Consider the following 66944-nt stretch of genomic DNA (forward strand, 5'->3'; position numbering starts at 1 on the left):
CAGCTAATTTTTGTTTTGTTTTGTTTTTAAAGACAGTGTTTTGCCACATTGCCCAGGCTGGTCTGGAACTCCAGGGTTCAAGTGATCCACTCTCTTCAGCCTTCCAAAGTGTTGGGATTATAGACGTAAGCCACTGCACTTGGCCTCAAGTTTTTTTTTTTTTTTTTTTTTTTTTTGTCTCCATTTCCTTTCTGTTTAGCTTCTAACTGGTGTCTTCTCAGGCTTTTAAAAACATAAGTAAGTGTGATTGATATACACAGCGTTCCAAAGCAGATAAGTAGGAGAAAAATCATGATTTTTAATTCAAGTAAGATGGAGCCAAATTATATTATCTCCCTGGTTAGAGAGTTAGATGACGTCTCTTACCATAATATCAATCATCACTATCAGCACTTTTTATTGAATCCTAATGTTCCAGACTATACTATTTGTCTTAATCCATTTGGGTTATTATAACAAAATACTGTAAACTAAGTGGCTTATTAAAAATAGAAACATATTTCTGCCAGTTCTGGAGGCTGGGAAGTCCAAGATCAAGATGCTGGCAGATTCAGTGTCTGGTGAGGACCTCCTTCCTGGTTCACAGATGGCAGCTTCCAGCTGTGTCCTCACACGGCAAAAGGGACAAGGAGTCTCTTTAAGGCCTCTTTTATAAGGGAACTAATCCCATTTATGAGACTCTGCTGCCATGACCAAGTTACCTCCCAGAGTCTTCACCTCCAGATGTGGTAACATGGAGGGTTATGATTTCAACATATGAGTTGGAGTTGGGGGGGACATAAATATTCAGTCCATAGCACTATCCTACTCTTTTCTATTCTCATCTATTCTATGTGCCTTTCATACTTTCATTCTTCATCACAGTACTTGAGATGGATCATTTTATCCCTTTACAGATGGGGAATCTGAAGCTTAGAGAAGTGAAGTGACTTGCCCAAGGTCACACAACTAATAGTAGCAAATTATCATGAAGAAGGCACTGGAATAGGAATTCAGAGACCCTGGCTCAGTCCTGGTTCTGCCAGTAATGAGCAGTGTCATTTGAGCTAATTTAACTAAAACCTAAGATTCATCCCAGCTCTAAAATTCTAAGAATTTTGTGTATTTGCCCCTGGTGCCAACCATCTTGTAAGACTAACCTAGACATGTGGATGCCTGAGGCAGACTAATAACTGGATGTCCCTTCAAATTCATATTCTCTAAGTAGTTGTTCAGCTCTGCCACTGAACCCTGGACACTGACCAGGAGAAGGGGAAGGGAAGGGAGAGCCAGGCCGGGCCAGTGTTCAGCCTCTTTCTTTGTTCCACTCATACCCAAACTTGCATAACAGAAGCCACTTTCGAGTTTACAGAACCCGTCTTCAATGAAAGACACTTTATTAATAATAATTGGGAGGCTGAGGTGAGAGGATCATTTGAGGCCAGGAGTTCGAGACCAGCCTAGCCAACATGGCAAAACCCTATCTCTACTAAAAGTACAAAAGTTAGGCACTGTGGTGGTGCACATCTGTGATCCCAGATACTTGGAAGACTGAGGCACGAGAATTGCTTGAACCTGGGAAGTGGAGGTTGCAGTGAGCAGAGATTGTGCCATTACACTCCAGCCTGCATGGCAGAGTCTCACTCTTAGAGACTTATAAAAAATAGAAACATACTCTGCATGGCTGTCTCACTCTTAGAGACTTATAAAAAATAGAAACATAGAACTTATAAAAAAACAAACAAAAAAGATAATAAGATTAATTAATAAGATTGCTGATAATAAGTTAATAAGTTAAAAGAATTTTGTAATGCCAGAGATATTATCAGTGACTGCATTACTGACTGAACATTCTCATTTGAGAGCCCTGAGTGGAAAGAGGAAAGATAAAATTGAATGTTTCTCCCTACAACCATTTGATCTTCAACAAAGCTGATGAAAATGAGCAATGGGGAAAGGACTTTGTGTTCTGTTTCTAGTGGTGCTGGGAAAACTGGCTAGCCATATGCAGAAGACTGAAACTGGACCCCTTCCTTATACCATATACAAAAATCAACTCAAAATGGATTAGAGACTTAAATGTAAAACCCAAAACTATCAAAATCCTGAAAGACAACCCAGGAAATACCATTCTGGACATAGGAACGGGCAAAGACTTCATGAGAAAAACACCAAAAGCAATTGCAATGAAAGCAAAAACTTACAAATGGGATCTAATTAAACTTAAGCACGTCTGCACGGCAAAATAAACTCAGCAAAGTAAACAGACAACCTACAGAATGGGAGGAAATATTTGCAAATATTTTCTCATGTCATGTCATGCATTTGACAAAGGTTGAATATCCAACATCTATAAGGAACTTAAACAAATCTACAAGCCAAAAACAAACAACCCCATTAAAAAGTGGGCAAAGGACATGAAGAGATATTTTTCGAAAGAAGACATACATGCAGCCAGCCAACAAGCATATGAAAGAAAGCTCAACATCACTATCATTAGAGAAACGCAAAACAAAACCACAATGAGACAACATCTCACACAAATCAGAATGGCTGTTATTAAAATTTTGAAAAATAACAGATGCTGGCAAGGTTGTGGAGAAAAAGGAATGCTTATACACTGTTGGTGGGAGTATAAATTGTTCATCCATTGTGGAAAGCAGTGTGGCGATTCCTCAAAAAATTGCTAAAAACAGAACTACCATTTGACACAGCAATCCCATTACTGGGTATATACCCAGAAGAATATAAATCATTCTACCATAAAGACACATGCACATGGATGTTCATCACAGCACTTTTCACAATAGCAAAGACATGGAATCAACCTAAATGCCCATCAATGACAGACTGGATAAAGAAAATGTGGTACATATACACCATGGGATACTATGCAGCCCTGTTGTAGGAGTTATTAGAAATTATTTTAGGCACATAGAGAGGAAAAGGCATCCTTGGAAAGTTTTAATTTTTAAATTTCTTGTCATTTCTTGTTTAGCTGGAAAGCCCCAGCTCTTGGAGTCAGTTGGCAACTTTTTTTTTTTTTTTTTTTTTGAGATGGAGTCTCACTCTGTCGCCCAGGCTGGAGTGCAGTGGCCGGATCTCAGCTCACTGCAAGCTCCGCCTCCCAGGTTTATGCCATTCTCTTGCCTCAGCCTCCCGAGTAGCTGGGACTACAGGCACCCGCCACCACGCCCAGCTAGTTTTTTGTATTTTTTTAGTAGAGACGGGGTTTTACCGTGTCAGCCAGGATGGTCTCGATCTCCTGACCTCGTGATCTGCCCGTCTTGGCCTCCCAAATTGCTGGGATTACAGGCTTGAGGCACCACGCCCGGCCAGTTGGCAACATTTGATATGCAAATGCAGGTCATTAGTAACTGGGTCCACCCAAACATGGTGATTCCCGTGGCCTTCTTGCCCTTGCCCCCACGTGTGCCTGGCAACATGGCTGCTCCCACATATCCCCATGTTGTAGAACATCAGGGCACCCTGTATTTGCATATTAAAAGGCTAGGGTGGGAGGGCCAGCTTTTCTGCTGGCTACATGAATGACATGCCTGGTCAAACCAATCCCCTGTGCCCTTTGCAAATCAGACACCACCTCCTCCAGCCTCTACATATATACCTGGTTGGTTTCTGCCCCCCAGGGGTTCCCTCTCTTGGCTTTGGAGCCCCCCTCCCTCTGTCTCTGTACAAGGGCGCTTCTTCCTTCTTTCTTTCCCCTTCTATCTTGCCTATTAAACTCTCCAATCCTTAAAACCACTCCACGTGTGTCCATGTCATTTTATCTAAACTGGCATGAGGACCAAGAACCCTGGTGTTCCTCTATTCATCGGAGCCATATCACAGCCATAAAAAAGAACAAGATTGTGTCTTTTGTGAGAACATGGATGGAGCTGGAGGTCATTATCCTCAGCAAACTAACTCAGGAACAGAAAACCAAATACCACATGTTCTCACTTATATGTGGGAGCTAAATGATGAGAAATCGTGGACACAAAAAGGAGAAAAACAGATACTGGGGCTCACTTGAGGGTAGAGGTTGGGAAGAGGGAGACGATCAGAAAAAATAACTATTGGGTACTAAGCCTAGTGAGAGGTGAAGCTGGCTGGACTTCTGGGTTGGGTGGGGACTTGGAGAACTTTTCTGTCTAACTAAAGGATTGTAAACGCACCAATCAGCACTCTGTGTCTAGCTAAAGGTTTGTAAACACATCAGTCAGAACTCTGTAAAAATGTACCAATCAGCACTCTGTGTCTAGGTAAAGGTTTGTAAACGCACCAGTCAGCACTCTGTAAAAACAGACCATTCAGCACTCTGTAAATGGACCAATCAGCGCTCTGTAAAAGGGACCAATCAGCAGGATGTGGGTGGGGCCAAATAAGGGAATAAAAGCTGGCCACCAGAGCCAGCAGCCGCAACCTGCTCAGGTCCCCTTGCATGCTGTGGAAGCTTTGTTCTTTCGCTCTTCACAATAAATCTTGCTGCTGCTAACTCTTTGGGTCTGCACCACCTTTATGAGCTGTAACACTCACTGCAGAGGTCTGCAACTTCACTCCTGAAGTCAGCAAGACCATGAACCCACCAGAAGGAGGAAACTCCAGATACATCTGAACATCTGAAGGAACAAACTCCAGACACACCATCTTTAAGAACTTAATACTCACCACGAGGGTCCACAGCTTCCTTCTTGAAGTCAGCGAGACCAAGAACCCACAGGAAGGAACCAATTCCAGACACATTTTGGCGACCATGAAGGGACTATCACCTATTGCCAAGTGGTGAGTACCATCGGACCCCTTTAGCTTTTCTGTCCTATTTTCCTTAGAATTCGGGAGCTAAATACTGGGCACCTGTCAGCCAGCTAAAAGTGACTAGTGCGGCCTCTGGACTAAAGACATAGGTGTCAGGCTTTCTGAGAAAGGGCTCTCTAACAACCCCTACTCTTTGGAGTTGGGAGCATTGGTTTGCCTGGAACCAGCTTCCACTTTTCCTGTAGTTCTGGGCTGAGCTGAGGGTCAACAGAGAGGAAAGCCATTCAGCTCTGGGGTCCTGACAACAAGTTGGTTGACCCTGCGGCCATAAGCAGAACTCTCAAAGTCATGTTGCCCAAGTGAGACTTGCCCATCTATCCTATCTATCCTGACCTTTGCCTCCTGGGTCCTAATGCTTGTCGGACAAACTTCCTCTTGCCTTTCTTCTCCGAGGCTAGTCCCACTTCTAAAAACCACTCCCTGTCTCTGGTGCTTTTCTAGTTTCTCCTATAAGAATGATTTCTAGTATAAACTCCAGGACTCTCTTACCTTCTTTAGGCACCCGGGCTCACCAATCAGAAAGACATACTTTTTGCCCAGAGCACCATCAGCAGGGGGGGACTATCTTTTCTGTAATTTTAGGATCCCTCCTCAGACAAGCAGGCCTAACAAAAGCTATTCCTGAAGCTATGACCTGGGGAGCCTCAGAAATTGTATCCTTCCTATTCATATAAGTGAGGACAAAAGGCATCACTCTTCTAACCCTGGAGATCCCTTCCCTCCTTCAGGTTATGGCCCTCCACTTCATTTGGGGGGCATAACATCTTTATTGGACAGTGGTAAAGTCCCAATACCAGTAGGACAATGTTTAGGACTCTAACAGGTTTTCAAGAAGGCATTGGTAAGGGCCACTAAATCCGATTTTTCTTGGTCCTCTTTGTGGTCTAGGAGGATAGGCAAGGGGGCACGTTTTCAAAGATGTGTCAGTAAGGGCTACTAAATCCAACTTTCCTCGGTCCTCTTTGTGGTCTACGAGGAAAACTAGTGTTTCTGCTGCTGCGTCGGGTCAGCACAACTATTCCTATCAGCAGGATCCAGGGACCGTTGTGGGTTGTTGGGCAAGAGGTGTTTCTGCTGCTGCATCAGTGAGTGCAAATATTCCGATCATCAGGGTCCAGGGACTGTTGTGGGTTCTTGGGCGGGGGAGAAACAAACAAATCAAAACTGTGGGTGGTTTTATCTTTCAGATGGAAACACTCAGGCATCAACAGGCTCACCCTTGAAATGCATCCTAAGCCGTTGGGACCCATTTGACCTGCAAACCCTGAAAAAGAGGTGGCTCATTTTTTTCTGCACTATGGCCTGGCCCCAATATTTTCTCTCTGATGGGGAAAAATGGCCACCTGAGGGAAGTATAAATTACAATACTGTCCTGCAGCTTGACCTTTTCTGTAAGAGGGAAGGCAAATGGAGTGAAATACCTTATGTCCAAGCTTTCTTTTCATTGAAGGAGAATACACAACTATGCAAAGCTTGCAATTTACATCCCACAGGAGGACCTCTCAGCTTATCCATATCCTAGCCTCCCTATAGCTCCCCTTCCTATTAATGATAAGCCTCCTCTAATCTCCCCTACCCAGAAGGAAATAAGCAAAGAAATCTCAAAAGGACCACAGAAACCCCCAGGCTATGGGTTATGTCCCCTTCAAGCTGTAGGGGGAGGGGAATTTGGCCCAACCCGGGTACATATCCCTTTCTCCCTCTCTGATTTAAAGCAGATCAAGGCAGACCTGGGGAAGTTTTCAGATGATCCTGATAGGTACACAGTTGTCCTACAGGGTCGAGAGCAAACCTTCGATCTCACTTGGAGAAATGTCCTGCTATTGTTAGATCAAACCCTGGCCTTTAATGGAAAGAATGCGGCTTTAGCTGCAGCCTGAGAGTTTGGAGATGCTTGGTATCTTAGTCAAGTAAATGATGGAATGACAGCTGAAGAAAGGGACAAATTCCCTACCGGTCAGCAAGCCATTCCCAGTATGGATCCCCACTGGGACCTCGACTCAGATCATGGGGACTGGAGTCACAAACATCTGTTGATCTGTGTTCTAGAAAGACTAAGGAGAATTAGGAAAAAGCCCATGAATTATTCAGTGATGTCCACCATTACTCAGGCAAAGGAAGAAAATCCTTCTGCTTTCCTCGAGTGGCTACAGGAGGCCTTAAGAAAATATACTCCCCTATCACCCAACTCACTTGAGGATCAACTGATCCTAAAAGATAAGTTTATTACCCAATCAGCCTCAGATATCAGGAGAAAGCGCCAAACTCAAGCCCTGGGCCCTGAACAAGATCTGGAGGCATTATTAAACCTGGCAACCTCAGTGTTCTATAATAGGGACCAAGAGGAACAGGCCCAAAAGGAAAAGTGAGATCAGAGAAAGGCCACAGCCTTAGTCATGGCCCTCAGACAGACAAACCTTGGTGGTTCAGAGAGGACAGAAAATGGAGCAGGCCAATCACCCTGGTGGGGCTTGTTATCAGTGTGGCTTACAAGGACACTTTAAAAAAGATTGTCCAGTGAGAAACAAGCCACCCCCTTGTCCATGTCCACTATGCCAAGGCAATTACTGGAAGGTGCACTGCCCCTACGGAAGGACCTACAGAATACCTATGGAAGGACCCTTGGTATGGAAAACCCCCCTCCAAGAAATTAAGCCCCAGTATTCCCCAACTGAAACAGAATGGGGACTTTCAAGGGGGCATACTTTTCTCCCCTTGGGGTGGTTAATGACAGAAGAAGGAAAGGTACTTATACCTGAAGCCAGCCAGTGGAAAATACTTAAAACTCTCCACCAAACTTTTCATATGGGTAAGGAAAACACTCATCAAATGGCCAAATCCCTATTTACAGGGCCAAATCTCCTCTGGACCATCTCACAGGTAGTCAAAGCCTGTGAGGTGCACCAAAGGAATAATCCCTTGGTCCATCATAAGGCCTCTTTGGGGGAACAAAGAATAGGTCACTATCCTGGAGAGGACTGGCAGTTAGACTTCACCCATATGCCTAAGTCAAAGGGATTTCAATACTTACTGGTCTGTGTTGATACCTTTACAAACTGGATAGAGGCTTTCCCCTGCAAGACAGAGAAGTCTCAGGAAGTGATTAAAGTCGTAAGTCATGAAATAATTCCTAGATTTGGGCTTCCCCAAAGCTTACAGAGTGACAGTTGTCTGGCTTTAAAAGCCACGATAACTCAGGAAATTTCCAGGGTGCTAGGGATATAATATCACCTTCATTGTGCCTGGAGGCCACAATCCTCAGGGAAGATCGAGAAGGCAAATGAAACACTCAAGAGACACTTAAGTAAACTAACACAAGAAAGTCATATCCCATGGCCTACTCTTTTGCCCATGGCCTTGTTGAGAATCCGAAATTCTCCTCACAAAATGGGGCTCAGTCCATATGAAATGCTGTATGGATGACCTTTTCTCACAAATGACCTCCTACTTGATCAGGAAACGGCCAACTTGGTCAAAGATATAACTTCTTTGGCAAAATATCAACAAAACCTTAAAAACCTACCTGAAAGATGTCACAGAGAAAAGGAAACAGTTGTTTCAACCAGGAGATCTAGTGTCGATCAAATCTCTCCCCTCTATCTCCCCATCTATGGACTCTGTGGGAAGGACCATACTCGGTAATCCTCTCCACCCCCACCCAGTTAAGGTGGCAGGAGTGGAATCTTGGATTCACCACACCCAAGTTAAGTTTTGGACACTCCTTGAGGAACCTGCAGCTCAAAGAACCTGAGGGACCATCAGCTCAGGAATCCCAAGACCATCCAGACCAGCCCTGATACACCTGCGAACCACTGGAGGACTTGCATCTCCTATTTCAGAAGGAAACATCCCAGACTAAAAAGGCTCCTACCACTGATCCTGAAGAAAAACCCCTTCCTCCTTAAAAAAGATAAGGGAAAACCTACATAATCTTTATCTTTAACACCTCTCCTTGCCCCTTTAATGGAATCCTTTTACTATTTCATCATATTATTAAGCAGCATACTAACCATACTCTTTGCGATCAGACTATATACTGTAGCTCCTGCTGGGATGAAAATCCTAATCACATCAACCTTCTTTCTATCTTCCTTCCTTCTGACAGTAATTTACTCCTACCTTTAACTCAGCCTGGATAAAGTGATCTCATCTTCCAGACCACCCTCTTTACCTTCCTATTTACTCTTTGCCTGTCTATCCCTCCTGCTTCCTTGGATACCTCATACAATCACCCCTCCCCTTCCACTAGCTCCTAATTACCTCTACAAGACTCTCAACTTAACCCACTCTCTGTTAAATCAGTCCAATCCTTCCCTGGCAAATGACTGTTGGCTTTGTACCTCTCTATCAACACCTGGAAAATTGGGTAACTCCCACCCTAATACTGCACTTTACCAAGGGTCTTAGCAAATGGCACACCAGGAGATTATATCCCACACCTGGCCCAGAGGTTCCCACACCCACAGAGCCTCCCTCATTGCTAGCACAACAGTCTGAGATCTAACTGCAAGGCAGCAGTGAGGTTGGGGGAGGGGCGCCCACCATTGCTGAGGCTTAAGTAAGTAAACAAAGCTGCTGGGAAACTCGAATTGGGTGGAGCCTATTACAGCTCAAGGAGGCCTGCCTGCCTCTATAGATTTCACCTCTGGGGACAGGGCATAGCTAAACAAAAAGCAGCAGAAACCTTGGCAGAGGTAAATGTCCCTGTCTGACAGCTTTGAAGAGAGCAGTGGATCTCCCAGCATGGAGGTTGAGATCTGAGAAGGGACAGACTGCCTGCTCAAGTGGGTCCCTGACCCCTGAGTAGCCTAACTGGGAGACGTCCCCCACTAGGGGCAGTCTGACACCCCACACCTCACAGGGTGGAGTACACCCCTGAGAGGAAGCTTCCAAAGTAAGAATCAGACAGGTACACTCGCTGTTCAGCAATATTCTATCTTCTGCAGCCTCTGCTGCTGACACCCAGGCAAACAGGGTCTGGAGTGGACCTCAAGCAATCTCCAACAGACCTAAAGCTGAGGGTCCTGACTGTTAGAAGGAAAACTAACAACCAGAAAGGACACACACACCAAAACCCCATCAGTATGTCACCATCATCAAAGACCAAAGGAGATAAAATCACAAAGATGGGGAAAAAGCAGGGAAGAAAAGCTGGAAATTCAAAAAGTCAGAGCACATCTCCTCCTCCAAAGGAACGCAGCCCATCGCCAGCAATGGAACAAAGCTGGATGGAGAATGACTTTGACGAGTTGAGAGAAGAAGGCTTCAGTCAATCAAACTTCTCAGAGATAAAGGTGGAACTACGTAACCAGCGCAAAGAAACTAAAAACCTTGTAAAAAGATTTGACGAATGGCTAACTAGAATGACCAATGTAGAGAAGTCCTTAAAAGAACTGATAGAGATGAAAACCATAACACGAGAACTCCATGACAAATGCACAAGCTTCAGTAACTGACTCGATCAACTGGTATAAAGAGTATCAGTGATTGAGGATCAGATGAATGAAATGAAGTGAGAAGAGAAGTGTAGAGAAAAAAGAGTAAAAAGAAATGAACAAAGCCTCCAAGAAATATGGGATTATGTGAAAAGACCAAATCTACGTCTGATTGGGGTGCCTGAAAGTGATGGGGAAAATGGAACCAAGTTGGAAAACACTCTGCAGGATATCTGATATCATCCAGGAGAACTTCCCCAAACTGATGAGGCAGGCCAACATTCAAATTCAGGAAATACAGAGAACACCACAAAGATACTCCTCGAGAAGAGCAACTCCAAGACACATAATTGTCAGATTCACCAAAGTTGAAATAAAGGAAAAAATATTAAGGGCAGCCAGAGAGAAAGGTCAGGTTACCCACAAAGGGAAGCCCATCAGACTAACAGCAGATCTCTTGGCAGAAACTCTACAAGTCAGAAGAGAGTGGGGGCCAATATTCAACATTCTTAAAGAAAAGAATTTTCAACCCAGAATTTCATATGCAGCCAAACTAAGTTTCACAAGTGAAGGAGAAATAAAATCCTTTACAGACAAGCAAACGCTTAGAGATTTTGTCACCACCAGGCCTGCCCTACAAGAGATCCTGAAGGAAGCACTAAATATGGAAAGGAACAATCGGTACCAGCCGTTGCAAAAGCATGCGAAAATGTAAAGTGCATTGATGCTAGGAAGAAACTGCATCAACTAATGAGCAAAATAACCAACTAATATAATAATGACAGGATCAAGTTCACACATAACAATATTAACCTTAAATGTAAATGGACTAAATGCTCCAATTAAAAGACACAGACTGGCAAATTGGATAAAGAGTCAAGACCCACCAGTTTGCTGTATTCAGGAGACCTATCTCACATGCAGAGACACACATAGGCTCAAAATAAAGGGATGGAGGAAGATCTACCAAGCAAATAGAAAACAAAAAAAAGCAGAGGTTGCTATCCCAGTCTCTGATAAAACAGACTTTAACCCATCAAAGATCAAAAGAGACAAAGAAGGCCATTACATAATGGTAAAGGGATCAATTCAACAGGAAGAGCTAACCCTCCTAAATATGTATGCACCAATACAGGAGCACCCAGATTCATAAAGCATGTCCTTAGAGATTTACAAAGAGACTTAGACTCCCATATAATAATAATGGGAGACTTTAACACCCCACTGTCAACATTAGACAGATCAATGAGACAGAAAGTTAACAAAGATATCCAGGAATTGAACTCAACTCTGCACCAAGCAGGCCTAATAGACATCTACAGAACTCTTCACCCCAAAGCAACAGAATATGCATTCTTCTCAGCACCACATCACACTTATTCCAAAATTGACCACATAGTTGGAAGTAAAGCACTCTTCAGCAAATGTAAAAGAACAGAAATTATAACAAACTGTCTCTCAGACCACAGTGCAATCAAACTAGAACTCAAGACTAAGAAACTCGATCAAAACTGCTCAACTATATGGAAACTGAACAACCTGCTCCTGAATGACTACTGGGTACATAATGAAATGAAGGCAGAAATAAAGATGTTCTCTGAAACCAGTGAAAACAAAGATACAACATACCAGAATCTCTGGGACACATTTAAAGCTGTGTATAGAGGGAAATTGATAGCACTAAATGCCCACAAGAGAAAGCAGGAAAGATCTAAAATTAACACCCTAACATCACAATTAAAAGAACTAGAGAAGCAAGAGCAAACACATTCAAAAGCTAGCAGAAGGCAAGAAATAACTAAGATCAGAGCAGAACTGAAGGAGGTAGAGACACAAAAAACCTCCAAAAAATCAATGAATCCAGGAGCTGGTTTTTTGAAAAGATCAACAAAATTGATGGACCGCTAGCAAGACTAATAAAGAAGAAAAGAGAAGAATCAAATAGATGCAATAAAAAATGATAAAGGGGATATCACCACCGACCCCACAGAAATACAAACTACCATCAGAGAATACTATAAACACCTCTATGCAAATAAACTAGAAAACCTAGAAGAAATGGATAATTTCCTGGACACTTAACACTCTCCCAAGACTAAACCAGGAAGAAGTTAAATCTCTGAATAGACCAATAGTAGGCTCTGAAATTGAGGCAATAATTAATAGCCTACCAACCAAAAAGTACAGGACCAGACAGATTCACAGCCAAATTCTACCAGAGGTAGAAGGAGGAGCTGGTAACATTCCTTCTGAAACTATTCCAATCAATAGAAAAAGAAGGAATCCTCCCTAACTCATTTTACGAGGCCAACATCATCCTGATACCAAAGCCTGGCAGAGACACAACAAAAAAAGAGAATTTTAGACCAATATCCCTGATGAACATTGATGCAAAAATCCTCAATAAAATACTGGCAAACTGAATCCAGCAGCACATCAAAAAGCTTATCCACCATGATCAAGTGGACTTCATTCCTGGGATGCAAGGCTGGTTCAACATATGCAAATCAATAAAAGTAATATAGCATATAAACAGAACCAAAGACAAAAACCACATGATTATCTCAAAAGATGCAGAAAAGGCCTTTGACAAAATTCAACAGCCCTTCATGCTAAAAACTCTCAATAAATTCGGTATTGATGGAACATATCTCAAAATAATAAGAGCTATTCATGACAAACCCACAGCCAATATCATACTGAATGGGCAAAAAGTGGAAGCATTCCCTTTGAAAACTGGCACAAGACAGGGATGCCCTCTCTCACCACTCCTATTCAACATAGTGTTGGGAGTTCTGGCTAGGGCAATCAGGCAAGAGAAAGAAATCAAGGGTATTCAGTTAGGAAAAGAAGTCAAATTGTCCCTGTTTGCAGATGACATGATTGTATATTTAGAAAACCCCATTGTCTCAGCCCAAAATCTCCTTAAGCTGATAAGCAATTTCAGCAAAGTCTCAGGATACAAAATCAATGTGCAAAAATCACAAGCATTCTTATACACCAGTAACAGATGAGCAAAGAGCCAAATCATGAATGAACTCCCATTCACAATAGCTTCAAAGAGAATAATATACCTAGGAATCCAACTTACAAGGGATGTAAAGGACCTCTTCAAGGAGAACTACAAACCACTGCTCAGTGAAATAAAAGAGGACACAAACAAATGGAAGAACATACCATGCTCATGGATAGGAAGAATCAATATCGTGAAAATGGCCATACTGCCCAAGGTAATTTATAGATTCAATGCAATCCCCATTAAGCTACCAATGACTTTCTTCACAGAATTGGAAAAAACTACTTTAAAGGTCATATGGAATCAAAAAAGACCCCGCATTGCCAAGACAATCCTAAGCCAAAAGAACAAAGCTAGAGGCATCATGCTACCTGACTTCAAACTATACTACAAGACTACAGTAACCAAAACAGCATGGTACTGGTACCAAAACAGAGATATAGACCAATGGAACAGAACAGAGCCCTCAGAAATAATACCACACATCTACAGCCATCTGATCTTTGACAAACCTGACAAAAACAAGAAATGGGGAAAGGATTCCCTATTTAATAAATGGTGCTGGGAAAATTGGCTAGCCATAAGTAGAAAGCTGAAACTGGATCCTTTCCTTACTCCTTATACGAAAATTAATTCAAGATGGATTAGAGACTTAAATGTTAGACCTAATACCATAAAAACCCTAGAAGAAAACCTAGGTAATACCATTCAGGACATAGGCATGGGCAAGGACTTCATGTCTAAAACACCAAAAGCAACAGCAACAAAAGCCAAAATTGACAAATGGGATCTAATTAAACTAAAGAGCTTCTGCACAGCAAAAGAAACCACCATCAGAGTGAACAGGCAACCTACAGAATGGGAGAAAATTTTTGCAATCTACTCATCTGACAAAGGGCTAATATCTAGAACCTACAGAGAACTCAATCAAATTTACAAGAAAAAAGCAAACAACCCCATCAAAAAGTGGGGAAAGGATATGAACAGACATTTCTCAAAAGAAGACATTCATACAGCCAACAGACACATGAAAAAATGCTCATCATCACTGGCCATCAGAGAAATGCAAATCAAAACCACAATGAGATACCATCTCACACCAGTTAGAATGGCAATCATTAAAAATTCAGGAAACAATAAGTGCTGGAGAGGATGTGGAGAAATAGGAACACTTTTACACTGTTGGTGGGACTGTAAACTAGTTGAACCATTGCGGAAAACAGTGTGGTGATTCCTCAAGGATCTAGAACTAGAAATACCATTTGACCCAGCCATCCCATTACTGGGTATATACCCAAAGGATTATAAATCATACTGCTATAAAGACACTTGCACACCTATGTTCATTGCGGCACTATTCACAATAGCAAAGACTTTGAATCAACTCAAATGTCCATCAGTGACAGACTGGATTAAGAAAATGTGGCACATATACACCATGGAATACTATGCAGCCATAAAAAAGGATGAGTTCGTGTCCTTTGTAGGGACATGGATGCAGCTGGAAACCATTATTCTCAGCAGACTATCGCAAGAACAGAAAACCAAATACCACATGTTCTCAGTCATAGGTGGGAACTGAACAATGAGATCACTTGGACACAAGAAGGGGAACATAACACAGTGGGTCCTATTGTGGGGAGGGGGTAGGGGGAGGGATAGCATTAGGAGATATACCTAATGTAAATGATGAGTTAATGGGTGGAGCACACCAACATGGCACATGTATACATATGTAACAAACCTGCACGTTGTGCACATGTACCCTAGAACTTAAAGTATAATTAAAAAAAAAAAAAGACATTAGTTTACATTGTTGAGTGCTTTACAATTTACAAAGGACATTTCAGGCATATTTTCTCTTGTAATCTTCACAAAATCCTGTGGCAGGTGGGAGAGACTAAATTAACATCTCAATCTCTGTGTCTAAATGCCAGGAGAGCTCTATGATAAGGACATTCATTGCCCAGGGCAGACTTCATGGGCAAGGGACCAGTGGGGGCCCACTGGGGAGGGGAGCTTGGCACCTCTACTCACTGGGTCCTGCCTTCCACCTCCCTGGGCTGGTCCTTGGCTGCACTCCCCTGTTCTCTGGGTATGGGGAGAGTGCTAGGGTCTTCACTTACCTGCCCGATGATGAATCTATCTGTGCCTAAGGGAGACTGTCACCAAAATACCCAGACAGGTGAAGACTGACCACCGAAGGAGAAAGCTGTTTTCCCACTTTTTGAAAAAGGGGCCCTGCATTTTTATATTGCACTGGGCTGGACAAAATATGTAGTCGGCTCTGACCTTAACAAATGCCATTTCATTTAACCACTTCACAATTAAAGCTGGTTTATAGGCATCGGAGGATGTAAAACTCTTGCCAAAGTACACACACCTGATCACTGCTGGAACTAAAACTTGAACTCAAGTCTAAGTTCAAATGAACTTTTCAGCTCACCTCACCTGCCAGGAAAAATATACATTAAGAACATTGCATAATAAGTGAATTTAATTTTAAACATTTTTTTGAATTTAATCTTTCATTTTATATTCAAGGAAAAAGATGATCCTTCTAACTTAAGAAAGTGTTTGTATTTCTCAAGTGGATTCAAGTAGGCTGGTTTTATTCATATTATTATGCAGTTTTTTAAAATTAAAAAATGGTTTGCTTAATATCTTCTAGCCCATGTCAAAGATTCACCTGACTCAAACTGACTTACCAGATTGTCCAGTTTACTAGGCACATATACTATGTCTCTGCTTGTGCTTTCTGTCCAATTCTCAAGGCAGCTTTGTGTACTTATTGCAGGATGACATCTGAGCCAGATCCCAGGTTGCTCTACATAATACGTAAATCTCAGATACTGCTAATTCTGGCCAGGCATGCATGGTAGCTCATCCCTATAATCCCAGCAGTTTGGGAGGCCAAGCCAAGAGGATTGCTTAAGTCCAGGAATTTGAGATCAGGCTGGGCAATATTATGAGACCACTACAAAAAAATTGAACAATGAGCTGGGTGTAATGACATATGGAGGCTGAGGTGGGAGGATCTCTTGAGCCTGGGAAGCAGAGGTTGCAGTGAGCTGAGATCGTGCCACTGCACTCCAGCCTGGGTGACCTAGTGAGAACTTGCCTCAAAAAAAAAAAAAAAAAAAAAAAAAAAAAAAAAAAAAAAAAAAAAAAAATCCTTATGAATTAGCCTGTGTACTTAAGATTTTTAGAGAGAAACATGCTGATTCTGATATTCAGAGGTTGTTAGATGTTGGGGAAAAGCTGAGTGCTGGGAGGGAAACAGAGGGAGGGCTTGCATAATGTCCTCCAGAATGTGTCTAGACTTGCTGGCTCCTTGCTTCTAGCCTTCCTAGCCTCCTAAATTGATTGTATTCCCATTATCTCAAGTAGCAGAACATGTTCCTTATAAACGCTAAACCATCACAGCTGTAGATCATGCACCTGCCCTTTTGACCTCCACGTTCTCACCACCTGTTTCTTTGTTGGATTACCAGTAAATACCATGGGCTCCCAGAGCTCGGGGACTTCGCAGACTCCGTACACTAGTGATGGCCCCCTGGTCCCACCTTTCTCTCTCAAACTGTCTTTTTCTCAATCCTTTCTCAACTCTGCCGAACTTTGTCACCCACACGACCTGGTGTTGGGTCTGATCACCCCACATTCCTGGTGCCCAATGTGGGGCAACAAAGACCCTGGTGAAGGAACACCAGAGTGTGTGAAAGCAGAGGATGCATCGTCAAAGGACACCTGAGGCCATCTAAAAGAAGCTCGGTGGGAAAGCTGAGCACTCAAAAGAACCAGGGTAACAAAGGGACAAAGTGAAAGCAGACATTCTGCTTATTTAAATTTCTTAAGGCATTAATTACAAAGAGGGGGAGTGAAAGTTAGTACTCAGAATTTGTTATCACTCACTCTTTAGTGCAGTAAGACAGTTTTGCCCATGGTTCTCAGAAGAAGGGACTATGGAGTTGGACGAATGGGAGAGAATTGGCAGAGATTTTTAAAAAGTGTATAAAGATGGAGCAAAAATTCCAGTCTCAGTTTGGTCAATGTGGGCACTAATAAAAGCAGCTCTTGAGCCATTTCAAACAGATGATGAGGCAGATTCAGATGAGGAAGAGGAGGATGAGTGTAAAAAACGAAGTTCAGATTCTGAATGTGAGGAACAGGAAACGGAGGAAATTAAAGAAAAGAAAGGGCATCTGAAAAGGTATGTTTTACTAACCCGTAGGTTCCACCTACTGAATTAAGTGAGTGGCCACCTCCTCTCTCTCCCCCTAATGAGCAAGAAAATGAATTAGCTACAAAACTTACCTTTCCTGTAGTTGCAACATTAAAACCTGGAGCAATTGGTAGTACTAAGACCCAGTGGAATGTGAGGCTTGTTTGTTTAGAGAGCACCTCAATAAACCAAGGCATATGTGGCACAGCCAGTGCCCTTACAAACGGCAATGATTGTTTCCTGTTGCAGTGGGCAGTGCTGCCATGAGCCTTTGAAGGGCGGTTCCCATTTCCCTGCTTCCTGGGGAGCCGCCAGAGAGGGTCCCCACAGGAGTTGGGGGACCCTTGCCCTCAGGAACAGTCAGTCTGTTACTCGAAAGATCTAGAGGTGTCACTCTGCATACGGGAATGATTGGTTCTGATTATACCGCAGAAATTCAATTAGTTATTAGTTCCTCAACTCTGTGGTCTGCTTCCCTAGGAGAAAGAATTGCTCAGTTGTTGACATAAAGCTGGGAAGCAGCACAGTGAAAAGAACAGGAGGCTTTGGTAGTACTAATCCAACAGGAAAGGCTGCATATTGGGTTAATCAAGGGTCTGATAAAAGACCTATTTGTACCGTAGACCTGCTGTTGGATGCTTACAGACTGACACACAGGCCTGGGTGGCAGTAGTCCCCAGAAAAAATAAATCATGAGCTGCTTTGCGTAGGGCAAGGAAAGTCATCTTGAAGCTTTAGTTTCCTGGTTAACCTGCCTCTGCTGGAGAAAAACAGATTTAATGAGCACACAGGCATGATATGGGCTGAATGCGTTCATTGCGGTGTTTGTGGCCTTTGTGATGGGAATGTTCAACCTCTACTCCTACTACACTGGTGCAAAACAAAATGAAGACTTCATGACAGAGTTTTAAGGCACTGTTCTGGGCTATATTTGGACTTTCTGAAGTGAAATCAATGGTCATAAACTACAACCACAAATTCATTGAAAACATTGGTTATGTTCTTTATGGAGTCTATAATGTTACAATGGTCATTGTTTTGCTAAATATGTTAATTGCCATGATCAACAATTCATTCCAAGAAATTGAGGATGATGCTGATGTGGAGTGGAAATTTGCAAGGGCCAAACTCTGGTTTTCCTGCTTTGGAGAAGGGAGAGCACTTCCTGTTTCCTTCAATCTGGTGCTGGGTCCGGGGTCCCTGTTTTGTCTCTTGCTGAAATTTAAAGGGTGGATTTCTGAGCTCTACCCAGGGTCACAAAAGAGGTTCAGGAAAGATGTAGAGGTAAGTAAGTAAGTAGAGCTAAATAAGTAAGTAGATCTAAGTAAGTAAGTAGAGCTAAGTAAGTAGAACTAAGTAGAGATAAGGGAGATAAATATAGAGATAAATAGAGGTAGAGATGAATAGATAGAGATAAATAGAGAGATAGAGATAAATAGAGATAGCGAGATAAATATAGAGAGATAGAGATAGAGAGATAGAGATAAGTAGAAAGATAGAGATAAATAGAGAGAGATAAGCAGATAAGTAGAGAGATAGAGACAAGTAGAGAGATAGAGGTAAGTAGAGAGATAGATGAAGACTAGCAATATAAGGTCAGTGACCTAAAGAGGTACTGATCAGTGCCCTAAAGAGGTACAAAAGTAGAGACTAGCAAAGACTAGCAGAGATTTGCAGGGACATACAAGAACATTCTGAATTATGGAAATTAGCTATGGCTCAAAGCCCAATCAAAATCTGAGAGGGCAAATACAAAAGAAATAGAGGGGAAGGAGGTAAGGACAAAAATGCTCTTTCTTTTCTCTCCAACAGGACCTTTTGGTCCTTTAAACTTAATCAAATGGCGGATGCATTGGTGTCTGCATTCTTTGCTGATGCACAAGCATTCCATTCTTTAACTCATCTTAATACCTCCGGCCTTAGAGAAAGATATGGTCACATACAAACAGCTGGGAAAAAGGAATGATAATGATATGGCGAAGAGGATTTGCTTGAGTCTCTCCAGGTAACAATCAGGTGCCTGTGTGGGTGCCCACCAGAGGCACATATCATGAGCCACAGTATCTAGTGGACCCACCTGTACAATGCGAATGGAAGGTTTGAAAAGCCTCGATTTGCTTTCCCTGTGCCTTCTGTTAGAAGGGGCCTGTTTCTTATTATCAGTGGCCTCCCAGCTACAGCCACAAAAGTTTTGCTTCTGTTTCAGTACATTTACTAATGTGGAGGGTATGCTTGTGTTTTTGCAGGAGATGAATAAGCCGTGTGGATGCCCTCAAGATGTGTACGACCACAGAATGGGAGACTGGAGGGACCCATGGATCCCAACCATGGACTGGGTTCCCTGACTACGAGCCATGAGCCAGTTGAATCTGAATGTGAAGAAGGAATGAGGACAGACAGGAGTCATGAAGCTTAAAGGACCAATGCTTTCTGACTCAGCTCCTCTCTACCCTGAATACAAGAGACCCTAATAGCTAGGCAGGAATATCATCACCTCTATTTAGCATGGAGAAGTTACAGAAGACAGACCTTCATCCTTCTGCAACCCCTAGGATTAAGGGTCCTCTTGTAAAAGGGAAAAGGGAGATATGTGGTAGGTATTCAAACCAGAGTGACTACAGTTTGAATAAGGGCTAAGAAAAATGAAGTTGGGTCACCAACTGGCAATTAAGAGCTGCACAGCCTACAGTCGCCTTGCTCAATTGAAAGAGGTCACCTTTTATGCTAGTAATAATGATAGCTAGTAATAATGACAGTAATAATGATACCTTCTCATTTACAAAAAAAGAGAAGGGGGGCATGTTGGGGAAAAGCTGAGTGTTGGGAAAAAAACTGAGGCAGGGCTTGCATGACAGACATAATGTCCTCTGGAATATGTCTAGACTTGCTGGCTCCTTCTAGCCCTTCTAGGCTCTTATTCCCATTATCTCAAGTAGCAGAACATGTTCCTTATAAATGCTAAACCATCACAGCTATGGATCATGCGCCTGCCCTTTCAGCCTCCACATTCTCACCACCTGTTTCTTTGTTGGATTACCAATAAATAGCATGGGCTCCCAGTGCTCAGGGCCTTCATAGACTCCATACACTAGCAATGGCCCCCTGGTCCCACCTTTCTCTCTCAAATCTCAATCCTTTGACTCCGCTGGACTTTGTCACCCACACGACCTGGTGTTGGGTCTGATCACCCCCAACAGGTAGGCCTGTGAGAATCACAACTATCCTGTTCTTTGGAAGATTTAAATTGTAAAAGCAACTTTTGGGGGTTTTGTCTTTTTTTTTCCTTAGAAAATTTTGCTAATACTTTCCTTAAGATGAACAGTCCTATAGATTTAAATAAAACTTGTAGAATGCACCAAAGATTACAAAGGACTTTAAAAGCAACTGTGTGACGTCAGTGTCATGATTACCATTTCACTGATGTGTGCTCACATCAATTTTTGTTGTGCATTCAGATGAACACACATTTCATTGATGTGTCTTCACATCAATTTTCTTTCTTTTTTTTTTCTTTGGGATAGAGTTTCATTCTTGTTGCCCAGGCTGGAGTGCAATGACATGGTCTCGGCACACTGCAACCTCTGCCTCCCAGGTTCAAGAGTTTCTTCTGCCTCAGCCCCCCAAGTAGCTGGGATTATAGGCATGCGCCACCACACCCACCTAATTTTTGTATTTTTAGTAGAGACGGGGTTTCACCATGTTGGCCAGGCTGGTCTCAACCTCCTAACTGCAGGTGATCCATTCGTCTTGGCTTCCCAAAGTGCTGGGATTACAGGCATGACCTACCACGCCTGGCCTTCCACATCAATTTTTATTGTGTGTTCAGATGAACACACATGTCATTGTGTGTTTGGATGAGACTGTTGTGGTGTAAGGCCAGGCCAGGACTCTATTCTTACCCTAGTGCTCTTATCACAGCAATACACCTTTTTCTAGAGGTACCATGACAGGCCAAAGGCTCATGCTAACATGCTGGCCAGATGGCCATCTTAGAAAAGGGCATGCCTTGGCACTGCCAGTTGTTCGTTTTCTGGGACTCCTTTTTCATTTAGGGATAATACCCAGAACACTGGTTGGACCATTCTATCACCTTTAAGAGACAGAAGAGATAAGTGTCCTAGTTGGTGTGGTTGAAGAGATAGTCAAACAGTTCTCCTGGAGAGGTGGATCTTTGGACCAATCAGGCACAAGATGTGAGGTAGTAAAAGCACAGGGATGACAAGTCCTTTTAGGGTGGGGCAGGAAGTGCAGGTTTACCATCCCTGTACACTCTGCCCATTGGCCTGTTTTCTGGGGTATCACTTTGTTTGGGAAGTAGAAATTAGCCTCTTCAACCTGAGCACTGCTAAAATTCTACTGTGGGCTAATGTAAAAAGTTGGATCACACAGCACAGACACAAATTGTCTGTGTTTCCACGGGAAAGGTTAGGAACATTTCACAGAGGACTGCTGGTGGCCTAAGTAACACAACGGCTCTCTAGGACAGAGTGCCAAATAGACAGGAAGCAGGGACACCAGGGGCAATGTCAGCAGAACAGGCATTCTTACCTAAAACACAAGAGGCCCGAGGCCATGGTTGGGAAGTCTCTGCAACCCTTAGCTTGAGAACAAATCACAGATCTGGTGTGATTTGCCTGAGTAAAAGAACACGCAGTCCATGTTTCCTGTTACTCAGCTCCATTTGGATAAATCTAGAAGAAAACACACAGAATCACATCCTTCTTGTCCAGTTAACTTGCTGCCTCCCTGAAGAATATGATTTACATAATCATGGGAGATGCTGTTTTTAACAAACACACCAGAACTTACCTATCCACAAGGTGGCTGCCTTTCACAGAAGTGGGCTGGGTTAGGGTGAAGGCACAGCTATTGCTCAAGATATAGATGTTGCTTAAGGTAGTACTTTGGAAAATCTAGCATTTGATCACTAGACATACAAGACAATCTGATTAGTTTCTGGAATCACCCTTCCTGTTTGTTTGTTTTTAACTAAAACTTGAGCCCTATATTGATGTACCTCTCCCTAGTGCCCAGCACATACTGGTATTCCACTAAGTGATTCATGAATGTCCAGAGATCCATCTCCCTCCGTCACTGGAGTTCCCCCAAGTCAGCTCTACCTTCAAAGGTGAAGACTCACCACCACCGGCAAGTCCAGAGGATATTCTGCAGAGTCTAGTTGGCTTTCCAAAAAGGCATCCCAACAGGGCCACTTCAAGAGGACAATATTCACTAGGTGTTATGGTTTTAAATTACAGCCACAAATTCATTAATGCTTTCCTCATGAGAGGTGGGACTTATGTTCCCTCCCTTCAAAAATGGGTGGACATGTGTATCTTTGACTAATAGAGTGAAAATGATGTCATGTGACTGCCCACGCTAGGTCATGAAAAATCATGCTGTTTCTGCCTTGTTGACTTGCATCCTCATTTTTAGAGCCATGAGCTGCCAAGTAAGAAGTATGAATACCCTGATTTCACCATGCTATGTGGAAGCTCAATATTATGTGGAAAGGTCAATTGTGGGTGCATTATCAACAGTCCAAGCTAGGCCAGGCTTTGAGGCATCCAGACACAAGCATGAGACATATGAGTAAAGACACCTCCAAGTAGTTACAGTACCAGCTGTTCAAGTTGCTTCTATTTGAGTTTCCCTAGCTAGGATTCAGGTCACTGTGGAAAAGAGATAAGGAATCCTCACTGTTTCTTATCTAAATTCCTGATTTAAAGCGTTGGTGAGCATAACAAAATAGTTGGCGTTCTATGCTATTTTTAGGGTACTTTGATATAAAACAATATGTAACTGGACCACTTGGTTTGACAAATATTGGATATCTAGTAAAAGTAAGTTATGTTATTTTAACGTCATATGATACCTATCTGCCAGAAACTGTGCTGAACATGGATTGTCAAAAATGGTGCATTCATTTTACTAAGATTCAACCAAATGGTGAGCCCAAATTTTAGATCCCATGGCCTTGGTGCCTTCTTTTAGGGCTGCCACTGGCGAGAGGTTTGGTGTTTTGGGGCCTTCGTTCCCTCCTCTATAACATGAGAAGCTGCACTATGTAGCCTCTAAGGAGGTCACGATTCTAAGGTTTCAAGCAGGAACTGGGCGCCAAAAGTATTATTCCCACACCAGTGTTCGTCACAGCATTATTCACAATAGCCAAAAGAGAAGCAACACAAATGTCCATCCACAGATGAACAGATAAGCAAAATGCGGTCTACCCATGCCGTGGAACATCATTCAGCCTTAAAAAGCAATGAAGTACAAATACCTGCATACCTGCTCCAACTTGGATGAATCTTGAAAACATTATCCTAAATTAAAGAAGCCAGATTCAAAAGGACAAATATTTTATGTTTCCACTCATATGATGCATGTAGAATAGGTAAATTCACAGAGCTAGAAATGGTTACCAGGGACTGGGGCAAAGTGGGCCCTGGAAGTTATTGTTTAATGGTACAGAGTTTCTGTTTGAGATGATGCAAAAGTTCTGGAGATGGATGGTGATGTTGGTGCAACATTGTGAATGAACATAACACCACTGAAATATACACTTGAGACCGAGGCGGGCGGATCACGAGGTCGGAGATCGAGACCATCCTGGCGAACACGGTGAAACCCCGTCTCTACTAAAAATACAAAGAAACTAGCCGGGCGAGGTGGTGGCGCCTGTAGTCCCAGCTACTCGGGAGGCTGAGGCAGGAGAATGGCGGGAACCCGGGAGGCGGAGCTTGCAGTGAGCCGAGATAGCGCCGCTGCACTCCAGCCTGGGCGAGACAGCGAGACTCCATCTCAAAAAAATATATATATATATACACACACACACACACACACACACACACACACACACACACACACACACACACTTGAAATGGGTTAAAATGGTAAATTTTTAAAATGTATATTTTGGTACAGTAAAAATATTTTTCAATCTTCCAGTAGGCTTTAACTCTGGAGTCCGTGCCTCCCATCGCCGTGTGGAAAAAGGATGAAGATGGGTGCCCTTGCCCACTTTCATGCAATCACCTGGGCATCTGGAAATGTCTCTCAGCCTTCTCAGTGGCCCCAGGACACAACCCAGATTACTCATCTCATCAATAGGAATTTCTGGATACACTCAAAGGATAGCTGTAAAGAGCTTCCATGAGTATGTGGTACAACACCCTGGCTCTGCATATGAGGAAAGAGGGCATATAACCCAAAGAAAAGTCTTCTGTGGAGAAAAAAGCAATCCAGCTAGATATAAGCTTAACTTAAACCAAGTCTGGCGTTTTCTCTTCTAGGATAGTGGTCCACTTTTCTCTAGAAATACCATTTTCAACTCATTTGGCATTTTTGTGTTCATCTCTGAGCCAAGGAATTTATAGAACCCAGAATGAGGGTCTAGGTTCTATTAAACCTCTAATTTGATTCTCCTTCTCAACATATTAATCTAGGCAGTCATTACCAATTCATTAGAGTCGGCATAAAAGATGAAATCTATTTGCTATTCCCATTACAATTTCTTTCTTTCTTTTTTTGGAAGCAGAGTTTTGCTCTTGTTGCCTAGGCTGGAGTACAATGATGTGATCTTGGCTCATTGCAACCCCCACCTCCCGGGTTCAAACAATTCTCCTGCCTCAGCCTCCCAAGTAGCTGTCATTACAGGCATGCGCCACCATACCTGGCTAATTTTGTATTTTTAGTAGAGATGGGGGTTTCTCCATGTTGGTCAGGCTGGTCTCGAACTCCCGACCTCAAGTGATCTGCCCACCTCAGCCTCCCAAAGAGCTGGGATTACAGGCGTGAGCCACCATGCCTGGCCTACAATGTGTTTTATTGTAATATGGTGGAGGGGTCACTGAACTTGAAGCCCAGTGGCCTAAATTTAAATCTAGACTCTGCCATGACCTAGGGCAAGTCATTAAATTTTTCTGTTCTTCATCTTTAAATAAAGCAATTGGTGGAGATAAATCCTAAAATGCCTCCCAGCTTGTATGATTCCATTATTCTCTGATTATGCATTATTTTTGTTTGTGCTTTGAAAGTAAGGAAATGACCTTAATACTTGAAAGTTATCATGCATCAATCAATTCTACTATTGTTCCATGCATGTGTGAAATGGTGTGCGGACTGGTGTGTAGATTGTCTCACTGTAGTGGAAGCTAGGTTGCATTGCCCAGTTTTTCATTTCTGAATGATGGTCTTATTCCCCCAGCTGCTGGGCATGCTGCCTGCAAATAGCCCTCAATTCTCAGTCCTCCTCAGGAGTTGCTCTGGGCTGAAGGAAGCCACTATGCGTGAGACTTACTGCCTTCCCAGAGGCAGCTTGTATCCAAAGACTGATCCACATGGGAATTTTAAGATAGGGTCCCCTCACCCCAACTCAGGATAACTCTGAAAAGTTCTACTAGCTCAGAGCTTCTCATGGGGTTAGCCTTTGATGAGACTAAATTGCAACCCAGTTTCTCCCTCTGTCCAAATTTGCTGCTTTGCCCTCCACCACAAGGAGTTGATCCCAAAAGCACCCCCCAATAAAAATCTTGCATGCTAATCTCCATTCAGTCTGTTTCCCAGGTAACCTACTTGTACATCATATAACCTCCTAAGGGTGTTATAACATAGATAAATGTATTTGGAAGCTGGAGGGAGGTATGTTTCCATAGTCATCCAACTAGAAGATGATAAATCCAGGGTTTAAACCCATGCCCTGGCATCCCTACTCCAAACTACTATAATATTCTGCCTCTTTGATGTTTTATTCATTTCTCAGATTTTATACAAGTTTCCCAAGTGCACACTTAAAAATCATTGCTTAAGTGTATGCATATTTTCCAAATATTACATATGTTTTCACGCTAGTCTGCAAAGGTGAATGCAAGTATTGGGAATAGCCCCAGTAAAGTGACTTTCAAAATAAGTCACCCCAAAGTTGGCAACCTGAGAAACAACCCAGCAGACCTAAATCCAGCCCCTTCCAAATTCTTTTTAAAATTTTTTTGTTTTGGCATTTTGTGTTTATAAAGCTATAGCTCCTTCCAAATCCCGATGAAAACAGCGATAAAGACAAAAACAGAATGCTGTTTGACGAGTTGCAGGTGAGAAAAACCGAGTGCAGCAAAGCCCCCAGCGGAGCCACTGAGGGATTGTGCAGACAAGAGATGCTTCTCTTCACACTCCTGGATTGGTATCCACGGTCCTGCCTCTGCTGGGGCCGTGGGCACGCGTGGGTCGGTAAGCATTTCCAGGTGCGTCTGCGGTGCTTTCTGCAACCTCTCTCCCACCTTGCCTCCCTGCGCTGAGGGTCTCTGGCACTTTCAGAGACCAGCAGCTGCTGAAATGTCCTGTTCTAAGAGGGCCTGTTCACAAGTGACTGTGTAGGCCGATGCCAGAGGTGGTGATGGTAGACAAAGTTCTAGACTCAGCCCTGCCGCTAACACTCAGTGATTTTAGGGAACTGCAGGCCTTGCCATGCCTCCGTTTTCTCAACAGCCAAATGAGGATAACAATACCTCTTCTTCCTTCATATAAAACGACTGTGAAAGACAAACGTAACAATGGCAATGGCATTGCTTGATGGTTACAAGTGCTATTTTCCAAAACCCATTATAACATTCTCTGGTAACAGAAGTGGAGAATCATGAATAACAATTTATTCATTTTAAGTTAAAAAGTGTCTCATACTCTTTTCTTCCTTCTAACAGATGATTCATATCTCACCTCTATCACTACCTATCTTCATATTTCTCTTTGTGGTGTGAGGTCTTGTGTATTAGCCTAATAGTTATCTAATCCCTGGGCCAAAGGTCTAAGGTTGGAGGTCTGTGGAACAAACTCATCTCGCCAACAAAATTGATTTCAACTCACATGGTGCTGCTGTTATGTTTCAAAACTTGGATTAGTAGAAAACAAAAATTCAGATTTCGGTTTCGTTCAAAATTTCAAAAATCTGGTTCCATTCCTATATGGCAAGGGTTAGCTGGTGTAGAATGGCAGCTGCCCCCTTCAGGTAGGGCACATGAGCTTGAGTTTGCCACAGTCTCCGTCATTTCCCATTGCCACCCTCTCACTGAGGTCAAGTGTTCATTGTAGTTTGTCATCTATACTTGCAAATCCATTCTGTTCTTTTAAATCGCCTGACCTTCCCCCGCCCCAGAGTCTTTTAAATCTATCATCTCTTATTTTTAAAAGTGTCAGATTCATGTACTGGCCAGTGGTCCCAAAGGCCTATGTTCTTAGGTGGCACTAAGAACAGGTGGTACCCCAGTGCTCTTTACTGCTCGAGTTGGCTCAGGAACTAGGATTTGTGGGCCCGAAGGACGAATTGGTCTTTAAGACTCAGCTCCGAGACCTCCTCAGACATACTGTTTGTATCACACAAGATACATATAGGTTGTGTCTATGAGTTGACAGTGCTCTAAAGCATTCATCACATGAATGTCTTTGAGGCCAGTGCTCTCCTAGGAGTTTCTCGAGTCTTGCTTGGTTTCCTTGTCTGTATCGCCACTGATCATCATGAATGCCCTCATCTTATCCCTGGAAAATTGCATAAATGGTCTTGATCTTTTTGTCTCATCTCTTTCTTCTCCAGCCCACTACTTTACTGGAACCAAAGTGAATCTTCCTGGGTTCCAGTAAAATATAATCTGCTCTCTCTTTCATTTATAAACCCCTAATCATCCCTAAAGAATGAAGTCCAAGGTCCCTATGACAGACCATCCTCCATCTAACCCTAAACCACGGCTCTGTCCCATCTTCCACATACCCTGGCTTCCTCCCAGTTCTCCGCATACACCGTGGGGGGCAGCCTGCACCAGCCAGCACCTTGGCCTAGAGTGTGCTATGGTAGCCCTCAGACCTTTGCATTTCAAAGATCAGTAACTTTTTTTAAAAATGTGGGAAACGTGATGTTTTTATTAGGCTAAGAAAGAGAGAATGTAAATGATAATATAGATGGTATCATCTATTTTCAGCTTGATTTCATAGGAGAAAGAAAAATAGCAACACTCCAAAAGTAGAAAGTACATCCTTCCAAACCTAAGTTCTTTTCAATCAAATAAATTTAGCTTTTTGAAAAGCGTCCTACCAGGCCTTTATTTTTTCTCATGTTCCTTCAGACCACTGGGAATGGAACCACCAGCATGTCCTGGGCGTGCTTTTGAGACACACTAACCTATCTATCTTTTTCATTCTAGAAAATTCTCACCCATCCTGCAAGATCAGTTCTTGAGTGAAGTCTTTGCTGACTCCCGAGGCAGAGGTCGTCGCTACCCCTTTGTGTATCTCCTTGTTACGACAAAACGTGTATCGATTTTTGATGGTGATTTCTTGGGCACATGGAACAGGGAATCACCAAAGCCCCTTCAAAATCCTCGTAAGTGGCCGGGCGCAGGGCTCACGCCTGGAACCCCAGCACTGTGGGAGGCTGAGGCTGCAGATCACTGGAGGTCAGGAGTTCGAGACCATCCTGACCAACACAGTGAAACCCCGTCTCTACTAAAAATACAAAAATGAGCCAGGCGTGGTGGCAGCGCCTGTAGTCCCAGCTATTTGGGAGGCTGAGGCGGGAGAATCACTTGACCTCAGGAGGTGAATGTTGCAGTGAGCTGAGATCACACCCCTGCACTTCAGCCTGGGTGACAGAGCCAGACTCTGTCTCAAAAAATAAATAAATAAAAAATAAATCCTCGGGTCGGGGGCAGTGGCTCACGTCTGTAATCCCAGCACTTTGGGAGGCTGAGGTAGGTGGATCACTTGACCCCAGGAGGAGGAGGGTGTAGTGAGCCGAGACCGCACCACTACACTCCAGTTTGGGCGACAGAGCAAGATCTGTCTCAAAAACAAAAACAAAAAAAACACGTCTTCAGCCTTTCTGGGCACACTTCTACATCCTCCCTACCCAAAACTGCACTGGAAGAGAGTTCACTGAAAGCTGCATTTGCCCTCAGCCCAAACAATAAGCCACCGTGCCTCAGCTATGCCCTAATGCAGCATGACAGTGAGCTGTCTACCTGAAGTCTGTGGTCCCAGGTCAACCATGAGGGACCCATAGCAGAAGGATACAAGGCCTTGCATATACACATGTTTTAAAAACAAAGAAACAATGAATAAAAGTTCTGTAGTGACAGCCAGTAGTGACAGTCCACGAGGGGACATCCTGGTACTTTCCCCCGTTTCATACTTTTCCTGTTACTATAACCATGGTCTGTACCTTCTCTAGAAAGGCGACTAAAACATGTTTAGGACATCTGGGCGGCTATACTGAGATCCCAGCGTGTGGCAATCCAGCCATTACGGGAGCCGCACTGCTGAAGCACAGGTGCGTCCTGCCGGCTCTTAAGCCCAATTAGGAGGCAGGGTTAATTGATGGTGGAACAGAGCGGACCCTGCTGTGCATGACGTACCCAAGCTGTGTCAGCTGCACTTGTGGCTTGTCCCATGACCCTTTGGCCCATCCTGCTGTGAGTGTGGCTGTCAGTCAGGGTTGAGAGTTTAGAGAGAAGTGGGCAGGCAGCTTCAGGCCCCACGTTGGTGTTGGCCTGGGCACCTGTTGGATCAACACAATAACTGCACCCTGGAGTTCCTGGAAGCTGCCTTCTGCTCAGCCAGGCCTGCTTGTGGACGGAGCCCATGCCAGCTACATGTGCCAGGGAAGCCACAGCTTGGCTGGTGAGCAATGCAGTTCCGGGAAAGTGTAGGCTCTCTGTGTTCTTTCCTCTCTCGCAGACCAGGGGCAGCCTTGGGTCCCTTGGGGGTCACTATGTTATACCTGCTTTTTATCTGTCTGGGCAGGAGCTGCTCAAGCCACATCTTATGACACTGAGGTAAGAGCAGAAGGTTGTGGAGTGTGCGGGCTGGGGTGTGTGCTAAGGCCCTGTGTGCTGGATTACTCCTTATGTGTCTCATTGCTTACAGGAACTGTTTGTTTGTTTGTTTTTTGAGACAGGGTCTTACTGTGCCACCCAGGCTGGAGTGCAGTGGTGTGAACATAGCTCACTGCAGCCTCGGACTCCTGACCTCAAGCAATCCTCCCACCTCAGTCTTCCAGGTGCTTGAGATGAGAAATAGACTTTTTCTCCTTTAAGAATTCATTATTTCTCCCCTTGGGCTGTTTGTTCAAACCCACACAGGAGCAGGAACATTGCTTTCGATTGCCAAAGAAATGTCATAATGATGCCAATGATTAAAATGTCAAGAACACAGTGTCTTGGGCTGAGATGGTGAAGGCAGCATTCAGGCAGCGGTGATCTGGGGTGATAGGAGTGGCTAGGCGGAGACTGAGGCCTCCCTTCTTGTAGGATTCGATTAGCCAGGCGGAACAGAGCGGACTCTGCTGTGCATGATGTACCCAGGCTGTGCCAACTGTATTTGTGGCTTGTCCCATGACCCATTGCTATTATTGTCTTGTTTTAATTTTGCTTTTGTTTGTTTGGGTAGGTGAAAAGGCAGGTCGGGTGATGAAGAGCAGGATGTTTCATTTTTATCAAGCATCACCTGATTCAAAACGTAGCCACTGAAAAGAAGCAATCGTTTTTGGCCTGTGCCTCTGAGGATAAGACAGTGTGTGGGTGATGGATGCAGCCCAGGTGGGAGCTGTCTGCAAATAACCCAGCTGCTTCCTGCGGCTCTGGTCATCCTGCTGCCCTCAGCTGCTCCCACGGAGGCCACCTACCTCCCTAACACTGAGCTGCTCACCTAGTCCAGCCACCAGTGATGGCCCCTGGCTTTTGAGGTGTCTGTTCTCTCTTCTCTCACTCCACTGCCACTGGCTTCCAGGGATCTCCAGCCTGTATAGAAACTTCTCACTACTCTGCCCTCGCCCTTTTAGCAGGCTCCTGATGCTACTGACTCCACCTCCCAGACACATCATTCTAATTTAATTCTTTACAAGTGTTCTCCATCCTGGAGTGCTGGGCTCCACTATGGGGGCGAGCCAGGGCACATCACCCACAGCTTTCCAGACACCTGGGGCCCAAGGCCCGTCCTGCTGTGAGTGCAGCTCCTTCAGCCTTCTTCCTTCTTCGCCTGTGGGGAGTTAGACATTCGTGAGCCTCGTACTCAATCCCTGCCTCTGTCAGAGCCTGCTAAGTCAATAAGACATACCTGCGTGTGTCAGAACATGTGCAAGCTTCTGACAGGATTCCGGCTTTTCCCCATGGAGCTTTTGGCAGGTGAAGCGTGTGGCTCAACAGCTGGTCTGATGTCCCTTAACCTCCCCCACACCAGGACTGTCTCTCTCTCCACATTCCAGCATATCGGGGTCTCAGCTTTGACACAATCAGGCCCTGTTGCTGAAGTTTTTATGTTTATATGACAGAAGAAACTGTCACCGCCCCCCCACCGCACCCTCCCACCCGTTGTAGGAAAGGGCTCCAAGGTCTTGAGACCACATGCAGGGGATGGGAAAGCTGGCATTAAAGGGGAATGGAGTCCTTCCGTGATTCCAGCAGCCTCAGGAGGAGAACATCAGAATCCGAAAGTTCCTGTGCCCAGGGATGGGGACCCGCTGATTTCAAGAGCAGAGCAGGTGTCTGGCTGGTGGAGGAAGCCCCCAGTGTGGATTAATACTCTAGTGTCTCCGGAGAACACAACCAACATTTGTCTTTGGGAGATGTGTTTGAGTAGATCAGTTAGTGACAAACCCAGGCGGCCTGCAGCCCTCCCGGCACAGAGTGAAAAGGAAATGCCACTGGGGTATACCGCCCACCCTGGTCCCCAGAGAGCTGCGTTGTTTCCTCCCGCCGAGGCCTTTGGATTGGGCCACAGCAAGCATCCCTGGGCACCTGGCTGAAGCTAGAAACTCGGGATAAGAATGGAGGCCCTGGAAAGGAAGAAGAACTGAGGAGTGAGCTTGCCCTGTGAGAAGGGGTGGAGCTCTTCAGAGGATGGGGGTGAACTTACCAGACACCTGAGGAAATGGAGGCTGTGCTGGAATGGGGGAGCCTGGATGAAAATCAGAGAATGAGAAGGCCGGGTTCAGAAGGGTGGGAAAGTCCCCGGGTGTCCCCCTCGAGGGGGATGAGGTCATCTGGGGCCACTAGGAGGACCAAGCCTTTAGGCAGAACCTCAGTATTTACCCTCCTGTGTTGTAATCCTGCCTTATTTTGGGTTTCTAAAAATTGCGGTAAGATGTACATAAGAGTTACCATTTTAACCATTTTCAAGTGTACAATTCAGTGGCAGTAAGCACATTCACGATATTGTGTAACCATCGCCCCACTGAGTTCCAGAACTTTTTCATCATTCCAAACACAAACTCTGTACCCATTAAGCAATATTCCCCTTTCCCCTCAACCCCCGCAGCCCCTGGCGACCTCTGCTCTACTTTCTATCTCTTTGAATTTGACTAGGTATCTCAGAGAAAGGGAATCATATAATGGTTTTCCTTTTGCATTCGGCTTATTTCGCTTATCATGTTTTCAAGGTTCATTCATGGTGTAGAATATATCCAAATGGCATTCCTTTTAAAGGTTGAATAGTATTCCATTATATGTAGATGCTACCTGACAGTCAATGAATGGGCTCACTGCCATATGTGCATAGAAACCCATACTATGGCACTGGCTTTTTTTTTTTTTTTGGAGTAAGAATCTTGCTCTGTCGCTCAGGCTGGAGTGCAGAGGCACGATCTCGGCTCACTGAACCTCCACCTCACAGGGTTTAAGCAATTCTCATGCCTCAGCCTCTCGAGTAGCTGGGACTACAGAGGCACTCCGTTGTGCCTGGGTAATTTATATATTTTTAGTAGAGACGGGTTTCGCCATGTTGGCCAGGCTGGTCTCTAACTCCTGACCTCAGGTGATCCACCAGCCTCAGCCTCCCAAAGTGTTGGAATTACAGGCGTGAGCCACTGCGCCTGGCCTGATTTACAGTATTTGAAATCAAATCCATCCTCAGCGTTTCCCCGAGGGGATCAGAGCGGGGCACCCGGGAACATACTTCCTTCAGGAGTGTTACAGAAGCTTAGCTACTGACACGCTCTCTCCTGCCTGCACTTAAAACTGGAAACAACTGAAATGGTCAGCAATGTGCGATGGCTGGGGAAATCACAGTCCATTTCACCAGTAATGTCCTTCAAGATTTTTCAGTGAGATGGGCAAAAATTTCATGATATAAAATTGAGTACAAACAAAGCAGATGACAAAAGACATATATAATGTTATACATTTGTAATACGTCTCAATACATCTCAGTAATACAGAGTGCATTGTGGTGAGAGATATGTACATATATAAAAGCAGGAAAGAGATGTGTTAAGTATAGTTTGTCTCTGGAAGATGGAGTGAGGAATAGTTTTTGTCTTTTCTAAATTTTTCATAATTTTTTTACAGTCAGGGTACATTATTTGCATAATCAGAAAAAAAGCACTATACATGTGGAAGCCAGTAGGCATGCATGCGTATATCCAGCACTTTCCATCTGACCAGAGAATCCTGTGTCATATTCTTACATTCATCTCTGGGTGGTCACCCATGTCAGGACCATGAGAGGCCCGTGAAAGAGCCAAAAAGAATCCTCAAAAAATATCTACCCACTAAATTCTCTGCATGACCTAGTCTCAGGAAGGAAAGGGTGGAATCTTATTACCATATTAGCAAGAGTGGCTGTGCACACGCTTGCGGGGAAGAACTTCCCTATTATGACACTATTTTTCAAAACAGGCTTTTTCCGTGCTTAATCTGTTTTGTGAATGATCCTCTCTCTGCCCCTCCCCATCCTACAAAAGAGAAGACATTCGTTTTTATGTGTGTCAATGGTAATTCTGTTGGTAAGGCTAGGTCCTATTGCCTGGCCACAAAGGGGAACCCATTTAAGACCTCTGTCCCTTGTGGTTCCATGGCCTGGGGATGCATAGGAAGGCAGTCACCACACAGTACGGGAAGAGAACCTGATGTTCTCACTCAGCTACTGGTTCACTTGCGTTAAAAAACGTCATGGGCAGACAGGCTGGCCAAGTTGCTGTGTTTTCTTTGGATTCAATAGCAATATCACTTATTTTTATGTATTTACTTATGCATATTGTATTTCACAAGAACAGGCTTCAAGGTGGTTTACTAGCATTTGTTTGCTTTTATTTATCACATTTATAAGTATTGGTTTATCAAATTTTCTACTGTAATAAGATGTTAAAAACAAACCAGAAGAAAAGAAAAGCAGAAGAAAAGGAGGCCGGGGAAAATTAGCGTGCAGAACACCTGCTGTGAGACTTTGCAGCGTTACCAAAGTTGGATGGGAAACTCCGCTGGGAGCTTCCTGGTGGTTAAGGGGGATCCCAAACAGAGGGTCACCTTAGAGCTGATTCAGCAAGGAGAGGACCATGAACCAATCACTCTTGCTTAATGGACTCTAACCATCTTAAAACACTGTCAACCAGTAACTGAAAACTCACCCAGAGTCCAGCAGCGGCCGTGTGCAGACACAGTCTCCGGGGGTGGCCAGAGAGGACGGGGACGTGTTCCAGCTGCCGGATTCATTGCTGCTATCTTCTGAGAAGCTGGGAGTCAACACTAGGAACTGAACAGTGCCCAGAGAACAGCAAACTAAGGCTGGGTCTTAAAAAGCCCTTGCCTAACTTTATAAAGTCTAAATGAGTTTTGGTTTTATCCTAAAATGTTGGTAAAACTCCTTAGGCTGGTATTCAAGGCCACCACAAGCCAACACCAACAAATATCTATAGCCTGGGTCCCACTTCTCCACATCACCTGTCATTCCAGTTGAACACTGGCCTCAGGCTCGCTGTGCCTACTGTTTGACACCCCTTCCTCTTCTTTGCACAATTCTTTCCTTTAACCTAGAATGATCTCCAGAGTGATTTCCTTTTGCCCGCAATGATCTCCAAATGGGGTCGTCTGGGGCCCAAGGGAAGCCCCACCTAGAAGAGAACGTTAGAGCATTCACAAGGATCTTTTCTTCTGATAAGAACACCAAAGTTCCTTGTGGGGTAACTAGTTTCTCTTCTATTTCCGTTTTCTCTTCTAGGAGGACAGCACATTGCACTCTCACCTCCTTTGCAGTTAAGTGTGATATAGTGCCAATAGAGTGTGAAAGAAAAGAAAGAAGATGATTCACCTCCCAAAGAAGGCGATTCCCCACTGCTGTGTCCCTTCTATCACCTTCATTCAAAAAACCAAAATGGACCCGGGAACCACGTGTTGAAGATGGGAGAGCTCCAAAAGAGACTGGAGCCCTGAGTCACCACCTGGAGGAAAACTACCCACCCATCAGGAATTTATACTATACAATTGGGAGTTTTTGGGTAACAGCAGCTACTTTAACTAAAACACCCAGGGACAAGAGTTATTATTGCACACACTGGTTACCTTTTTGTATGTTTGGGTCCTCTCTGTTCGATGAGACTGCACATTCCTTTGAAACACGTCTGTTTAAAATTCTTATATCCTCAGACAGCCTAGCAGAGAGTATGCACAGAGTGAGCCTTCAGTAAATGCTGAGTAAATAAGCTCCTAAAGGATGAAACTGGGTCTTCGAAGCTTGTTCTGACCAGTACTTAGTATAGGATTTTGTGCTGTTGGTCACTTTTCATAAAGGTTCTTGCCATTAAGGAACTTGATATCCAAGGTACTCACAGAGTCAAAATTCAGGGGAACAAACAGAAGAGATATGTCCAAAAATCCATTTAAAATTTCACGGACAGATATTTATCTCTTTAATCCTGGAAGCTGTTGCACGTAAGGGAAGTTCAGTAGAACGAAAACAGGACTGCAAGCTGGGAGGAGATTTGGGGTCTCTTGGCCAACTCTGCCACAAATTGTGTTACCTTCAGTTTCCCTGCTGGTAAAATGAAGTCAGTGGTCCCCAAAATGAAATTTGGACTAATGGCAAATTAGCTAGCATTTGATTATACATCGATAGGTTCCCCATGTGATTTTAATGCACACATCAGATTTGGGAACCATTAGGTAGGTGATCTTATCCTATGAGTCTATCTTTTTCATCATGGAAAAATAAATGTGTTTTGCTGACCGAAGGCTGTGTAACTTAGAACTGGAAAGAGACATAGAATCGAATAACCCATCTCTATGGGGCAAAAAAATTAAACACCTTTAGTTCGTCCAAAGATGAAATGGAAAAATAAACATGTTTTAAGATGATTTGGTAGAGAAAATATTTTCTTTGCCAGGATATTAGAGAATTTGTCAAGAGTTATTAAACAGGAGAGTCAAAGGTTTCATTGCAGGAACTTCATAAATATTTGTTTGTTAGCTGATTAGTGTGCTGATCCAAGCAGAGAAGGAATTCTGTCTTTGTTTTAAAGCCAGGATTTCTAATTGCCCTTTCGGGATAAAAATGTGCTCTATGTTCAGCTAAGCAACCTAAACTGTCTACTCCATTATTCAAACAAACACCAAAAGGGATTTAATGTATCCTCTGGCAACCAAAGATCATACTCCCAGGTCAAGCTTCCTTCGGGCAGATATCAATGGTTACTTTTAGCTATTGAAAAATATTGCATAATTCACGCGCTGTGCTTGACAAAGTTGATCCAAACTCTGGGACCCTCAGGAATTTCAGGCAGAATTCCTTCCTCTTGGAGGGTGTCTTCGTTCCCCACCCTGGGTGTTTATCATGCCTCTGAGTGAAACACAATTATGACAATGGCATAGCTTTTCAAAAAAGAAATGATCCAGAGTCCTTTCTAAAGTGCAGCAATCAGAACTATTGATTCTGAAATTGAGCCATTTCCAGTGGTACTAAAGAAGTGGCATATTATAGAATTAGCATATGTCTTCTATTCAGCACACTCCAAATCACTCTCTATACAAACGTATTCAAAATGTATTTTTATTCAACATATTCAGAATGTTCATCCTTCAAAAAGTGCTTCCCCCATTAGCCAGCCACATGCAAGTCGGTTGTTCCCACCTTTATTCTACTGATATGGAGGTCATTTGAATGCTGTTTTCTCTGTTAACATGCTGTCATTTGGACAATACACTCAACGTTTCATGCAAATTTGAATTATGCAAGTTTTAAATAATGCTATGTAAAACGGCAATAAAATACTACTGGAGATTGCTCAATTTCAGAATGGGCAACATTTGAAATAGTGCAAATTCCTCCAAATTTGCATGATTTATCCAGAATGGCAAATCCAGAGCACAGCCAGCGAAACTTACACCGTGTTTGGACCCTGGTCTGGTGGCTGTGCCACGGTTGTGGTAAACAGAAACCTCCACGGGGAAACCTCCACAGGCCTTGGTCAGTATGACGGGGAGTCATACAATGAATCAAAGCAGATGTTTTCCTGAGGGATTTTTGTGGCTATAGTGCAGTTTAAAAAAATTCATTGTGTTAATAATTTAATATTTTTGATATCCTATGAAAGTATCACATAAGCTTTTCTAATATAGTGGCACTGAAAACGCACTGTAAATTATTACACTCCATTCAGTATGACAGGGGAATGGTTCCAGGACCCCCAGCACCTTCTACCCCAGGATACCAACATCAGCGATGCTCAACTAACTGATAGAAAATGGTCTGAGATTTGCATAGAACCTACTTACATCTTCTTGTATACTTTTTTTTTTTTTGAGACAGAGTCTAGCTCTGTCTCCCAGGCTGGAGTGCAATGGCACGATCTCAGTTCACTGTAGCCTTCGCCTCCTAGGTTCAAGCAATTTTCCTGTCTCATCCTCCCGAGTAGTTGGGATTACAGGCACACGCCACCACGTCCAGCTATTTTTTTTTTTTTTGTATTTTTAGTAGAGACAGGTTTCACCATGTTGACTAGACTCATTTCAAACTCCTTACCTCAAGTGACCCACCCACCTCGGTCTCCCAAAATGCTGGGGTTACAGGCATGAGCCACCATGCGCAGCCCCTTCCCATATACTTTAAATCAACTCTAAATTACTTACAATATCTAATTTTATATTGAATTACTTAGGATTTGTATTAATCCTAAGTAAATAGTCATTATACTATTTGGCGTAGGGAATAATGGCAAGAAAAAGCCTGTACGTGTTCAGTACAGACACAACCATCTTTTTTTTGTTGTTTGCTTTTTGAATACTTTCCATCCATGGTTAGTTGAATCTGAGATTGTTGAACCCCTGGATACTGAGGGTCAACTGTAGTATGAAGCGACATTAGATGTGATAGATGAAGAAGGCCTGTCACTGGCCATGATCCACTGTGCCATTAATTTGGGAGAAAGACTCTGCAAAATAAAAGAGACTGTGCTAGGATGCATTTTGAAGCATCTTTAAAGCAAGTATACCATGAATATAGAATATAGGCACTCTGATAACATATTCCCTTCCTGTCTTGTGATTATCTATAGGAAAATTAGACTTAGATTAAGCACATCTTGGATGATGCCATTCTTCAGGAATGTGGCTGCCTTTAAACTATTTTTATGTGAATATAGTGCATGTGCTTCCTAGATTGCAATCTCAGAAGGAAGTGGAAACCATCTGTTGTTTTTATATCCCACACTCCAGTTAGCTAATGACAATAATGGTGGCGTTGTGACAGTAGTTTACTGTTTACAAAGTGCTTCTGTCTCAGTTCACCCATGTGACGACACTGCAAGGTGAGTTTTCTTGGTTTCTAAGCTTGACAGGCCAGGACCCAGAAGAAGTGTAGAGAGAGTCGTTGATTTGTCTGGGTCACTCAGCAACAACTGGTGGGTAAGAAACTGGAGAATGGGAAACTACAGGCATCCGAATGGGAAGCTACAGGCATGAAATGAGAAGCTACAAGCATCCAAATGGGAAGCTAAAGGCATGGGATGGGAAGCTACAGGCATCTGAATGGGAAGCTAGAGGCATGGGATGGAAGCTACAGGCATCCAAATGGGAAACTACAGGCATGGAATGGAAGCTGCAGGCATCTGAATGGACTTCTTGCATCTGTCTCCCTTTGAAGCCCTGCATCTGATTCTGTCTCTTCTGGGTACAGGCATGTCTGGCGACATGGAGGATGAACACCTCTCGTGCTGCCTCCCTGCTACATGATCTTTGCCTGTGGTCCCACACGGGTTCCTCAGAGCATCAGTTCATTAGGGGGACTTATCTGGGGCTGGTTGGTGAGGAAGAAGGGTCCCTGGTGTGCACTGATGTTCACCGCATGGAAATGTGTCCTGTGGGATGGAGAGAAGTGGAGGGGCACACTCCGTATCAGAGCAGAACTGTCATAGCTACCAGTCCCTGAGGAAGCAGCAGGAAAAGCCAGGGGACCACATTCTGTTTCCAGCCATAAGGAGTCATGAGATCGTGGAAAGATCCTTTAACCTCTCCAGCCTTAATTTCCTCATTTGTAAAAGAAGAACAGCACTTGTCCAAGCCACCTCACGAGACGGTTATGAATGATGGGAATTCTTTCTTTCTAACACATGCCACGCTTGGGCAGGGCTGCCCTGGGACCTCCAGTGAGCCTGCAGGAGAGAAGCCTCCCCCCACCATGCCAACAGACCCTCCCCACCCAGTCCCACACTCCCTGGCTGGCACGCGTGGGACTTTGTTATTATTGTTGTTTTAAAAAATGGATTCGGCGTTTTGCATTTGAAGAATAAATAACAAATATTCCAGCTGGTCAAAGAAACTGAAATACATATTTATAAGCCAACCTATTTTGTTAGTTTTTACAAATATAAAATTATGTCCCCTTTTGGTCTGTAAACTAGAAGCTATACAATTATCTGAGTGTGAGGAATGAAATCAGTTTTAAGAAATTTACTTTAGAGGCTGGGCACAGTGGCTCACTCCTATAATCCCAGCACTTTTGGAGGCTGAGGCGGGTGGATCATTTGAGGTCAGGAGTTCGAGACCAGCCTGACCAACATGGCGAAACCCTGTCTCCACTACAAATACAAAATTTAGCCAGGTGTGGTGGTGCCCACCTGTAATCCCAGCTACTTGGGAGGCTGAATGAGGAGAATCAATTGAGCCTGGGAGGCGGAGGCTGCAGTGAGCCAACATCGTGTCACTGCGCTCCAGCCTGGACAACAGAGTGAGACTCTGTCTCACACCAAAAAAACAAACAAAAAAGAAAGAAAGAAGGAAAGAAGGAAGGAAGGAAGGAAGGAAGGAAGGAAGGAAGGAAGGAAGGAAGGAAGGAAGGAAGAAAGAAAGAAAAGAAAGAAATTTACTTTGGAAATGTCCAGAACAGGCAATTTAGACGAATTTATGAGGAATCTCTTTTCCTTGACCCAAAGGTACCTAGGGTATAGCTTCACCAAACCAAGGAGATTTGGCAGGACATGTGTCCTTGTCCTCCAGAAAACAAAGAGTGGGTCTGTAAGCAACATAGGGGAGAAGGAGGCTCACTCCTACACACACACACGTACAACTCCAGGAAGGAGGCAGGTGGGAAACAGGAACACCCCCTTCTCCTCTTCTCAAACCTCCACCAGTACCCATTGTCCTTTGGTACCAGCCCTGCCCCTCCCTGGCTGCCTCTGGGGTGCATCTAATTTTGCCTGAGTTAATGTCTCTGTCAATGGTTCTATGCAGTGGGCTTTGCTCTGGGGAAAGATAGAAATAAGTTTTGTGTTGTGGTCTTTTGATTCTGGCTGCTGGGAGTGCCATGTTGAAGGTGAGTCTCAGGCGAGTCGTGGCTCAGGGAGAGTAGTGAGCACCCATTCCACAGAGCTGCTTTCCCTTCCCCTGGGCCTGAAGTTCCCCTGGGAGGCTCTTGGCTGGCAGCCCATGGCAGCCAAGCTTCTTTGTTCATGGTAGACACACCAGAATTCGACACAAGTCAAGAGTGTGCAAGTGTGTGTTTAGAGACAGAGGGCTTTCCCTCTTACCCATTGCATAAATTAGTTTAAAAGAATCTTCGAACTGCAGATGTTCTAGTGTGTTTCTATGTCCATCCACCACCCCCACTTACCCCCTTTGGTATATAGACCTGTTCTGAGATTGGGGAAGGAGGCTTCAGAAGGTCCTGTGACTTGCCCTAGGCCACTTGGACAATTGGTAGAAGAGCCAGGCCTGGAACTGGTTATCTGCACCCTCCCATCTTGGGACACTGCTAGCATGACCTGGTTCCCTGGTTATCCCTTGGGTGGGTCAGACTGTGCAGGTCAGAACTCAGATAAGACACCGGAGAACACACGGAGAGGCCTCTGCCAAGAGCAGTGCAGCCTGAGAAACAGAATGAAATCTTTGAATGTTGTGGGTGCAGAAAGAGGCGATGTAATTGACTGCTGTTGGAACCCAGGAAAGGAAGCTGGGAGCAGGCGATGTCGGAGATTGAGATGTTTGGTACCCAGGCCGCAGGCACTGGGCCCCATTTTCGGGAACAGGCTTCTTGCCCCTGGGAGGGTATCCAGCACTAAAACGTCAGAAGCTCAGTCCTACAGGGACTAAAGTGGTTGGCAAGGGACATAAATGGATATTCACGTTTATGAAATAGGGCTGGAACCTCATGATTACGTCAAAGATGGGGCTCATGAGGGGAGAGGGGGGCAAAGCAAAACCACAGCGTCCAGAAAAAGGTGTCTGAGTGTTGGGTCAATCCCACTAGGGCCACAGATAGGGGCGGTCCCAGAGGCGAGATGGGGGTTGAGCTTGCAGATTTGGGATAGTTAAGGGGATTGGTGCAGGGACAAAGGTGAAGGCTGCTGACCAGGCAGAACTTTTGCACTGACTTTTAGCCCAGTGCTCTTTTCTATTAAATATTTATCTATTAGAAGTTCTGCAAGGCTAAGACTTTTCACCCTTGTACCCTATAAAAAAAGGAGGGTAAAGAGATGTGAGGTTCTGACTCGCTTCTGCCAGTTTGGGGAAAGCAGTCATATTTACCCAGATTTGGCAATCCCATATTGGATAACTCAAGCAAAGGAAAATCACAGCCCATGGCCAAGCTCCCATTTCTTCATAAATACCAGGAAAATGGGCTTTGAAAAGGTGTTACATAAGTCATCCTATTGAAAAGTCAGGTAGGAAGTACAATGTGCAGTTCAGTCAGTAAGGCAGTTGCCACTAGACTCGTGGAGGAAAGAGGGAGATTGAGACTCCTGTCAGAGGCAGGATAGAGAGGGGAGGAATACTAGTCTTACAGTCAGAAAACCTGGTTGACTCTGCCATCCCACTGCTCTGGGCAATGTCCTCATCTATAACATGGGGAGTACACACCCCAGAGAGGAATGAGAAGTAAATGAAATTGTATCTTTGCAAGAGCATTGAAAGAATTGCAGAGAATTATTCTCCTATAATTTATATCCACCACCCCTTTCCTCTTTCTTGGCTATTCAGATATTCTTGGCTGAGTCAAGGAATGAATACCCAGCTTGATTAGGCAGGTGAGGACTGAGGCTGGTGACCAACCCCATGGTCCCTCAGGAGCTTGGTGGTGAGTTCTTCTAGCAATAACTCACCTGTGTCTAATCCCACATTCACTCTCTGAGAGCAACAGAGAGAGGCTAGCGTTCTGCTGACTGTCCAGGCACTGAAATGATCATGGTCAAGTCATATCCAACTAACTCCTTTTTTTCTGTAGAAAATACTGTATTATAGAGTTGCACGTGCTCTTGTTGTAGAAGGGGGCTGAAAAACTGATGAAGAACATAGCTTTGCTGAATGAATATTTCCTCAGAGTTGATTAATGTCAGTGTGCTAGCCAGAGCGAGATCATTAGGTCTCTGTTTTTGGCCATGGTCAAACTGACAACTTAATGAGTAATGCAGAGAAAGCGCGCTGATGAGATCTGTAAATGTGGGAAGAATACTTACGACCAAATAACAAATGCTAACTAAATAGATGATAAACAAAACCAAATAAATGCCCACAAGATTCTGCTAATGATTTTCACTCCTGGTTATGCACTAGAATCAACAGGGAAACATATTTTTAAAATATTCGTGCCTTCTAATTTAGTTTCATTTCCCTGGGAATTAAAAAAACAAAAAGAGAGAGAGAAAAATCACATGACTAGGATCCTTTCCCAGAGATTCTGAGTATGGGGCTAATCTATGTGAAAATCGTTTTAGAAGGGAGTAAAGGCAAAACAAAACCAAGATGCAAAGTGGTATACACTTTAGGGTACTAAGTATATGAAAATACATATGCAGAACAAAGATGATAAGAAAATATAAGAAATTGTTAACTGTGATTAACTCAGGATTAGCAAACAGACTGATAATAAGTGACCTTACTTTCACTGTATTTTCTACATAAGCCTTCAATAGTCATAATGTATTGCTTTTTAATCAAGGGAGAGAAGTTGATTTAAAAAAAAAAGATGTTGGAGTTGACTGACTACTTCGGTGAGCCAACTGTATAATGCTGGTTACTAAGAAAACCATCAGAATCATAGGCTGCCTGTCCATGAACATGGTAGCTACTTAAGGTCACAAATGACACCATGGGCTTTGTGCTGAGCAGAACTCCCTGGAGTTGTGTTTGACTCTGAGGGCCACATATGGACAGAGATATCATCCACCAGGAGACGAAGGGTCCACAACACGTCATGAGTCAAGAGCAAGAGGCTGGTTTGGAAAAGAGGAGACGGGGGCTACGGCAACTGTCTCGCTATATCGGAAGTGCTTTACTATAGAAGAAGGGGCAGGCATCCTCAGAAGCCATTCATCAGCAAGAACATGCTGGCCCAACCTAAGAAAGAGCCTGAAAGAATAAAATGGTGCAGCAGCAGGGTAGGCTGCTTCCAAATGTATGAGGTTCCCCGTTATGCAACGTGTAGTGCATGCTCTGAAACTTCATGTATTTGGTAGGGAATAACTTCTGTGTCCTATTTATTCATAAATGTATTGAAATGTTCATTTATTCAATAAATATTTATTGAGAAGATTGTCTGTTGCAAGAAAGTTGGAGTAGGTGCCTTTCAAAAGTTCTTTCTGATCAAATCATGCTTCTGCTTAGTTCAAAAGAAGTGTTGGGGCTCTGATATTATATTGACTGAAGGAAAGAACATCAAACTTTTAAAGAATTAAAGTTAGTTTTATTCAGAAGTCTGACTCAGGACTATGGACTGAGGACTAGAGCCTGGGAGGAACCTTTCAGGGAGGTCGGACTCCTCCAAAGCAGTGTTTTAGTTCATAGTTTCACATCAAACTTGTTCAGACGTTACAGTAAAGCAGAAACACATCAAGTTTTGGATGTAAGAGTACATCTGATTCCAGGTCACAGAGGCATAATCGTTAACCACACCAGATGTTGTCTTATATCTAGGAAAGGGCAAAGACCAGGGTCACTTACCTTTTCTGGAATACAGTGACCCAGGCAAGAGATGTAGGAGCCGTGTGCTCTACCCTGCTGTGTCTTCAAAGCGTCCCTCTGGAAAGCTACACTCGCCACAGGGTCAGGGGCTCTGTGAAATTATGCTAGCCAGCATATTGAGAAAACGCAGCTTCTTACATTTGCTACTCTGTCTCACAACTATGTTTGTTCAAGAAAGTTTTATTAGGTGCTAATTACCCAAGGAATAATTATTAGCATGTACCATGAATAGGTACAAGATTAAGGTTAAGATGCATGGATTCCAAGCCTGCAAGGCTAAGGCCTTTGGTAGCAGTTACAGGAAACTCCGAGCAGTCCTGAGAATCCACGCCCAATTCCAGATGGAGTCATTTAGCTTGACTGATCAGGCCAGGGGGCAAGACGGACCCAAGCAGGAGGTGAGCAGCCTTGAGAGGGCCAATGAGAAGGGGCTAAGGCCAGGAGATGGGGGTAAAGGCACTGAGAAAACAAACTGAACGAGGCCAGAAGAGAGCTGGACTCTTAAATTGGAGTGAGTGGAAACAGAGACAATGAAACGGCTGGGAAAACGATCAGATTTTCTCACAGAGCACCCCTCCCCATCCCCACCTCCCCTCACTCCCCATAGCTGGCCTGCACTGCAGCCCTAACCCCCACACCTCCACTCCTCCACTGCAAGGACCTCATCAGCAGTGAACTTCCTGGCATGTCTTGCATTGTTCCACGGTCAGTATAGAAAGGGCATCTTTATCTTTTTCACTAACACTTCCCCAAGCTCTTATTTCTGGATTGAAACACACACACAGAGACACACACATACACAGCTTTTTTGAAACTCAAGATCCAAGAAAAGCTGTTCTCATTGTTGATCAGCCCATTAGACCAAGGCCAAGAGTCTAGAATGAGGTTCCACATGGAATTTCAGTAGCTCCTTTGTGACTCCCCCATATAAACTCTCTCATCCCTCACTGACCCTGGGACATATCAATTACCCCCCACTGTGGGGCAGGTATCTCAAGCTGGACATGATCCTGTGGCATTGGCCAAATCCTGGAGCCAAAGGACTGACCAAGCTCAAATTACCATGGTCCAGCACAGAAACCAGAGAAGATTCCAGTGGACCTTTTCTGGGAAGGTGACATTTTTTCCCTGGCATGGTTGCTATGTCTGGCACTATGCTGTCTATTATATATATATGTACTAATTCTTACAAAACCTTTGAAGAGTATGCCATTTTAGAGATCAGCAAGATGAGATTGATAGAAGTGAAATGAGTTACTTTGTATTGCCAGGTAGTGGAGTCAGCATTCAAGCCCAAATCTGCTCGAGAGCAAAGCTCACGCTGCTTATACAATACCACACAACCTTCCTCAGAGCAATGCTATTCATCAGCTGCATCTGGAGAACAGGGCCATGAGCCAGAGCAGAAGAACCAAAGGCCCACAGCCCATTAGATCAAGGCCAAGAGTGGAGTACTGACAACTTACACCCTTTCTTCCCTCCTTTCCCTCCCCTCCTCCCTCCTGTTCCTTTACCAGTGCAGGAGGGATGAGACCCCTGGGAGGTGAGAGAAGCTTGGGCTGGGTCTGGAGGTGCACCTGGAAAGCAAGGCTCTGTAGATCAAACAAGCAAACCAGAGCTGCGACTTCACAAGGAGCCACTGAACATGGACCAAGTACTCAGTTCAGACAGCTTACATCTTCATTAGAGAATCGCAGAGTTGCCCCAAATTGTTAAGTAACACTCGGGGCTGTATGCAACCAAGCCCTGAAGGAGGCTCCAGAAAGCCAGGATTCAGTCAGGGCTGAGGTCAGAGGAGAGCAGTGTGGGTAAAGGCAGCTGAGAAAGGCCCCGAGGGACTCACAGTCACCCACAGAACTTCTGCCTCTGCAGTGTCTGGATCAGAGTGTTTGTTGAATGACAAATAGAAAATCAAGGTGGTTTGAATTCAGATGGAAAGAAATGAATTGAGATGACATTCTTAGAAAGAGGAAAAATATCAGATAAGTCATAGGGGTGCAAATAAGTGGGGAGAGGGAGGAAAACTGCCATGGTTCATAGTGGGAAGAAGTGGTGGATCACACGGGGTAGCTGGGTGGGACTGATGACTGCAGGGCCATGAGGGCCTAACAAGCAGCTGTTTTGTCCTATAGGCACAATCTACTCACGGGCACTCTGGCATCTCCATATGGGTGTCTAATAAGCATCCTGAACTTCACTGGTTCTAAACTGAGCCCCAAATCCCAGGTTTTTACATCTTGGGATGCATTGATGGCTACTGCATCCTCCCACTTGCCAGGCCAAAAATCTTGGAGTCAGTCTTGACCCCTCCCTTTCTTTCATAAACGGAGTTTAATCTGTTAGGGAAAAAGATTAGCTCTACCTTCCCAATATGCCTAGATTCTAAAATGCAACCCCTTTTCCCCACGCCCACTCTCCACCCCGGTGCAGTCTCTGCTCCCCCTGCCCAGCTCACCACTGTGGTTCTTGGGTTGACTGCCCTGCTTCCATCCTTGTGCCCTGGAGTCTGCTCTCCGTGCAGTTGCCAAAGGCATTATTTTTAAAATGCAAGTCAGATCATATCATTCTGTCTTAGTCCATTTCGTGTTGCTACAAAGAAATACCTGAGATTGGGTAATTTATAAAGAAAAGAGGTTTATTTGGCTAACAGTTCTGAAGGCTGCACAGGAAGCATGTCACTGACATCTGCTTCTGGGAAAGGTCTCAGGCAACTTCCACTCATGGTGGGAGAAGAGGGGCCAGCATGTCACATGGTGAGAGAGCAGAAAAAGACAGGAGGGGTGCCATGCTCTTTTTAACAACCAGCTCTTGAGTGAACTAATAGAGTGAGAATTCACTCACTACTTTGAGAATAGCACCAAGATATTCATGAGCGATCCACCCACCACAAGCCAAACACCTCCCACCAGGCTCCACCTCCAACACTGGGGATCACATTTTAACATGAGACTTGCTGGGGCCAAACTAATCGTATCCAAACCATGGCATGCTCCCCACTCAAAGCCCATCCTTGCTGCCATTTCTCTCAGAGTGAAAGGCCAGCATTGGAAAGACATCCTTCCAATGTCCGGCAAGGCCCCTGGTCTGTGCACCTACCTCCTCGCTGCACCTCCCCAGCCTTCCTCCTGCTGCCCTCGCCCCACTTGCTCCCTCTGTCCAGCAATACTGGCCTCCTTGCTGGTCCTCAGCTGCTCTGGGCATGTGCCAACCTCAGGGCCTTCATGATTGCTGTTCCTCTGCTGGGAATACACTTCCCCAGGTACCCCCAATGGCTTCCTCGTCTGTCCTCCAGGTCTTTACTCCAATGCCATGTCTTTGGTCAGCTCTTCTCTCACTGCCTGGTCTAACACAGGGTTACTCTTCTCCCTTGGCACTCTTATGCTTCCTTCCTTGCTTTTTCTTCATAATATGTATTATAATCTGACTTAAGTACATATTTAATATACGTCGATCTTCCACAACTAGGATGCAGCTCCATGAGGATCAGATCTTTTGTCTGCTTTGCTTGTTGATGTATCTGGCTCCTACAATAGTGTCTAACATATAGTAGGCATGCAATCAATCTGCAATGAATTAATAAGCGAACGAGAGAGAACTTGGTTCAGGGAATGTTGAAAGTAAATAAAAAGAACAACAATAATAACAATCATACTACTTTTAAATTTAAGTTACTATCTGCTCAGCATTTTTTTTTTTTTTTTTTTTTGAGATGGGGTTTTTTGTTCTTGTTGTCCAGGTTGGAGTGCAATGGTGCGATCTCGGCTCACTGCAACCTCTGCCTCCTGGTTTCAAGCAACTCTCCTGCCTCAGCCTTTCGAGTACCTGGGATTACAGGCATGCATCTCCATGCCCGGGTAATTTTTGTATTTGTAGTAGAGACGGGATTTCTCCGTGTTGGTCAGGCTGGTCTCGAACTCCCAATCTCAGGTGATCTGCCCGCCTCGGCCTCCCAAATTGCTGGGATGACAGGTGTGAGCCACCGCACCCAGCCACTACCTGCTCAGTTCTTTAAACTCCACCCTGGTTGAGGAAGCCCCTCCTTGGCTGCATTTCATTATCGATCTTCTCCCTGTCAGGTGGGGGTTTTGTGGATTGGTTGACAGAGAAAGGGTTTCAGATGATATTATGGGTTACATTATGTTCACTCCAAAGGATACGAAGTCCTAGCCCCCAGTACCTCAGAATACGACCTTATTTGGAAATGGGCTCTTTACAGAGGTCACCAAGTTAAAACGAGGTCATTAGGGTGAGCCCTAATCCAATGTGATTGGTGTCCTTATGAAGAGGGGCAATGTGGACACAGGCAGACATGCACAGAGGGAAGCTGAGGTGAAGACACGCACAGGGAGGAGGCGACTGGGGAAGGGGCAGGCGGAGGCTGGAGCTCTGTGACTGCAGCCACGGAATTCCTGGGGCCACTGGATGCTGCAAGCAGCATGAAGCAGGCTCTCCCTCACAGCCCTGGGGAGGAATCAACCCACCCTGCCCACACCTGAACTATCCTGGACTTCCAACCTCCAGGAACGAGAGACAAAAAATGTTCCATTATTTAAGGCTCCCAGTTCGTGGTTCTTGGTTACAGTGACCCTGGGAAACTAACACAGTTGGGAAGCCTCCTCTTCACCAGGTAGTCAGCCTGACTTGGGTAAAAAAGAGAAACCCAGACCTCATGTTGCACCGATGCCAATGGATGGGATGTGGAGGTGAACTGGGGTACATATGGCAGGACACGGGCCCGCTGGGGAAGGCTGGAGGAGCTAAGGATGGCTGGCAGAGCGGATAAGGATTTCTGACTTCTGCCTTGGCCATGGCTGTGCCCTGTTGTGTTGGCAAATCACTCCACCGCTGGTACCTCTCTGTCATCACTTGCAAAGTGAGTTTTTGGAGTGGGTATTATTCCATGGTTCAGTGGCATGCTAAGACGCCTGGACATCTGCAAAAGGCAAGAGGAAACAATATCTGATGAACAGTGACCATGAAAACATTTTCCAAATTATGATTAATTTGCAGAGCCCAACGCCACAATTTACAAACTTTTCATGTTCCCCTTGACTGGTGTTTCCTCATTTATTTCTAGCCTGGGTGGATGTCATTGATAAAGTGAGTGTAAGATGACGTCAGTGCTTCAGGAGGGTGAGAGGCCCTGAGTGGCAACTATAAAATTAAGCTAGCTGCAGCCTGTTAATGTCCAATTCAAAAGCAGACGTGGAAAAAAAAAATAATAACAAAAAGGAAGAGGCCCAAAGAAAGACATTTTTGATCTCTTAGAGAATAGGTCTGCGCAGACAGGCCCCAAATCATATATAATTGGCGAGCTTCTTGTCACCTCTGCCACTTCAGTCCTGGTGGAATTATATGTCAGTTGCATAAACTGCTGTAATTATTGGGTTGGCAAAAATTATATCCAGAGAGAAACTCTAGTGTCCTGTGGGAGCTATATCTCTGAAATACGCTGATTTGGAAACAATTAACTGCCTCCAACATCTGTCCCCACAGTCTGCAATCACCTAAGCATTGTAGCAACCCAAAGGTGAGTGCTCCCCTCCCTGCAAAGTAGGGGTGACGGGATTCGAGGAGATGGTGCCAGCTTAACCTGGGCAAGATGCAGCTATGGTTTAAGGGAAGCAGGGACCTTTGAGGTTATCTATGCAACCTTCCAGTCCATTCAGGAAATTAGAATATGAGCAAATGGAAGGATTTTTTCATTGATTCATTCAACAAATCATTATGGGAACTTACTATTTTCCAGGTGCTAGACACTGGACATTTGCTTCACTAAACTTGCTTTACTAAGTTTATAATTTCAGATGGAAAGCTGGAAAATGCAGTAAGAACTGCGAAGGAAACAAAATAACAAGGGCGCAGAACTCTGATAGAGCGACCAGCTTTGATAGAGACGTCTGTGAAAGGCAAGGCTGAGACCTGCAAAGTGAGCAGGAGCTGGCCACGGGAAGATGGAGAGCAAGGCCAGTCCACGTGGAGGGAATGGTGTGTGCCAAGGCCCTGAGAGGGAAAATAAAATGTCTGCTTCCAAAGGAGAGGGAGATACTGGGAAAACAAATCCACAAGTAGAACAGAATTAGGCATCTAGGAGGAGCCATAGACAACAACTTGCCAGACACCATTAGTTTATATTTTTGAAAGTATAGACTGGGCATAGTGGCTCACGCCTGTAATCCCAGCACTCTGGGAGGCCAAGGCAGGAGGATCACCTGAGCCCAGGAGTTCGAGACCAGCCTGGGCAACATAGTAAGACCCTGTCTCTACAAAAAAATTTAAAAATTAGCTAGGAGTGGTGGTGCATGCCTGTAATCCCAGGTACTTGGGAGACTGAGGTGGGAGGATCGCTTGAGCCTAGGAGGTCAAAGCTGCAGTAATTCATGATCGCACCACTGAACTCCAACCTGGGTGACAGAGCAAGACCCCATCTCAAAAATTAAAAAAAAAAAAAGTTTAGAGAGGCTCATTTTCATCCCTAAAGTCTCACAGCAAGCCAGTGGAAGAGGGCGACTAGAATGCAGAGCTCTGGACTACTTCATATCATCACCTCCTTACCCTCTCTCTCTTCTTACTATATTCATCATGTTGTACAATAGACCTCTTGAATTAGTCCTCCTGTATAACTGAAATTTTATATCATCAAAGTATTTTCCTAAATGGTACTTCTGTTCTTAACAGGACATCTGCTATTGGATTAATTTTTTCCCCTGCTGGCCAGGGGTGGTGGCTCACCACTGCCTGTAATCCCAGCACTTCGGCAAGCCGAGGCAGATGGATCACTTGGGGTCAGGAGTTCGAGACCAGCCTGGCCAACATGCTGAGGCTCTGTCTCTACTAAAAATGCAAAAATTAACTGGGTGTGGCGGCATGCACCTGTAGTCCCAGCTACTCAGGAGGCTGAGGCAGAAGAATTGCTTGAACCCAGCTGGCAGAGGTTGCAGTGAGCCAAGATCTCACCACAGTACTCCAGCCTGGGCAACAGAGTGAGACACAGTCTAAAAAAAAAAAAAAAAAAAAAAAAAAAAAAAAAAAAATTCCCTGTCTTACAAACTATGAAGACTTTTTCAAAAGAAATATGCTGATTTTTTTTTCTATTAGGCCCCATCTGTCTTCATGATGCCATGCCTGCCTCACACCTACAGCTTCTCCTGGAGAAAATGTGCTTTACACATGCAAAATGATGAACCAAGCCCTCTCTGTAACCAAGCAGAACAATTTGAGTTTAATCCTATTCTTGTTTTTCCAAAATATTGGAAACCCTGTATGTTACATAAGTGAACTGCAGATTTGGAAGGAATGTAAGCGGTCATTTCATTTTATTTTATTGCATTCATTCATTCATTTGCTCGCTCATTCAACTGGCCGGTGATCGCCTGAAGGAAACGCAGTGCCCAGAGCACGGCTACTTCCCCGGTGACTGCACTTTTCCACTCTGTGCTGGCATTCTGTGAACTTGTCTGTACCCTTCGTGAGACCAAGAGCTCCATGAGAGGCACTCACGTATCCTGAGCACCAGAGAGTCCCCAGTGCTTAGCGTAGTACTCCATTAATATTTGCTGAAAGTCAAATGAATGCCTGAATGGATGGATGAATAAGTAAAGGTTGAATATCCTTGGCTCCTAATTAGAAAATTCACCTGTGAGAAGGTAGATGTGTAGTGATGCACGCTCCAGTTTTGTCTTCAAGCACTGTCAAGAGGGAGTTTGGATACCATTAAATGCTCATCCACCGTGAGGGACCATTAAAATCCAGAACCAAATTTTACGTTGACCATGGTCCTCCCAACACTTTCTAAATGTCCTATTGTTCCCAATAGGTAATACATGTGCATTATTCCAAAGTCAAAGCAATACAACAAGATGCACTTTGGGAAGTCCCCAGCTACTCTATCCCCCAAGCCCTATCCCTCACCCCCTCTATGTAGAGTGACCATGGGAACTGGTTTGTCTGGAACAGTTCCAAGCTACGTCTGTTGTCTTGGGATAAATATTAATTATTTGACTCGGTGTGGTGGCTCATACCTGTAATCCCAGCACTTTGGGAGGCCGAGGCGGGTGGGTTACCTGGGGTTGGGAGTTCGAGACCAGCCTGGCCAACATGGTGAAATGTTGTCTCTACTAAAAAATGCAAAAAATTAGTCAGGTAGTCAGGCGTGATGGTGGGCGCCTGTAATCCCAGCTACTTGGGAGGCTGAGGCAGGAGAATCGCTTGAACCCAGGAGGCAGAGGTTGCAGTGAGCCAAGATCACACCACCGCACTCCAGCCTGAGCAACAGAGTAAGACTCTGTCTAAAAAAAAAAATTAACACTGACCCTCTTGCTCTCAAAACTATTCCATTTAGGCAAAAACAATATGTTTACCCTATCTATAGTTAACCACTTTCACTACTTCCTTCAAGCTTTTCTTGATGCAGAATCAAGGAAAGAGGAATATAGATTTCTATTTTCCCCTCTTATGTATTCTTTTAAAAAAAAATTTTTTTTATTATACTTTAATCTTATGTATTCTTTTCAGCACCTGGCTTTTCTTCCTAACAACAGGGAACCCTTTTTATAGAGATGATCCTCATCTTTTCTTTCTTGTTTCCTTTCTTTTTTTCTTGCAGCTGCATGGCACGTAGATGACTATGGCTTTTTAACCAGTCTCCTATTGATGGACAATTTGGTTATTTCCAATTGTTTTTATTACAAGTACTACATCAATGCCGTTCGTTTACATGTGTGGCGTTGTATCTATAGAAAAATACTCAGAAGTAGGATTGCTGGGTCAAATACAAGTGCGTCTGTAATTTTGAAAGATATTGCCAAATCTCTCTTCATTGATGTCGTGAGGTTCTGCAGTCCTAAAACAAGATATGAGACATCATGTTTTCCTACAACTTTGCTCTTTTATTTTTTTCTTTTGAGATGGAGTCTCATTCTGTCACCCAGGCTGGAGTACGGTGGCGCTATCTTGGCTCACTGCAACCTCCGCCTCCTGGGTTCAAGCGATTCTCCTGCCTCAGCCTCCCAAGTAATTGGGACTATAGGCACCTGCCACCACGCCAGGCTAATTTTTGTTTGTTTGTTATTTTTTTAGTAGAGATGGGGTTTGCCCATGTTGACCAGGCTGGTCTCTAACTCCTAACCTCAGGTGATCCGCCTGCCTCGGCCTCCCATAACTTTGCTCTTAAATGTCTCACAGACTGCGTGACTTCTTCCAAAATGCGAAACTGTATCCCAGAGGGGAACACTGTTGGCTTGTTCTTTTCCCCAAACTAGACTTGGCTCCCTAGACCTGGCAAAGACATGATAGTACATTGTTTATTCCAATAGTGATATAATTTGATGATTTTTTTCAACAATGTTCTTTATATCAGACACTTTCATCAACACTAAGAACTTTCAGTATTTTCCTATCTTTTTTTTTTTTATGATTGACAGTTTTTCTATGAAGCAACCTAACAACCTGGTTGCTACCTGGTGGTGCTTCTTTAGTCTGAGGCACAAAAAGGATCATTAGGAGCTATGGAAGATTGTCTTGTCAATAGATCTGTTGTAATTCACCAGGTAGCATTTGGTAAGTACTTACCTGTTGTTACACTTTTCAAACTCTTCAGGCTAATGAGGTAAGTTGGTGAATCCGCATCGCATGCTGCTGTGCTATCAGCACATCAGATCTAACTATCTACTTAACTTATCTAAAGACACTGTGTGTCCGTAGCTACTGTATCTAGTCATCTGAAGTGCTTTAAAGTAGTTCCTGACTGCACTTCATATCCACCCAGTTTCTCTCTGCCAGTCTCTTCACATGTTATTGTTCTGATCGCTCCCACTGTTAATCATAGTACTGAAAGTCATGTGCAGGACAGCAGACCGGTGATCTGTAGGGCACTCCTAGCTCTTCTCACGATTTAAAGACATTGTTTCTTTTTTCTTTTCTTTCTTTCCTTTCTCCTCCCTCACCTCCCCCCTCCCTCCCCTCCCTCCCTCCCTCCCTCCCTCCTCCCCTCCCTCCCTTCTTTCTTTCTTTCTTTCTTTCTTTCTTTCTTTCTTTCTTTCTTTCTTTCTTTCTTTCTTTCTTTCTTCTTTCTTTCTTTCTTTCTTTCTTTCTTTCTTTCTTCTTTCTTTCTTCTTCCTTCCTTCCTTCCTTCCTTCCTTCCTTCCTTCCTTCCTTTGATTTCTGTCTCACAGTTTGTAAAGAATGTTTTATGGGCTGGATACAGTGGTTCACACCTGTACTACTGGTGCTTTGAGAGGCCAAGGCAGGAGGATCACTTGAGGCCAGGGGTTTGAGACCTGCCTGGTCAACATAACCAGACCCCATCTCTACAAAAGAATTAAAAATTAGCGGGGTGTGGTGGTACATGCCTGTAGTCCCAGCTACTTGGGAGGATTGCTTGTGCCTAAGAATTCAAGGCTGCAGTAAGTTATGATCACACCCCACTGCATTCCAGCCTAGGTGACAGAGCAAGACCCTTCTCTTAAAATTTTTTTTTTAATGTTTTATTACAAAAATTGTCAAACATATGTGAAAGTAGAAAGAATAGTACAATAACTTCCATGTATCCATTATCAACTTTTTTCTTTTCCTTCCTTTTTTTTTTTTTTTGAGACAGAGTCTTGCTCTGTCACCCAGGCTGGAGTGCAGTGGTGCGATCTCAGCTCACTGCAACCTCTGCCTCCTGGGTTCAAGCAATTCTTTTAACCTTAGCCTCTCGAGTAGCTGGAACTACTAGCATGTGCCACCACACCTGGCTAATTTGTGTGTGTGTTTTTTTAGAGAGGGGGGTTCACCATATTGGCCAGGCTGGTCTCGAACCCCTGACCTCATGATCCACCTGCCTTGGCCTCCCAAAGTGCTGGGATTACAGGCATGAGCCACCGCGCCTGGCCCCATTATTAACTTTAATAATTATCAATTCATGACTAATTTTGTTTCATCTATATCCCCACCAATGTCCCCCAACTGCCTGGAAATGCCAGACATTTCCCCATTTCTTTATTCTGGAAATGCCAGAATAAAGCACACCAAACTGCAGGCACTACAAAAGAACTCTTTCAATCATTTCGGAGTTACATTTCATACTACATTGTCAGAGGTGATGTTGGAAGATAAGGCTCTTGACTGCTCTTTGGCCCACGTATCCAAGGGTTTCTTGGTTTTGCAACTGCTTTTCATGAAATTGGCAACCTCACATTCTGATTTCTACAGATTCTTTTTACTGCAACAAATTTCCCTTAGCCAAGATCTTTCATCACAAGGTGAACTCTGCCTAAAGGAGATCTATTTCCTCAGGCTTAAGACACCACTGATGTCTTGTGAAAGATCACATTTTTCAGAGCACGAAGTAGAATTGGACACAAAGCTCAGGTTTCTCAGCCTGGCCAGTGCCTTCCTGTGTGACCACCCAGGCTCTTGGCTTTAAGACCACTTGGTGGAGGCTAGTTGAACAAAATCAATCACTGTTATCAGGCATCCTGGAAAAAAGAGGAGGCACCGGGTTCCATTTTGTTTGTTGTTATAACTTTCTTGGTCAGCCTAGAGTTCAAAACCATCCACAAAAGATGTGTGTACAACATGAGAAAATTAAATGTCCAAGAATGTAGGTTGGACTGGGTTGTTATAAAGTTATAAAATAGAAACCTCTGAAGTCATAAAAAATCACAAGTTAGAGCTACATTTATTGGCATAAAAATATTCCATAAGGCCAGGCGCAGTGGCTCAAGCCTGTAATCCCAGCACTTTGGGAGGCCGAGACGGGCGGATCACGAGGTCGGGAGATCGAGACCATCCTGGCGAACACGGTGAAACCCCGTCTCTACTAAAAAATACAAAAAAACTAGCTGGGCGAGGTGGTGGGCACCTGTAGTCCCAGCTACTCGGGAGGCTGAGGCAGGAGAATGGCGTAAACCCGGAGCGGAGCTTGCAGTGAGCTGAGATCCGGCCACTGCACTCCAGCCCGGGCGACAGAGAGAGACTCCGTCTCAAAGAAAAAAAAATTTCCATAGTACATTTTATTTTCTTTGGTGTGTATTTTTATCTGTTTTTTCCCTCTCTTTGCAATGATGGATGCTGCCACCATCACGAACATCAGACTGTCAGATACTCTATTGCACTGCGATCTAAATAGACACTAGGATTCTGAGAAGGTGAGTGTTCCTGCTAACAGTTTCAGTAAAATGGTACAAGGAAAACTGATGGCTCCTTTAATGATATCAAACTCAGAGGTCATCATGGAGATCAGATCTCCCTTAGGGAAAAGGTAGCTGGCCTGTGCAGTTGCAAATCTGACTCTTGGATAGTCATTGTCATCCTTGGAGGAGTCCATGGAGGGAATATTTCCTTATTCTCACTAAACAGTCTTGAGGGAAAAGTGAAATCAGTGCAGCTGGAAGGTTAGAAAGAAGATGATAAAATGCCCATTAAGTATTGAGGCAGGTGAAAAGGAAGGATGCTCCTTACTGTTTAAAGACCTTTGACTCTGAGGGCAGGTTTCCAGGCATTACGCACAAAGGGAGCAAAATGTAGAGCAAACATCCGAGACGGGTCAAGATGGCGCTTCTCTACAATCAGAAGTTTTGTCTGAATTCTCCTCTGACAGGGGAAAGTTTATAAATGTATATGTTTGCTCCTGAAATAAACATTTATCAAGCACCTATTGTATGGCAGCTTGGAGATATAAACATAAGCAAATACCATCTCTTGGCTTCAACACAACTGCAGTCAATTCAGAGTCAGCAAAAGCTGTTTCTGCAACATAGACGGAGTGATGTAGGAATGGAAAAGGGGAGGTGGCCTCTGGTGGCAGGGACGCAATTCTGAAGGACAGTGACGAACACCACAGTGGAGGGGGGTAAAGAGGGTGGCCTGAGCCACTTTGGGAGGCCGAGGCGGGTGGATCATGAGGTCAGGAGATCGAGACAATCCTGGCTAACACAGTGAAACCCCGTCTCTACTAAAAAAAAAATACAAAAAACTAGCCGGGCGAGGTGGCGGGCGCCTGTAGTCCCAGCTACTCCAGAGGCTGAGGCAGGAGAATGGCGTAAACCCGGGAGGCGGAGCTTGCAGTGAGCCGAGATCTGGCCACTGCACTCCAGCCTGGGCGGCAGAGCGAGACTCCGTCTCAAAAAAAAACCAAAAGAGGGTGGCCTGTTTGAAAACAGCAAGCCACTTGTCTTGGCTGGAGGCCAGGAGAAGGCCAGTGAAGGAGAGAGTGACCAAGAAGACCAGAGGGTAAGGGACGACTGGCTTATTAGGCCTCTATTAGACCAAGGACTTTAGACTTTATCTTACAGGAAACAACCATAGAGTTATTTTCAGTAGGGTTTATTATTATTACACATAACAATATAATTTCTGTCAGTAACATCAACCTTGGGACCAAGGCATTATCCTGCCTATACCCAGAGTTAGAAGCTTTTCAGAGGGACTAAGACATGGCTTCATTTATTTCTTTTTGTGAGTAGGGGCTGAGAACACGATGCAGCCATCACAAAAAGTCACTAATTTGACCAATGGCATTAGTAAGAAATCATTAGGACTATACTAAGCCTCAGTTGTGTAAGACTAGATTTATCATTCATTCATTCATTCATTTCTCCAAAATAATACTTGTTGACACTCACCATGTATTAGTAACTGTGCTCGGGCTTGGGAATACAACAGGTATGACACCTACCCGTCCTCAGCCTACAATCTAATGGGAGAAATAGAAGAACAAAACAAACAATGGAAATATAGGCGGATAGCATTGGTCTCTAAGGAGCCCTTTTCTCAACTCAGCATGAACCCTTCCCCTCAGCTCTGGGTTGAAACTATTATCTAATGTAAGCCAAGGACCTGCTATCAAAACACTGACACTGGCTCCTGCTGTCCCAGAATGGTTGTTTTTTTCTCTTGTGTTCCAAAAGGTGTTTGATCTTCAACAGTTCCCTGATTGGTATGATAGATACTAAATGGAAGCAAAACTCTGGGTAGGTTATAGTTATATGGCTAAATAGATAATAACTAGTCCTTTTTCCAATATAGATTAAAAAATCATTATGATTAATAAAATACAAGTTCATTTGAAAATGTTACCGAATTCATTGCAACTTTTGATTGCTTTTGCTTTTTTTCCCCAATCACTAGGTACCAAAAGTATAATTACTAACATGTGGGAGAAATCCTCAAGGTTAGTTTCATGTTAAGCAACAAACTTCATTCATCTAAATGCTGTGAATTATAGACATGAAGAATAAATTCTTAGTGGAGTGGAGAGGTGTATTAGTCAGTTTTCCCATAAATGAAACATTTCATCCAGAAATGATCGGAGATAGACAGATAGATGATAGATAATTGATAGATAGGTAGATAGATGATAGATAGAGAGATGACAGATAATAGATAGATAGATAGATAGATAGATAGATAGATAGATAGATAGATAAAAGAGATTTAGTATGAGGGATTCGCTCCTGTGATTATGGGGGCCAAGAAGGCTTATGATCTGCAGTCTGCAAGCTCAAGGCCCAGGAAAGCCAGTGGTGTGGTTCTGTTTCAGTGATAGAAGCCCCAGTGCAAGTCCAAAGGCTCAATGACAAACAGTGCTGATGTCCCAGGATAAGAGAAGATGGATGTTCCAGCTTAAGCAGGGAGTGAATTTGCCCTTCCTCCACTTTTGCATTCAATTCGGGCCTGCAATGGAATGGTGATGCCCACCCACAGTGCTGAGGGGGATCTTCTTTACTCAGTCCACTAATTCAAATGCTAATCTCTTCCAGAAACACTGTCACAGATACTCTCAGAAAAATAAATGTTTTGCCAGCTATCTGGGCACCCCTCAGCCCAGTCAAGTGGACACCTAAAATTAACTGTCACAGGAGGAGAAAAGGGAGAGGTGAGGGTGTGTAGGAAAGCAGGATTCCTGGGAAGGAGGAACCAGGCATTGAGGAGACACCATTCAAAGTGTGCGTATTTAATTCATGTACACCAGACTCCTGGAGTTGCTAGGTGGGCTAGCATGTGTTTTAGTTATGTTCTAGGTGGGCAAGTCCCATTCTACAGAGCTTTTAATGACTCATTCAATTAATCTTTTTTACTAAATCGATTAAACTAATTTGGTTGATCGGCTGCTTTAGTGTCACATAGATATAACCTGGCCATCAAATATTAGGGTTCCCTGAGGGCAAAGATCAAGCAGGCCTGCCGCCTGTTATAATTCAAGTTTTCTAAATTCAGAATTCTCCTCCAGTAATGCTATTCACTGCATGTCCACTTGTCACCTGCCTCTCTTTGTGCTGCCCTGTTGGCACCAGGGCTCCAGGAATTGGCATAAAAAACGGTACTCAGCCTACTGCTTTTGCTATGAGTAATGAAGTCCTGAGTCTCTGATATCTTCACATACGACATATGTCATAGGTTCCACCAGCACCCACGAAACTGTGGCAAGGTAACTTGCAAGTAGGATAAATTCCCGGCATCTTTACAGTTGTTGACACCATCCACTGTACTTAACCAAAGACACAGGCCCAGCCATATAGTCCTTGACATGGCCCCAATATTACCAACAAACCACAATACTCAAGGAAATGCAGAAAATGTGATTTCAGCGTATGAAGTGTTCACCCATATTGAAAAGAAAGCCGGGTACGTGACTGTGGAATTTACCTCTAAGAGCACATCAATTCAGAGCATTGCCACGTAGTCCTCTTTACCACGAGCTGGAAGCTTCACTAGGATGATCTGAGCCATCTTCTTCCAATCGCAAAAGAAGAACTATTGCTAAGTCTGCGTGCTATGCTTTGCACGATGTAACGCAATCAGAACCTCCTAAAAAGCACAGCACCTCTCTTTTGTTATTAGTGGAATCTGTCTGCTACCAGCGCTCATTTGCCTCTGTAAAAAAAAAAACAAAAAACTTCATCCTGAAGATGTTACAGAAATCAGAGTAAATAATACAGTTGTCCCCCTTATTCACAGTTTTGTTTTCCTTGGCTTCAGTTACCTATGGTCAACTGCAGTCTAAAAATATTACAGTATTCTGAGAGAGAGAGAAGAGAGAGAGAGAAAAACCACATTCACATAACTTTAATTACAGCATATTATTATAATTTCTCTATTTTTTATTAGTGTTATAATCTCCTACTGTGTCTAATTTATAAATTAAACTTTATTATAGGTGTGTATATATAAGAAAAAAATATATCTAGGGCTTGGTACTATCCATGGTTTCAGGCGTCCACGGGGGGACTTGGATGGTATCCCCCATGGATAAGGAGGGCCTACTGTACATCCATTTGTGCACCTGCCTTGGGAACAGAGCTCAAAATTCCTGCTCTAGCAACCCTTCTGTGGATACATTTGTTCATTACTGCCTTGGAAGATGCCCCTGGACAATGAACTCTGCCTATTAAACACCATGATGGCAGCCTTGCTCCTATTCCATTGAGGATTTCCTAAATGTTGGATTCAGCTCGACCACCTGAATCACCACACACAGTTACAACCTCATACATTCACTAAATCCCTGGACCTTGCACTAGACTCCAAATCCCAGCCTTCCCGGGCTTTCTGCCTTCGTGCCCAGATAAATAACATTCACTCATTTTGTCATTAACCAGACTCCCAGCTCCAGCTGGTCCAGGCCGCCCTGCCTGGCTTCCCACACAAGGCCCATCGTCAGTGCCACGGATCTTACATCAGCGCTTCCTGATCACCATGACAACTTTCCAACCTGATATTTCAGTGCCCTTTGTTTTCATTTCTAATTTAGTGCATATATTTTAATCTTATATTCTACAAGGTAAAAGGACAATGTTTACAAATAGGAAAACTGCTTTTAAAAAATTCAATGCTGGTCAGGTGCAGCGGCTCATGCCTGTCATCCCAGCACTTTGGGAGGCCGAGGCGGCTGGATCACCTGAGCTCAGGAGTTCGAGACCAGCCTGGCCAACATGGTGAACTCTCGTCTCTACTAAAAACACAAAAATTAGCCAGGCGTGGTGGTCGTCTATAATCCCAGCTACTCAGGAGGCCGAGGCAGGAGAATCGCTTGAACCCAGGAGGCAGAGGTTGCAGTGAGCCGAGATCGCACCACTGCACTCCAGCCTAGATGAGAGAGCGAAGCTCCATCTCAAGCAAACAAACAAACAAATAAAAATTCAACGCTAAGTATGTCCTTGCAAACTACTGTTAACCTTGGAAAATATAATTGAGACCTGAGAATTCAAATTAAATAAATAACTGAGCAGTACTTGATCTTTTAATAACACAGAATTAGGCCAGGTGCAGTGGCTCATGCCTGAAATCTTAACACTTTGGGAGGCGAAGGTGGGAGGATTGCTTGAGGCCAGGAGTTCCAGCCTGGGCAACACAGTGAGACCCCATCTGTACAAAAAAATGAAAATAAAATTAGCCCTGCATCATGGCCTGCACCTGTAGTCCCAGCTACCTGGGGAGGCTGATGTGGGGGGTCGCTTGAGCCTAGGAATTCGAGGGTGCAGGGAGTGATGATGGTGCTACAGTTAGGGTCAAGTCAGGAGAACAAACTGCGGCAGTTAATCCGACAGGGAGAATTTGATCTAAAGTGTTATTAACTGGGTGAATGGCAGTTCCCCCTTGCTGCTGTAACAATTACCACTAATTTAGTGACTTAAGACAACACAAATCTATTACCTTACAGTTCCAGAGGTTAGGTATCTGAAATCGTTTCACTGGGCTAAATCGAGGTGCTGGCAGAACTGTGTTCCTTCTGGAGGCCCTAGGGGACAGTCTGTTTCCTTCCCTTTCCCAGCTTCTAGAGGCCTGTGGCATGGCCCCCATCACTCCAGCCTGCTTCCCTTGCTGCGTCTCCTTCTCTGACTCTGGCCCTGCTGTCATCCTCCCATAAGGACCCTTGTGATTACATTGGGCCCAAGCAGATAATTCTGGGTAATCTTCCCATCTCTCAGTGCTTAACTTAATCACAACTGCAGAGTCCCTTTTGTCATATAACATAACCTATTCCCAGGGTTGAGGGATTAGGGCGTAGGCCTCTTTAGAGGACCATTATTCTAAGAGTAACTAACAAGCAGAAACAGAACGCTAAGGTACCATAATTTATGGACTGAATCAGCAACTGCAGGAAGCCGCAACCTCCCCTAGGGTTGAAGTCATGAAGAGAAGAGGTTGGAATGTTTAAAACTTGGAGCCTTCAAAATGGGACCCCGCAGGGCAGAAACACAGACCCCGGAGGATGAGACGTCTATGGCTAGTGCTGGTGTCCCTGGAGGGGCCCAATGAGGCAGATTCTCTGAAGGTGGGGAGAACCGCAAACTACTGCATCCACAGTAAAGTGCAGCCGCGGGGGTGAGGCGTGAGGGCTGGGCAGTAGGGTGGAGAGCAATGCTGGCCAGGCAGGAAACAGACAGGAAGCTCACAAGGAGCTCCAAGAAAGGGCAGATCCCTCTCACCCTTCTTCCTGCCTGCTGGTCTTCCTCTAGTGCTCCTCATTGGCAGAGTCCAAAAGGCAGCCAGCAGGCAAAGGATGTGTGCAGAGACATGGCAAGCAGAGCACAGAAGAGAAGCGCGAAGCTGAGAGACAGGAGCTTTCCAGGCGCTACAGGACTCAACTTGATGGAAGGCAAAAACGCATGATCAACCAATTGTTCTTGAGCAGGATTTCTGGATCAATACAGTGGATGCTGCATCAGATCATTTCACAGTAATAAGTGAAAGGAAACCCATAGAGGAGACGTCCAGAGTCACAAAGTCAGATTTTGAAAAATCTATCCCATTTTGAGAGTGCAGTCTATGTGTGTTCACTCATATTTTGGCCTCGTTTTAATGACTTGTGTGTATACAGTTTTTCTAGACCTAATTTTCCATTTTCATACACCAGGGTGGTTTTTTTTTTTTTTTTTTTACAATACTACATATGTTCTTTAATAGACTCCAGATATCAAAGTATTCTTGAATTATAAGAGCAAGATTCAAAGAGCTCAACGTTCTTGTGTCTGTCTAGCATTTTATGCTCCATGGTGACTTCTAGAATGCACCTGACATAAGCACCTGCCGGCTCGCTCTTGTGCTCTTTCACTCTCTGTAGACTAATTACGATGCTCCTGCATCTCAGCCTCGGTTGGCTGCTGTTGCTTTCACCATCATTCACTAAAGAATGACTCAAACTAAAATATTTATTCAACTGCTTCTAACACCCCCTCCTCACTAATTCTGTTTGCTTTCCTCTCCCCTATTTATAAATGCATCGTTTGATGATTTTGTACCATAGTACCAAATTGCTGCACCTCTGACAGTTTTTTTTATTTATTTATTTATTTATTTATTTATTTATTTATTTATTTATTTATTTTTGAGACAGAGTCTTGCACTGTCACCCAGGCTGGGGTACAGTGGCATGATCTTGGCTTACTACAACCTCCACCTTTCAGGTTCAAGCAATTCTCCCACCTCAGCCTCCCGAGTAGCTGGGACTACAGGTGCCCACCACCACACCTGGCTAACTTTTGTATTTTTAGTAGAGATGGGGTTTTATCATGTTAGCCAAGCTGGTCTCAAACTCCTGACCTCAAGTGATCTGGCCACCTTGGCCTCTCAAAATGCTGGGATTACAGGCATGAGCCACAGTGCCTGGTCTCTAAAAGTTTTATGTTTATTTCCAGTCATTGATTAACCACTTCATTGGAATGCTTTTGTAAGTGGATTTTGTCAATGAAAAAGAATCCAATACAAGGAAAATAAAAATTGTATCAGTAATTTATTCCAAGAACATCGTTCAGGATGAATTAGGTCTCTATAAACTCATCCTGCTCCCACACACATTTTATATTTCCATCTATTCAATAAAAAAGATGCTATAAAGTGGCGATCCTAAGTAACTGATTATAAAGTCCCAAAGCACTCAAAGCTGTTGGAATATGTGATATTCAATGTAACTATTGAGGCAGGAAATGACAGATTACCTTATACAAAACTGATATTTCAACAAGAATTTATATTTAAGGGAATTTTCTGCTTAAGGACTTTACTTTCATTAATTTCTATTTTATTACTACTTCCTCTTCTATTATTTTTGTCGATGATAATGTTTAAGATTTCTTTCTTTGTTAAAAAAACACTGCTGTACTTTTGATTTTGATAGTATTCCCTTGCTCTTAGTTTGGCTTTTTTTTCCCCTCTCACAGCCACCATACAGTTATCCAGATTTTTATATTTTAGGTTTTCACTGTTCTCATATCTTTCTACGGAATGATCAGTTTTTGAAGGACAATCTTTTTGTTCCCTAATAATTGACCAATTGCATCTTATCTTCTTGTTTTATTACCTGAGTAACTGCAGTGTATATAATTTCCTTTTTCTCCTCTGAGTTTCTCACTAATACCTTAACAGTTTGGGTTTATATAACAAATGTCCTTACACTTCCCAGGTAAATGTATAAAGGTAAAGACATTGTTATAGAGGGGTGTGTGTGTGTGTGTGTGTTATAGAGGGATGTGTGTGTGTGTGTGTTATAGAGGGATGTGTGTGTGTGTGTTATAGAGGGATGTGTGTGTGTGTGTGTGTTATAGAGGGGTGTGTGTGTGTGTTATAGAGGGATGTGTGTGTGTTACAGAGGGGTGTGTGTGTGTGTGTTATAGAGGGGTGTGTGTGTGTGTGTTATAGAGGGGTGTGTGTGTGTTATAGAGGGGTGTGTCTGTGTGTGTTATAGAGGGGTGTGTGTGTGTTATAGAGGGGTGTGTGTGTGTGTGTTATAGAGGGGTGTGTGTGTGTTATAGAGGGGTGTGTGTGTGTGTTATAGAGGGATGTGTGTGTGTGTGTTATAGAGGGATGTGTGTGTGTGTGTTATAGAGGGGTGTGTGTGTGTGTGTGTGTTATAGAGGGGTGTGTGTGTTATAGAGGGGTGTGTGTGTGTGTGTGTTATAGAGGGTGTGTGTGTGTAATCAAAGATAAAAGAAATATTGTAAGACTATACCCATGTTTCACTTCTGTTCATCTTATGCTCTTTACATAAAACACAAACATGTTAAGTTCATGTACACATGATTTCTAAGATTTTCTTTTGTAGGTTGCCTTTTCCTTTACTCTGATTCTTTTCATTCATACCTAATCATCTTCCTTCCTGGGGGTTCCATTTCTAGTTGTGAGAGTATAAGTAATTCAGATTAATCCTCTTGTTTAGAGCTAGAAAAGCTAATAATTACTTTTTGAAAATGTTTGAAGGCATCTGGGAACTGCGAAGTTAGTGCAGAATCAAGAAGCCGAGATATTAGAAAAGCAGGAAACGCAGAGAGATGAGCAGGCATTAGGATTGCTGGAGTTTTCTGAAGAGGCAGATGAGAGGCTGAGGAGCTCAGCAGAGACACCAAAAGCTCATGAAGCTTGGGAGTTCATGTACCTGGAGCTCATACAATACCAGAGAAGGAGATTCTAGTAATTCCCCTCAGCTTTGGAAAAGCTACAAGACTACACTCTAAGACCAAGAGTGAACTATAAGTGGGCTGACCTTCGTAGGGACTAGAGCCAGATTCAAATCATCTCGATCTCTGATTAGACTAAGGTTATCTGGGATTGCTAGAATCCTTAACTGCTAACAAGAAGAAAAAATTTCCCTCTTTATTGAAAGATAATAACATCTCAGACTTCTATTTATCTCTACAATTTTTTATATACAATACCTGGCACTCATTAAAAGATAATCAGACATTTGAAGAAACAAGTTAATGTGGTAGATAACTAAGGGAAAATAGACAATAAAGAAATGAATTCCAAGTATCTAAGTTATCAGACACACAGACCTTAAAATAACTGCACTTTACACGTTCACTGACATAAAAGACAAGGTTTAGAATTTATGTAGAAAACTGGAAATGATTTTTTGTTTTTTGTTTTTTTTGAGACGGAGTCTCGCTCTGTCGCCCAGGCTGGAGTGCAGTGGCCGGATCTCAGCTCACTGCAAGCTCCACCTCCCGGATTCACGCCATTCTCCTGCCTCAGCCTCCCGAGAAGCTGGGACTACAGGCACCTGCCACCTTGCCCGGCTAGTTTTTTGTATTTTTAGTAGAGACGGGGTTTCACCATGTTAGCCAGGATGGTCTCGATCTCCTGACCTCGTGATCCACCCATCTCGGCCTCCCATCTTGGAAATGATTTTTAAATGAAATTTCTAGAATAGAAAAACTCTATAATGAGTTTAACAACTGAAAAGAGAATGAGTGAACTGAAAGGTCAGTAAGAAATATCCAAAATAAAAGCACAGAGAGATTTAAAAAACCTAATAACAAATGCAGAAAATAGGCTAAGAAACAGAGGATACAGTAAAAAGT

General features: G+C 43.8%; 1 long non-coding RNA gene across 1 annotated transcript; it reads left to right on the top strand.

The window, feature by feature from the left end:
* Positions 1-29612: 29612 nt before the first annotated feature.
* On the top strand, positions 29613-36443 carry LOC104673797. The gene is made up of 2 exons (XR_749562.2): positions 29613-30279; positions 35435-36443. It is a non-coding gene; the product is annotated as an uncharacterized LOC104673797 (long non-coding RNA).
* Positions 36444-66944: the final 30501 nt, after the last annotated feature.

This window comes from Rhinopithecus roxellana, chromosome 2 (genome assembly GCF_007565055.1).
Source record: "Rhinopithecus roxellana isolate Shanxi Qingling chromosome 2, ASM756505v1, whole genome shotgun sequence".
Lineage (NCBI taxonomy): Eukaryota > Metazoa > Chordata > Mammalia > Primates > Cercopithecidae > Rhinopithecus > Rhinopithecus roxellana.